This window comes from Onychostoma macrolepis, chromosome 07 (genome assembly GCF_012432095.1).
Source record: "Onychostoma macrolepis isolate SWU-2019 chromosome 07, ASM1243209v1, whole genome shotgun sequence".
Taxonomy (NCBI): domain Eukaryota; kingdom Metazoa; phylum Chordata; class Actinopteri; order Cypriniformes; family Cyprinidae; genus Onychostoma; species Onychostoma macrolepis.
In genome coordinates, this window is record NC_081161.1 from 329,763 (window position 1) to 401,670 (window position 71,908).

The 71,908-nt window shown below is 39.8% G+C and overlaps 9 protein-coding genes and 1 pseudogene across 9 annotated transcripts; all 10 read left to right on the forward strand.

Moving 5' to 3' along the window:
• Positions 1–13,944: 13,944 nt before the first annotated feature.
• On the forward strand, positions 13,945–14,743 carry LOC131543473 (histone H1-like). Its single transcript, XM_058780856.1, has one exon. The coding sequence runs from the start codon at positions 13,945–13,947 to the stop codon at positions 14,578–14,580; it is 636 nt and encodes a 211-aa protein (XP_058636839.1). The 3' UTR covers positions 14,581–14,743.
• An 894-nt stretch (positions 14,744–15,637) lies between these two features.
• Positions 15,638–16,093, forward strand: LOC131543483 (histone H2A-like). Its single transcript, XM_058780866.1, has one exon. The coding sequence runs from the start codon at positions 15,659–15,661 to the stop codon at positions 16,043–16,045; it is 387 nt and encodes a 128-aa protein (XP_058636849.1). The 5' UTR covers positions 15,638–15,658; the 3' UTR covers positions 16,046–16,093.
• A 2,202-nt stretch (positions 16,094–18,295) lies between these two features.
• LOC131543481 (histone H3) lies at positions 18,296–18,764 on the forward strand. The gene has a single exon (XM_058780864.1). The coding sequence runs from the start codon at positions 18,321–18,323 to the stop codon at positions 18,729–18,731; it is 411 nt and encodes a 136-aa protein (XP_058636847.1). The 5' UTR covers positions 18,296–18,320; the 3' UTR covers positions 18,732–18,764.
• A 2,951-nt stretch (positions 18,765–21,715) lies between these two features.
• Positions 21,716–22,105, forward strand: LOC131543505 (histone H4). The gene has a single exon (XM_058780891.1). It carries the CDS (start codon positions 21,750–21,752, stop codon positions 22,059–22,061), a length of 312 nt encoding a protein of 103 aa, XP_058636874.1. The 5' UTR covers positions 21,716–21,749; the 3' UTR covers positions 22,062–22,105.
• A 944-nt stretch (positions 22,106–23,049) lies between these two features.
• LOC131543490 (histone H2B 1/2-like) lies at positions 23,050–23,513 on the forward strand. Its single transcript, XM_058780875.1, has one exon. The coding sequence runs from the start codon at positions 23,091–23,093 to the stop codon at positions 23,463–23,465; it is 375 nt and encodes a 124-aa protein (XP_058636858.1). The 5' UTR covers positions 23,050–23,090; the 3' UTR covers positions 23,466–23,513.
• Positions 23,514–59,388: 35,875 nt separating this feature from the next.
• LOC131543474 (histone H1-like) lies at positions 59,389–60,249 on the forward strand (annotated as a pseudogene).
• An 872-nt stretch (positions 60,250–61,121) lies between these two features.
• On the forward strand, positions 61,122–61,573 carry LOC131543486 (histone H2A-like). The gene has a single exon (XM_058780870.1). It carries the CDS (start codon positions 61,139–61,141, stop codon positions 61,523–61,525), a length of 387 nt encoding a protein of 128 aa, XP_058636853.1. The 5' UTR covers positions 61,122–61,138; the 3' UTR covers positions 61,526–61,573.
• Positions 61,574–65,700: 4,127 nt separating this feature from the next.
• LOC131543476 (histone H3) lies at positions 65,701–66,280 on the forward strand. The gene has a single exon (XM_058780858.1). It carries the CDS (start codon positions 65,726–65,728, stop codon positions 66,134–66,136), a length of 411 nt encoding a protein of 136 aa, XP_058636841.1. The 5' UTR covers positions 65,701–65,725; the 3' UTR covers positions 66,137–66,280.
• A 2,503-nt stretch (positions 66,281–68,783) lies between these two features.
• LOC131543502 (histone H4) lies at positions 68,784–69,173 on the forward strand. Its single transcript, XM_058780888.1, has one exon. The coding sequence runs from the start codon at positions 68,818–68,820 to the stop codon at positions 69,127–69,129; it is 312 nt and encodes a 103-aa protein (XP_058636871.1). The 5' UTR covers positions 68,784–68,817; the 3' UTR covers positions 69,130–69,173.
• Positions 69,174–69,942: 769 nt separating this feature from the next.
• Positions 69,943–70,406, forward strand: LOC131543489 (histone H2B 1/2-like). Its single transcript, XM_058780874.1, has one exon. The coding sequence runs from the start codon at positions 69,984–69,986 to the stop codon at positions 70,356–70,358; it is 375 nt and encodes a 124-aa protein (XP_058636857.1). The 5' UTR covers positions 69,943–69,983; the 3' UTR covers positions 70,359–70,406.
• The last annotated feature ends 1,502 nt before the right edge of the window (positions 70,407–71,908 follow it).

The window sequence follows — 71,908 nt, forward strand, 5'->3', positions numbered from 1 at the left end:
GGGCAGGGTGAGGGACTCGTCCGTCGCTAGCGTACGCAGCGACACGGAGCTCCCAGCACCGGGACCTGAGACAAGAACCAAGGATGTCTCCACATGTCTAAGGCACGTAGGCACTGCCGCGTGACCTTGATCATGCGAAGCGGGTTTCCCCTCGGGGAAAACCCCTTGGTCTTGAGCCACCACTGTAGGCTCATGTACAGCAGTCTTGGTCTCATGTACAGCAGGCCAAGAGGTATCATGTTGGACGCAGCTGCTATCAGACCCAGCAGTCTCTGAAACTGCTTGACAGTGAGTGACTGGCCTTCTTTCACTCTCCTGACTGCCGTGAGGATCAACTCGATCCGAGCAGGGGACACACGTGCCTGCATCGTGGTCGAATCCCACACCACACCAAGATAAGTGGTTCTCTGTAATGGAGAAAGCACACTCTTCTTGGCGTTCAGTCTTAACCCCAACACTTTCATGTGAGCAAGAACAACATCTCGATGTTGAGCCGCCATCCACTCTGATTGAGCGAGAATCAACCAATTGTCGATATGCGGATGCCTTGTAGCCGCAACGGAGCTAACGCGGCATCCACACACTTTGTAAAAGTGCGGGGTGAGTGCTAGGCTGAAGGGAAGAACCCCATATTGGTGAGCTTCGCCTTTGAAAGCAAACCTCAGGAACTCCCTGTGAGTGGGAAGGATGGAGATATGGAAGTATGCGTCTTTTAGATCGATCGTGACAAACCCGTCCTCGGACCTGATCTGACACATGACCTGTTTGAGCATCTTGAACTTCAGTCTGCTGACTGAGCGGTTCAACTGATGCAGATCTAAAATGGGACGCCAACCCTCCATCCTTCTTGGGAACTATGAAGTACCGGCTGTAGAACCCGGAATCTCTTTCGTGAGGAGGGACCATCTCGATGGCCTCCTTCCATGAAACGAATGAGAATGACATAATCATTCTTGGCGCATTCTCAGCCTCGGCGACGCGCGCTGCAACAGTAAGCTCTCACTCAAAGGGGGAAGAACCACACCGCGGGATTCCAGCCCCGAGCGAGAGTGCTAGATCTAGGGATTGCAGGTGGAGAGAGTGCGAACCCGTTCGTCCAATCTATGTGCGATCCCCGCGATCTCATTCGCCGCCGTGCCTCAGCAGCGGCGGACCGGAACCGCGAGATCATACGGCGGGGAGAAGCACGATCAGCCCCTTTTTTTTTTTTTTTTGAGCTGACAGCGTGAACTCCATTCCTATGCTGACAACCTCGTTCATAATAAGCTTGTGCAAACAATGCTCGTGCAAACAATGCTCGTGCAAACACTGCGATTACAAAGCTCATCGACGCCCTTCACGTCCACCTCCTCGGAGAAAGACAGGCGGAGCGTCGAGCCCTCTCTCCGGGGGGAAGAACCCAGAGAGCAGGCGCTGGATCTGATGGGAAGGAAGAAGATAGGGGATCGCCCCGTCTTCATTCCCTCCACCTGATCCATCTGCGATCCCCGCGAGCGCAGCCGCTGCTCCGCCTCGGCAAAAGCGGGCCGGTAACGCAAGGAACGCAGGTGAAAGCTCCCTCCTCAAAGAGAGCCCTCTGAGAGTAAGCATACACAGCGACAAACGCTCACAAGCGGGCAGTCAGCTCCCTCGAGAGCTCTCAAGCAGACCACACACGGACTGTTAGTGAAAAACACACAGCCTGTAATGCGATCTGCTCTCGCCCAAGTGCTAGTTTTCTCTGCACTTTAGACATTGTGGAGCGTATTTAAGACTAAATAAGACTCACCACACCGATCGATCGACAGACAGCGATCGGACACAAACCTCTCGAGCCGGCGGTTCCCGCTCGCGAACCTCTCGAGGCGGCGGTGCCCGCTCGCGAACCTCTCGAGGCGGCGGTGCCCGCTCACAAAGCTACCGAGGCGGCGGTGCCCGCTCACAGTTCCTCCGAGGCGGCGGTGCCCGCTCACAAAGCTCCCGAGGCGGCGGTGCCTGCTCACGAACCTCTCGAGGCGGTGCCCGCTCACAGTTCCTCCGAGGCTGCGGTGTCCGCACACAAGGTTCCAGGCGGCGGTGTCCGCACAAGGTTCCCGAGGCGGCGGTAGCCGTTCCACGATCGTCAGCGGCGGTAGCCGCTCACGATCCTCACAGGATCCCGAAGCGGCGGTAGCCGCTCACGATCCTCACAGGATCCCGGCGGCGGTGTCCGCACACAAGGTTCCCGAGGCGGCGGTGCCCGCTCACAAAGCTCCCGAGGCGGCGGTGCCGCTCACGAACCTCGAGGCGGCGGTTCCGCCGCGAACCTCTCGAGGCGGTGCCCGCTCGCGAACCTCTCGAGGCGGCGGTGCCCGCTCACAAAGCTCCCGAGGCGGCGGTGCCCGCTCACGAACCTCTCGAGGCGGCGGTGCCCGCTCACAGTTCCTCCGAGGCTGCGGTGTCCGCACACAAGGTTCCCGAGGCGGCGGTGTCCGCACACAAGGTTCCCGAGGCGGCGGTAGCCGTTCACGATCGTCAGCGGCGGTAGCCGCTCACGATCTCACAGGATCCCGAAGCGGCGGTAGCCGCTCACGATCCTCACAGGATCCCCGAAGCGGCGGTGTCCGCACACAGGGTTCCCGAGGCGGCGGTGTCCGCTCGCGGTCCTCCCGAGGCGGCGGTGTCCGCACAAGGTTCCCGAGCGGCGGTGTCCGCCGCGGTCCTCCTGAGGCGGCGGTGTCCGCACACAAGGTTCCAGCGGCGGTGTCCGCACTCAAAAGGCTCAGCGGCGGTGTCCGCACACAAGGTTCCGAGGCGGCGGTGTCCGCACACAAGGTTCAGGCGGTGTCCGCACACAGGGTTCCCGAGGCGGTGTCCGCACAGGGTTCAGGCGGATGTGTCCGCTCGCGGTCCTCCCGAGGCGGCGGTGTCCGCACACAAGGTTCCCGAGGCGGCGGTGTTCGCTCACGTTCCTCTCGAGGCGGCGGCGCCCGCTCACAAGGCTCCCGAAGCAGCGGAGCCAGCCATTGCCCGTTTCAGGGTGGCAGCTCCGCACACGCTGCTGTGGTAGCCGCTGGTTCTGCCCTGGGTCCCCATCCCGCCGGCGCTGCCTCAGTCTCCAGGTCCCCCACCAGCACATGGACATGGCCCCCATCCCCCCTTCCCTGCTCCGTTCCTGCCTGGCCATCCCCCTGGTTGGGTGCTTGGAAATGTCTGGGAGCCATTCCTTAGAGGGGGGGTCCTGTCATGAATCCGGGTCCACGACGGTCCCTCTCACCACCAGAGGTCACTGTCTCCCGGATTCAATTCCCCAAACTCCACTCACCTCATTATTGTTTAATTTGCCCCAGCTGTGTTCCTGATTGCTGTCCCTTCTTAAGCTCCCTGTGTTTTCTGTTCTGCTCTCGTTCGTCTCACTTTTGTTCCAGGTATGCCTGTTATTTAAGTCTGCCCTGTGCCTCGTGTATGTCTTGTTTTCAGTACTTGTGTTTGCTCTGGCTTTTTCCCCTTCGGGGTGGTTTCAGTTGTGTTTTTGTTTATTTTATAATTTGTTAATAAAGAAGATTCCTTTTGCCAGCACTTGAGTCTTCGTTCCTCCCAACCCGTGACAATGAGGGCATGAATATTCCTCTCAAAGTTCTTAAAGGACAGAAAAGACTTCACCTTTGCCAGTGCTCTTAGATGAAAGAAACTAGATTTGACCTGAGCTGACCTGAATGTTGAACTTCAAAGCACTGTCCAGATAGACTCCCAAGTTTTTTACACAGGGTTTTACATATGGAGAGAGAGGACAGGTATTAAAATTTCTTTGTTTTTTTTGGATTCAGTGTGCCCAAATACGATAATCTCTGTCTTATTATAATTTAGATTTAGAAAGTTTACAGGGTAACACTTTACAATAAGGTTCATTATTTAACTACATTAGTTAACATTAACTAATAATAAACTGCACTTATACAGCGTTTATTAATCTTTGTTAATATTAATTTCAACATTTACTAATACATTATTAAAATCTTGTTAACATTAGTTAATGCACTGTGAGCTAACATGAACTAACAATGAACATCTGTATTTTTATTAACTAATGTTAGCGAAGATTAGTAAATACAGTAACAAATGTATTGCTCATGGTTAGTTCGTGTTAGTTAATACATTAACTAATGTTTAACTAATGAACCTTATTGTAAAGTGTTACCGTTTACAGCCATCCAAGCCTTTAAATCACTAAGGCAGGATGGTAGAGAGTCTAAGCAGTGTTTATCATGTTTTAAGGGAAGATACATTTGAATGTCTCATTTGAGAGAGAATGTCATATTTCTTAAAAATTGAACCTAATGGCAGCATATAGATGGAGAATAACATTGGAGCCAAGATGGAACCCTGGGGGATTTCACTCGTAAGTGAAGCTGTACTAGATGCAAAGTCCCCAATATTCACTGAGAAAGTTCTATTTTCAAGAAAACTAATTTAAAGCTTTCCCTTTGATGTCAGTGCATTTCTCCAAACGGGACAACAGGACATTACTGTCGACTGTGTCAAATGCAGCGCTTAAATCCAAGAGCACAAGCACGACAGAGCTACCGGTATCCACAGTTCTCCGTACATCATTTATCACTTTAACAAGAGCTGTTTCTGTAGAATGATATTTTCTAAATCCAGATTGAAATACTTCAAAAATCTTGTTTTCTTCCAGGAAATTGTACAGTCGCTGAAAGACCACCTTCTCTAATATTTTAGAGATAAATGAAAGTTTAGTAACCGGTCTAAAATTTGTTAAAATTGTAGGGTCTAAATTTGGCCGTTTGAGGAGAGGTTGGACAGAGGCATGTTTCAAACAATCAGGTACAGTTGCTGCTTCACGACATTTATTTATAAATGCTAAAAGATTGGGCCCTATCGAATTTAAAACGTGTTTAACAAGGCGAGGAGGAATTACATTGAGCGACGAACCAGTGGGTTTCAGCTTATTTACAATTTCCTGCAAGGACGAAAGAGAAATTACTGTAAATTAATTAAAAACAAAATATGTCTTTTATCTTATTAACAAAATTTTCACACATAGTTATTGACTCACATAGCGATGGGGCATACTAATAGCAGGATTCACTACCGCATTTCTAGTTTTAAAAAGAGTTCTTGGGTTATTACAATTTCTTTCGATGAGGTCAGCAAAGTATTTAGACTTTGCTGACCTCATAGCCCGTTGAAATTTAGAGAGAGTGTCCTTTAGTAGTTCGTAGGAGACCTGTAGCTTATCTTTTTTCCATTTCCTTTCTGCTCGTCTACAGGTCTGTCTAATCTCCCCAACAGCCTTATTTACCCACGACTCAGATTTAGGTTTTTGATATTTAATTTTCAAGGGAGCCACTTCATCTAAAATATTAGTGCAAGCAGTGTTAAACCAGCTAAGGTGTCCTGAATTTGCGCGTCGGAGACTCCCGCAAGCGCACTGAACGCTGTGGGAAACTCACCACTGGTTTTAGGTGTCAATATATGAGACCAACGCATCGGTTTAACAGTGCTAGTCGTATCTGATTTAAAAGGAATAAAGAGCAAGATAGACTCATGGTCAGAGATACCAAAATCGCCCAGTTCCGGGTCTTCAATGGATACGTTAACACAAGATCAAGTGTATGAGCCCGCAGAAGTGGGTAGTAACGAGTTACATTTACTGTTACATTTACTTCGTTACATTTACTTGAGTAAATTTTTGGGTAACTAATACTTTCAGAGTATATTTAAAATGGGTACTTTTACTCTTACTCAAGTACATTTTAGTGAAAAACGGTACCTTTACTTCGTTACTGTGGGCGACGCTCCTCGTTACTTTATCTTAATGCAATACAAGTTAAAAATCCTTCAATTTATTCCAAACGCGCCGTCTACTTTTTCTGGGCAATGAGCGATGTTCAATTCTGTTCAAGGCTTGATCAGACCAGTTGGCAAACCAGTGAATCGGTTCGTGAATCAGTTTGAATGATTCGTTCATTCAGTTCAGCCGCACGCGCTGAGTCGTCTGAAGCGGTTGTAACATCAGGAGCGTTGAAGACATGGCTTTGGATCTACAGTCAGTTGAAAGCAAAGGCTATGGTTTGCTAGCTATGAAGATCTTTATTAGATGAACACCACGTGTGCTGTCGGTTCCACAGGTATAGATTCGATTACAGTACACGATACCACTATGACATTACAGTTTGTTGTACATGTACCTTACACATTAAATACAATGTATAATTTATTCATTAAATAAGCTGTCACAGAGTATTAAATGAACATCCGCCAAACCCGCGTTAGTTCCAGGAGGAATGCCTTGCCTAGACACAATTAATATTGATATTTTCACAATATTTACGCTTGCAGAAATAAAGGCTACATTTGTTTACATTTTGCAGAAGAGACGGAAGAAGTGCATTTGTTTCGTTATGTTCAGATGTTCTGTAGCGGTCATGTGAGGAGTTTTCACTCTTCTCCGTGTCAGAGGTTATATACATATATACATTTATAATACATAATTAAATTTATTTCAGTGATGCAAATCAGAATTTTTATCAGCTGTTACTCCAGTTTTCAGAGTCCTATGATCCTTCAGAAATCATTAAAATATATTGATTTATTACCAGTGTTGTTGAAAAAACAGCATATGCTGGTTAGGTATGATTTGAAGCTGGGATGCTGGTTTATGCTGGTTTAAGATGGTCCTTAACTGGTCATGTGCTGGTCTTAAGCTGGTTGGACCATCTTAGGACCAGCACATGACCAGCTTAAATCAGCTCAAACCAGCATCCCATGCTTCAAAACATACCTTACCAGCATATGCGGGTTTTTTCAACAGGGAACAGTTTTGCTGCTTAATATTGTTTGGAACCTGTGACATTTTGTTTAGGATTATTTTATGAATAGAAAGCTAAAAAAGAACAGCATTGATAATAAATCAGGCTGATAAAAATTCTGATTTGCATCACTGAAATAAATTACAGTTAAAAAAAAAAAAAAAACATTAAAAGTATTTTGAACGGCAGTGTGTGTGTGTGTGTGTGTGTGTGTGTGTATGTGACGCTGGACCACAGTCATAAGTGTCAATTTCTTCAAACAAAATCAAAATACTGAGAAAATTGCATTTAAAGTTGTCCAAATGAAGTTCTCAGCAATGCATATTACTAATCAAAAATTAAGTTTTAATATATTTACGGTAAGAAATTTAAAAAATATCTTCATGGAACATGATCTTTACTTAATATCCTAATGATTTTTGGCATAAAAGAAAAATGTATAATTTTGACCCATACAATGTATTTTTGGCTATTGCTACAAATATACCCCAGCGACTTAAGACTGGTTTTGTGGTCCAGGGTCACATATGTATATGTGTATATATATATATACAGTATATTTATATATAAATTGTATCTAAATATCTATATATCTACATAAAAGTAAACTATATTCAGTATATGATCCAAAGTAACTAGTAACTAACTACTTGAGTAGTTTTTTTATCCGATACTTTTTTACTCTTACTCAAGTAACTATTCAGACTATTACTTTTACTTTTACTTGAGTAAATATTTCTTCAAGTACTTTTACTTGAGTACAGTTTTTGGGTACTCTACCCACCTCTGTGAGCCCGTAAATGCGTTGGGCCCTTGACCCACTGAATTAAAACTGAATGGAAGAACTTCAGAAAGTGGGCTCGTGTCCCGGGTTGCGATAGAGGCTATTTACACTAAGTTAAAATAGCAGTATTCTTTAGTGATATGCTATTTACACAGTGGAAATAGCTTTAGATTATATTTATTCTATGTTAAAATAGCAGGATCCTGCTAATTACTTATTGCAAATATTGAATAAAAGGGTATGATTAATTGTGGCGAAAAACATTATTAGAGAAAAACATTACTTATTGCAAATAGTGGCCATTATCTGCACTTCTGCATTGTAGTACATTATAAAATAGTATGCAATAACTTATTGAGTGTAATTTTTTTAAATTTTATTTCAAATTATTAAATGGATGCCACCTTATTGGGACAAAAACCCTCCCTATACACCTACCCTAACCCTACCCGATACTTTATGTTCAACTTTTTGATTATTTCCTTCAATTTTATTAAAAAATAAATGCTTTTCTAATTTGATTTGAAATTTAAAAAGGGAGGAAAAAAAGTTTGCGTAGTTAGTGTAAATGGCCTCTGCCAACAACATGGCTATTTGCACTTAAATAGACACACCGATTTTTTATTTTTTTTTATATTCCCAACAATTAAACAGTTGCCCACAGAAAAAAACAGGGGGTGCTGCAGCCCCCTCAGCACCCCCACTTCCCGCGCCCCTGAATATGAGGCGGCCGATACAGGAAAGGATGAGCTAACAGATCCGATACGACGGGAACATTCCTCCCACACGATGGTGAACGCCAGCAAAAAATCAGATTTCTAGCAGTTTCCCGAATAGAAGATTACAGCTCCCACTGAGCCCTCGAAACCAGTTTGAGTTTGACGGCCACACCACCTCGCTTTCCGTGCCGCCTTCACCGCCTCCGCCCAGGTAACACATGGCATTCGGTGAAGATATGCAGGTATCAATACACAGGGCTGGGAAGGTTACTTTTAAAATGTATTTCACTACAGATTACAAAATACATGATTCAAAAAGTAATCCGTAATGTATTTCGTTACATTACTCAGGTTTAGTAACTTAATCTAAACCCAGCCAGCACACTTATGCGGGGCCCAGATGGGTGGCTCCTGGACTCTCTAACTGGGCCCCAGCCAGTTTTGTCCTCGGTTTCATGAGGGCCCCACATGGGTCAGCCCAGATGAGACAATGAAATGAACTCTGCTCAGTATGCATACTACAGAGTGCTGAAATAAGACTGAAGCAGCACTGCAGTTCATTAGATAATTAAGTGATTAATCTAGTACTGATTGAGCGTTAGTGACGAACACCTGCTAAAGAAGAAAGAGACGAGCAGAAACACAACAACAACTATTGACTTCCAGCCACAGCCTGCAAAACAACTGAAGATAAAAGACATTCAATCTCTGAAGATCTCAGCAGAGGATTAAACAACTCCACAAACAGCATTACTAGCATCATTATTACTAACCAGACTGACCTTATTTCTGTCGGATTGTCTGGAGAAGCTCTTATTGAGAAATACAGAGGTTCAGATGTTGGTTTTATTGATATATATATAAAAGGGATTTTTGATATCTCGAACGGTTTGCCCGTGGCGAGGTGATGAATTATGGCGAAAAATGAGAGACAGGAAATGTCTAATAACATCCACATACATTGTCTGATTTTGATCAAACTTCAGGGATTTGTTTGTTGCATGATGCCGATCGAATAGATGTGACTATTATGAGTAAAAGTTATAGCGCCACCAACTGGCAGCAGGAAATGTGTCAATTTCAAAATGCTTTGAATTCAGCATCTTATTTTTACCCGATTTGCTTCAAACTTCATCAGAATAATGACAAAACACGGCTGATGTAAAACTGTGAAGGGAATATTGATATCTAAAATATTGTTGCCATGGTAATATGTCAAAGTTGAATATTTTTTTCCGGTTATTTTGAGGCAGATAACATGCTTAGAATGCCATGAAACTCAATACACACATCCGTATTAATGATAGTTAGACACCGGAAAAAGCTCATAAATGGGCGTGGAAGAGGCACTCTATAGCGCCACCTTTTGTCAAAAGTTTGGGGGTTAGTTTTAGCTACAGACACCAAACTCGGTACATAAATTGTTCTTATTAAGCCGGACAACTTTCTAATTTACAGTCATTAGCTACGACCTACAGGAAGTCGGCTATTTTTATTTGAATGTTTGTTTTCTAAGAAAACAGGCTGTAAATAAATTCATACTCCTCCTAGCAGAAACAAGTAGTTCACACCAAACTTTGTCAACATGATGCCAATATACTGAAGATTTTAAATTGCGGACGGATTTAGGATATCTCGAACGGTGTGGTAATGGTGATGTATTAAAGTAACAGTAAAACAAATAGCAGTAATTTTCTTATATCTTTAAAGTGCAGTTTCCAAACACTTCAAAACTTGTTACATAAATATAACAAATAATTCTGAGGAAACATGCTTAGTTTCAATAATGTATCATGCTCAGGGGTCACAAAACAATTAAAACTATCACTGAAATTGGTTTAAAGGTGAGGAGTGTAATACCAAGGATGACCACCAGATGGAGACATGACCTTAATTTTCAAGAGTTGGCTGAGCTGCCTGTCTGTCTCTCAGAATGAAAAATAATGCATAGAATCAGCTGAAGTGTTCTGTACTGTCAGTATTCTTATATATATATATATATATATATATATATATATATATATATATATATATATATTATCATATGCTTTTTAAATAGTTATAAAATATAAAAATATTGGTAACAATTTACTTTAAGGTCTCTTTGGTTAACATAATTTATTACATTAATTAACATGAACTAAAAAGGAACAATATATTTTAAAATCCTTTATTAATCTTATTTAATTTTAGTTAATACTAACATTAAAAATATTAATTTTATGTTAATTCACAGAACATAAACTAATGTTAAGATACAACTTTAAATTTTAATAATGTATTAATACATTTTAACTTATTAATTAACATGAATAAATATTATATAATTAATTTTCATGTTAACTAGTATAGTTCAAGAACATAGTTTTTAACATTAGTTAATTCAAAACTAAAAACTAATCTTGAATAACATATGTTTTACTATATTTTGTGTTAGTAAAAAATTATTTATGTTAGTTCATGGTACAGTAACTGATGTACATTAACAAGAAATTAATTAAAAATGTAGTAGTCAATTTTGAACATATCATTAACCAAGATTCATAAATGCTATAAAATTATTGTTCATGCTAACTTAATGTTAACTTATAATAATGTCAAAAAATAAAAACTTATTGAAAAGTGTTACAAAAGTTTTACATTGTTCTTTATGTGTGTGTGTGTGTGTGTGTGTGTGTGAGAAAGAGAGAATAGAGAGACTAACATTAATAAAAGCTATATAATTATTGTTCATATTAATTAATATAGTTAATGTTAATAACTGAAACCTTATTGAAAGTGTTACCAAAATTGTATATATTGTTGCGTGTATGTGTGTGTGTCTGTGTGTGTGTGTGTGTGTGTGTGTGTCTCTCAATGTCTTGATAGTTTTGATTAACCCTTTCATTGCTGTATCCCTCAAAACCAGACTGCCAGAGGGTTACTGTAATGCATGTGTCCGCTGGGCACAGTTTTCCTGATGCCACCGGCGTGGCGGTTGCACTGACGGCTTGGGCCCGCCATCGCTGCTTGCAGCTATATTTTTTTATTTATTTTTTTATTCATCCTTTTTATTAATATAAAAAAGATTTTAAAAATTTAAACTTCAAATTTTATTTGAAAAAATGGTCAAAACTTTATCTGTACATGCAGTACATGATAACATGTTATGAATATTTTTGTTAGTTTAAAATCTGGCCATCATTCTTAATTAAAGTTTTTATTTCATTTGTTTATGCAAACAAAAAGTGCATATTTGTCACGAATCCGGTCTGTGGCCTTCTGGGACTCCATCATCCATCGCACGGACGACACACACACACACAGCTGATTGCACTGATCACACAGCTTACTTAAGCCATGGACTTCCTTAGTCAGATCGCCGAGTATTGTATAGCATTTATCACTCTCCTAGCGATAGCTATTCTAGGAGCTCACTTAGTTGTCATAGTCTTGCCTTGCCTGTTTTCTCGTGTTTTGATTCCTGCCCGTGTTTCCTGGATTAACCCTTTGCCTTGCCGTTTCGGTCTCTGTTTGCACCTCGCTTGGACTATTGCTCTTGTACCTGGATTATCTCTCTGCCTTACCCTGTTCGCCGATCGTTGACCCACGCTACCCTAGGATTACTCTTTGTCTTGCCCATGCCATACCTGTTTGCCGATGTTTGACATTGCCTGTGATTGACTATGTTTCTAAATAAAAGCTTGCACATGGATCCCAGTCACAAACAGTCTCTCGAGGAAAAGAAAGAGCAAAAAAAAAAAAGTAAATGGCGGAAAGGAACGTCCATAGAACTCACTAATCTGAAACAAAGTTTCCACCTTCTCATCCACAGCTCATTAAATTCACACACAATCACGATGACAAAACAGCGCAGTTACCGGACTCGCACCAGTATGTGTAACTTAATAATATAGTTATCGTACACTTATTATTTTACATTTGTCCAAACAAATATGTCTTAGTTGTGCTCTTAATGAAAAATATGTATATTTGTCAATGTCAACAACAACAAAAAAATATATATATATAGGCAATAATAAGCCCATTAAGGCTTGGGCCCTGCAAGCGTGAGACAGTGTGAAAGAGATTTCAAAGCGGAGCTCGGACCGAATTGAGTTCTCTTTCGCTTCTTCATCAGCAAATGCACACAACATTATGTCAGAATGACTGTCTTGACAAGTATCCACATAAACAGGTTTTATTGTTTCTGACCCACTCTTCGGCTCAAACCAGCAGGTTCATAACAGTATACTGCTCAGTCCCCTCGCCACATCGGCTCAAATGCATAAGAAATTGCACTTATTAAATTAAACTTTTTTTTTTAAATCTTTTTAATTTTTACTATCATTTTATTATTATTATTTTTTTTTTTTTTAAGTTCAACAAAATGTATGTTAAAATCGTATTTAACTCCATTTTACTATTAACTTGAATTTCAGGTTGAGAAGCCAATTGATGGTCATTTATATTGTAACTAAAATCTGTATATGAATTTGCATTAAATCATTTCAGTTTGATTTCTCTGGACATGACACGATTGCACCAGTCGCACGGATGCATTTCAGATCATATCAAGCATGAGATCCACTTGCATTGACGCAGAATGTTTTGCACAGAATCATTCTGACTGAAGAGAAGCATGGATAAAGGGAAGGAAACAAGGACAGGAGGGAAAGAGGCTTTTATGCATCTTGTTTGTATTGTGTGGAGATCAAAGTATCTGAGTTAATATGATAAACAAGAATAAAGAAATAAAGACAAAGACAATCTCCTCATCTGTAGCAAATCAAAACATATAACATTGTTTAATCAAACGTTAAAGACAGAATTAAAAGACAAAAACTCAAATGCTTACATCTTCAATGAAGATATTATAATATATATATATATATATATATATATATATATATATATATATATATATATATATATATTTTTTTTTTTTTTATGAAAATGGTGGCTAATTCATATGAAGTCATATAAACTCATTCCTCACTTTCCAAAGTACTACTACTGCTATTACTTCTACTTCTACTTCTTCTTCTTCTTCTTCTACTACTACTACTACTACTACTACTACTACTACTACTACTACTACTACTACTACTACTACTACTACTACTACTACTACTACTACTACTACTATTGATCGTCAGGTGACCCAGACATGAGTCTCAAACAGTCTCGAAGCCTCCAGATGTTTGTGCTTCAAGCCGCCCAAAACAGCAGCTGTACGAAACACTACACACGCCCTTCACTGATGATCATTTCATTATATTCACTTTCAAACTGTCTCTGAAACACACAGAGGACGATTTTAATCTTTTATCGACTTTTACACTTAAACAAGGCATTAGATTTACACGCGGCTGTGTTCCGTGGCTGATGCTCGGCTTGAGTTTGGTCTGACCGGGGCAAAACAAACATCTCCTCGCCGCGTATTTTAGTCTCCACAGAAAGCCAAGAAGCTCTGCCTGGTGTTCACTGTGTTTCTGCTGCGCTGAACTATTTTAGCACTCGAGTTTAGTCCTTAAATGTAGGAGAAGAAAACACACGCGCGAGGGGCTCGCGGAGGCGCGCAGACACCGAGCGGCGGGTTGAGTCTGTAAGGTTCTCATGTGTTGTTTAAGAGCGCGGCGCCGCGCGAGCGACAGACAGACAGACAGAAATGGCAGAAACCGCTCCAGCTGCTGCCGCTCCGCCGGCCAAAGCGCCCAAGAAGAAGTCCTCCGCCAAAGCCAAGAAAGCAGGTCCAGGCGTCGGTGAGCTGATCGTCAAAGCCGTGTCCGCGTCCAAGGAGAGGAGCGGCGTGTCCCTCGCCGCGCTGAAGAAAGCTCTCGCCGCCGGCGGCTACGACGTGGAGAAGAACAACTCCCGCGTCAAGCTCGCCATCAAGAGCCTGGTGACTAAAGGCACCCTGCTGCAGGTCAAAGGGACCGGCGCCTCCGGCTCCTTCAAGATCAGCAAGAAGCAAGCCGAGACCAAGAAGAAAGCGGCTCCTAAAGCCAAGAAGCCCGCGGCCAAGAAACCCGCTGCTGCCAAGAAGCCCAAGAGCGCAGCGGCGAAGAAGCCCGCCGCGAAGAAATCGCCCAAGAAGCCCAAGAAACCCGCCGCAGCCGCCGCTAAGAAGCCGACGAAGAGCCCCAAGAAGGCGAAGAAGCCAGCGACGCCCAAGAAAGCAGCCAAGAGCCCCAAAAAGGCCAAGACTGCCAAACCCAAGACGGCGAAGCCTAAAGCTGCTAAACCTAAAGCTGCAAAGCCTAAAGCTGCTAAACCTAAAAAAGCAGCTCCCAAGAAGAAATAAACATCTTCTGTTTTATTCCCCAAAGGCTCTTTTAAGAGCCACACACAGACTCTAAAGAAAGAGCAAAATAAAGACCTGCACTTTGGCTCTTAGTGGAAGAAACAACAAAACATTAGCTTCTCTTATCTTTATGATTCTATCTGTCTGTATTCTTATTATACAATTTAACAAAAGCAAAATAATAATAAAATAACACTAGCTTGCTCTATTATTACTATTATATGGTTTTCTTTATTATTTTTTTATGTAATAAAAAGAACAAAAAAAGACCTTGCTAAGTATACTAACAGACTTGTTATAACACTTGCATATTATTGCTCTTTTGTTGATTGTCTAACATGGCTACTGTACAAATCACTGTAAACTATTTCTATAAACATATTATTGCACTACTGATATTTTGCTTAGACTATACATTGCTTAATAATATTGTACACGACTGTATTTATTATACTGTTCTTCGTTGTTGCTGTTCATACTGTACATATAACCCTACACAGCTCTCATATTCATATTCTGTACATACTCTGCTTAATATTGTATATAACTCCACTGTACATACTGTAAGTTTTAGTTTCACTTAATCTGCACTAATCTGTGTATACAATACTATATTCTTGCACTTCTGGTTAGATGCTAACTGTGTTTCATTAGCTCTGTACTCGCGCTCTGCATAATGACAATAAAGTTAAATCTAATCTAATTTAGAAACATACTTATTCGTGTTTATTTATATAAACAGCTTCAATGGATCACCGATCTAAATTGAATTAGGTTAAAAACAACATTTAGTAATGCTTTTTGCATTGATATATATTTTTAAACTTATTCAGCACCCCATCACGATTTATTTAATATTATCTGTCGTGTGTGTTTAGTCTAAATGCAGCACACTCCGGCCGCCTGCTGTGGAGGCGTGGCTTTGGCGGTTTGTGTTGGAGGGAAGTTCAGTGATTGGTTTAAATCTTACAAAGTTCTAAACCAATGAGCGACTGGCACGCTCCTTTAAAATCAGAAGAGCGGGACTCACGGCTTCATTATTTCTGTTAATCAAACGCTGAGATTTCAGTAATCGACAATGAGCGGCAGAGGAAAAACCGGCGGCAAAGCGAGAGCGAAGGCCAAGACTCGGTCGTCCAGGGCAGGGCTGCAGTTCCCCGTCGGTCGCGTTCACAGGCTTCTCCGCAAAGGTAACTACGCAGTGCGCGTCGGTGCCGGTGCTCCCGTCTATCTGGCGGCTGTGCTCGAGTATCTCACCGCTGAGATCCTGGAGCTGGCTGGAAACGCCGCGAGGGACAACAAGAAGACCCGCATCATCCCCCGTCACCTGCAGCTGGCGGTGCGCAACGACGAGGAGCTGAACAAACTCCTGGGCGGAGTGACCATCGCTCAGGGCGGCGTGCTGCCCAACATCCAGGCCGTGCTGCTGCCCAAGAAGACCGAGAAACCCGCCAAAGCCAAGTAAACGAGTCCGGTCTGCTTCTCCAACACAAAGGCTCTTTTCAGAGCCACACACTTCATCTGATAGAGAGCGCTTTTATATATTTATATATATGTATATTATTTTTTTCTCCATCAGTAGCGACGTGCCATAAACGTATACAGGTGCTGGTCATATAATTAGAATATCATCAAAACGTTGATTTATTTCACTAATTCTGTTCAAAAAGTGAAACTTGTATATTATATTCATTCATTACACACAGACTGATATATTTCAAATGTTTATTTCTTTTAATTTTGATGATTAGAGCTTACAGCTCATGAAAGTCAAAAATCAGTATCTCAAAATATTAGAATATTACTTAAGACCAATAAAGATTCTCTCTGGTGTTCAGGTCAGGCGAGTTTGCTGGCCAATTAAGAACAGGGATACCATGGTCCTTATACCAGATACTGGTTGCTTTGGCAGTGTGGGCAGGTGCCAAGTCCTGCTGGTAAATGAAATCAGCATCTCCATAAAGCTTGTCAACAGAAGGAAGCATGAAGTGCTCTAAAATCTCCTGGTAGATGGCTGCGTTGACTGTGGACATCAGAAAACACAGTGGACCAACACCAGCAGATGACATGGCAGCCCAAATCATCACTGACTGTGGAAACTTCACACTGGACTTCAAGCAACATGGATTCTGTGCCTCTCCACTCTTCCTTCAGACTCTGGGACCTTGATTTCCAAATGAAATGTAAAATTTACTTTCATCTGAAAAGAGGACTTTGGACCACTGAGCAACAGTCCAGTTCTTTTTCTCCACAGCCCAGTTAAGATGCTTCTGACGTTGTCTCTGGTTCAGAAGTGGCTTGGTAGCCCTTTTCCTGAAGACGTCTGAGCGTGGTGACTCTTGATGCACTGACTCCAGCTTCAGTTCTCTCCTTGTGAAGCTCTCACAAGTGTTTGAATCGGCTTTGCTTAACTGTATTCTCAAGCTTGCGGTCATCCCTGTTGCTTGTGCACCTTTTCCTACCCAAATTCTTCCTTCCAGTCAACTTTGCATTTAATATGCTTTGATACAGCACTCTGTAAACAGCCACACCTTTCAGTAATGACCTTCTGTGACTTACCCTCTTTGTGGAGGGCGTCAATGTGTATTCATAACTATCAAATGTAAATGGCATACCAAAAATGAATTTAAAAAAAAACACTGTTTAACAAAAATAAAACAATTATTACAATAATCATTACCAAAAAATAACAATTTCCTGAAGATGTATGAAAAAAGGCCCATGAGTCCACTGTCTCTGTTTTCAGTTATTATAAATGTTCTAATTTATCTCATGATTTCATGTGAAGCTTTTAGTTGAAGTCACTTGTATGACCTGCTTTATTGTTAGGGAACTGTAAAAAACTAGAATACAAATGAATTAAGCTAATTAATTTAGTGAGTACCATGACTGACAGCATATCGTCCTTATAGATAACTGCAGTGAAGATCAGAGTATCAGGTCTTATGTGTCTCTGGTGATTCAGTGTTATTGTGTTTTTCTGTCACATTAAATACATCATCTCCTTATTTCTTGCATTTTCACTATATTTTTCAGTAACTGACTACATGTGCTGAAGGAAAAAAATATTGAGAAATAATATTTCATAAAGCCTTTAATATTCCCAAAGAAGGTAACACCAGTGACAAAAACGGTACATGTGGTTTTTAAATGATTGCATAAAAAAGATTAAATAAAAAATCATTAAGGTGTCATTTATATCATTCATAAAGTCAAAAGGTAATTTAATAATTTGGTCTTAAGTTTAAATGTTAGAAAAATAAAAACATTTTAAGACATCTTGCCAAGTGGACATTTCTGTTGAATTATATATATATATATATATATATATATATATATATATATATATACACACACAACATATGTACACATACATAGTACAGTACATATAGCATTACGTTTGTATGATAATTATCCTTGTCCAGTTGCAGTGATTTTATACAAATTAAATTATAATGTTATGTGATGATGTGTTAGTGTAGAGTGTGTGTTTGATTGTAAAGTAATAAACAGAACAAAGGATTTTAAGCGGGAAACACAAACAGCCCTTTTTGAAAACAGAAGCTGCTCAGTCATTGGCTAGCAGTCATGAGCAGACGTCACACATCAGCCAATCACAAGCCTCTGCACCTTCATGACATCATAAGCTCGTGACCCTATGAGGGTTTAAAAGCAGACGCGGAACAGAGAGCAGTATATTCTCTACGTGCTCGGAACAGAGGAAGAGGTTAATCTTCGCGATGGCAAGAACCAAGCAGACGGCTCGTAAATCCACCGGCGGCAAAGCCCCGAGGAAGCAGCTCGCTACTAAAGCCGCCCGGAAGAGCGCCCCAGCCACCGGCGGCGTCAAGAAGCCCCACCGTTACAGGCCCGGCACCGTGGCTCTCCGAGAGATCCGCCGTTATCAGAAGTCCACCGAGCTGCTGATCCGCAAACTGCCTTTCCAGCGCTTGGTGCGAGAAATCGCGCAGGATTTCAAGACGGACCTGCGCTTCCAGAGCTCCGCCGTCATGGCCCTGCAGGAGGCCAGCGAGGCTTATTTGGTCGGTCTGTTTGAGGACACCAACCTGTGCGCCATCCACGCCAAGAGAGTCACCATCATGCCCAAAGACATCCAGCTGGCGCGCCGCATCCGCGGAGAGCGCGCTTAAACCCGCCGCTGCAGTTGCACCCCAACGGCTCTTTTAAGAGCCACCGACACCGCACTGAACGAGACCGTTTCCACTGTATCTGAACCCAAATATAACTTATAGCAAGTACAATTGTGCTCACGAGCTTAATGAATGTAGACTGGGTCTTATCTTGTGCCATTTTATTTATTTTAGTTCCTTATCACAAAGGTTATGTGTGTGTATGTGTATTAGATGTGCTCAAATGTATTCATACCCTTGGTTTGGCAAATATAAACCATGGCTGTGAAAGTAAATCTATCATTATTTAAAACTAAACCACTTTGGTCATGAATATTCATACCCTTTTATTCAATACTTGCTGCAATCTCTTTTGCTAATATAGCAGCTGAGTTTTCTCTTTAATGTCTGATGAGTTCAGAGAACACGAGACCCTTCCTTCCTCCAGAAGCTCTCCAGATCCTTCAGATTCACAGCTGTATGCTGCTGCTTCTCTTCAGTTCGCTCCACTCGTCTCAGGTCATCAGGCTCATCGTATTAATATTCATAAGAACAGTTTTAACATATTATAATATTTACTTATTTGTGCTTATAGCTTTTATGAGTATGATGATTTATAACACCGTGAACATGTTGCATCCACTTCTTACAATGGATTACATTTCACATAATTTTATTGTATTATAACTTAAGTCTCATATCTTGCCATCGTTCTCATGCTACTTTACTAAAAGCAATCAAAGACCACTTATAAGTATATTAATAATAATAGTAATATTTTTCTTCTCTTAAAGATTCATGAGTATTAGTAGTATGTTTGATAAATATATGCAAACACTTAACTTTGATGGTTCCTCAACAGATAAACTGACTATAAGTAACTTTGCAAGTACGTCAACATTATACACTAACCTTAACCTGAGCCTAATACTCTGATGAGAGTTAGTCGATGTGTAGCTCAGTCATTCTTGAGAAGTGGGACAAAACAGGGCTCAAAATGAAAAAAATAAATAAAACCTTGTACTCAGACAAATGACAAACTACATTTATGTATATTATATGTACTGAGCTACTGATCTCTGCTTTGATACAACCTCACAACTTTTCTCTTTTTTTTTAACAAAATGTGCTTTTTACCTTGGACTGTGTAATATAGTTTAAACTTAATCTGTAACAGCATTCAAAATACTAGGATTCACCTGTAAATGTGTTTAAAAAGAAATGCATGACAAACTAGTTTAAGGAAACAGAACCTTTCACACTTCCGCAGGTATGAGACATAATCCTTATTATTCTTTTATCATTATTCTTTTGTTTTTATTCAGCCATTATCAGCCTTTATACTGGCATTAAAACGTTTACCAAGCCACATCGCTTCAATCCCAGCATACATTTACCCAACTATTATCAGAAGTATTTCTAAATAAATACAACAAAACATTTTATTGCGACCTTACGTGAAGTATTATGACAAAAATGCATTATGAAGAAGAATTTGACCTGTTCTGCAGCTGCATTAGAGCTAATATTAGCATCATGCTTCATAAGACAATTTATGAGATTAATAATACACTTTTACTCAGAACTCACTTCAAACCACCATCGAGTGTTTGTAATAACCTACTTTTACGATCACATGTGCAATTTGGTTGTTTACTGTTGTTAAAATATGCTATTTATAGCCTTTTATATCGCTGCACAAATTAGTATTTCAGATGTACACATTCAACTCAAGACATACAGACCATATCTATCATAATCGTGTGTTTATTATTTTATATAATCTATAGTGGCTGTTGTCATGTTTATTTCTGCTGCTCTGCTGAAACTCACGTTGTTTGTGATGTTACCGCCTCTCCGTTCAGGGATACATTTCAAGTATGATACACATGAGTAAAAGGATCTATTTTAATTTGTATTTGTCTATATACACTTTGGGTGGCTGCGGTACATTAAAAAAGTAGCCCAAAAACCGCAGCCCACGGCTCTGTAATTTTTCCCGCGACTGTATTTTCCAACTAAACCACTTGTGCCGTTGCCCTGGCAACACTGCTGTCCCCTCATCACACAATCATAGATGACCTTCTGCGCTGCGATGACGGGAAGAAGTTAGGGTCAAACCTTATCAATATTTATATAATATTTAAAATACCTTATATTTTTTTTAATGAAATATCAAATGGATAATCAATACAGATTTATTTTCACAGCCTTCTTTGATCACATTTACGAAGGGTATGGATAATTTTGAGCACAGCTGTATATATATATACACACAAAATGCTGGTGAATATGAAAACAGCAAATGCACATAATTGGGTATATGTCGAAGGTCACCTGACCAAACCCGGAAAACAGGTCTCATCGCTTCCGCTTGTCAGAGAACGTATTAATAGCAGTATTAAAAAAATGGCGATATCAATGGACTTTTAAGGTAATCAGTTAAATCAGCTAGCTGTTTTTATTGTTGACAATTTATTCGACTTTTATATACAAATGTTATTGAAAAGAATAAAAATGTTAAACTTTTATATATATCAATCCACATATGTGATGGACATTGGTTATGATTATCTTTAGTGTCTACTTTGAAGGCATCTTGAGTAAAACAGCTTCATATTTAACGGGGAACTTGCAAAACGTGTGAACCGGAAGCAACGAGACCTGGTTAGCAGAATACGGAAGTCTGTTGCGCATAACCCGTATTGCTTGCGGTCCTAGACAACGATAATGATGATCTGCAAGTCGCTGGTCTGTCAAAGGCGTACATTTAAATATTATTTAGATATTATGCAATAAAGTATATTTGTCAAATTAATCTTATAAAACATGCATTTTAATACGAAACAAAGTACATACATCGTTAGATCATTATTGGTGTTAAACCACATGGTTTTCTCCTCGTGGGGCGGGGTCTGTGAATCATGTGACGCGGAGCTGGTTTCAGTTAGGTCCTGTAAGCAACTGTAAAAGGCCTCCCTGCAGCACTTGCGCCTTATTCTTATTCATCGCTTAACTCGAGCAAGAAGCATCTGAATCATGTCTGGAAGAGGCAAAGGCGGGAAAGGACTCGGGAAAGGAGGCGCCAAGCGTCACCGGAAAGTGCTGCGCGATAACATCCAGGGAATCACCAAACCCGCCATTCGTCGTCTGGCGCGCCGCGGCGGCGTCAAGCGCATCTCCGGTCTGATCTACGAGGAGACCCGCGGGGTGTTGAAGGTGTTCCTGGAGAACGTTATCCGCGACGCCGTCACCTACACCGAGCACGCCAAGAGAAAGACCGTCACCGCCATGGACGTCGTGTACGCGCTCAAACGACAGGGACGCACCTTGTACGGCTTCGGAGGATAAACGCCTTCAATCAGAACAAACCCAACGGCTCTTTTAAGAGCCACCCACACCGACACAGAAAGAGCTCATGTTGCTGGTTTATGCTGGAGATGAAAACTAACAAAATGCTTGCTACTAAACCTGTTTTCTTACAGTAAATCTCGTCTAATGTTGGTGTGTGTGCTGCTCTGAGAATACAGATGTGTTCATGTCTTTGACCCAAGAACTGTTCTTCAGAATTGGAGCTCTTTCCTGCTAAAAAACAAACAATAGAAGCACAATAGAAACCATCACAGAAATTCCAATGGTTTCCATTAAAATACCATTATGAACCATTGGCTTTTTTCAGTAAAACCATTACAAAATTTATTTTTGTAGTGTTTTGGGCATTTTTCCAACATGATTTAACATCCCAGCAACAGAATCCATCACATACCAGCAGACACCATTATAGTTTCCATTAAAACCATTACATTTTCTATTGTGTTTTGGGAGGTTTTTTTTCAGCAGGGTTGTAATGTTTATTTCTCCAGAAACGCGAACAATAAAACCATGTCTTTTCATCTTACACGGCGTTTTCATTTGCTGCTTTAGCGTTTTCTTAGTGATTTAAAAAAAAAAAAGAGAGAACACAATCAGAAGATAAAACATTTAAAATAATCTCACTGCTCTCTTTTCTCCAAATTCTCTCAATGGGTCTATAAGGGTTTTATAATTACACTGTATGATATTTGAGGCCCATATATGATATTTGTTTCTTGCATGGAATATGACAAACAAAAAGAGCGGGAATTAAAACAAAGGAAGCTTAGTCACGTGGGCTGATGTCGCTCAAACAAGGAGCGGTGGGCGGGGCTATCATTTCGCCGCCTGTGATTGGCCGTCGTTCCGCTCGTGGTTCTTCCAGTTGTCCAATCACGGTCGAGTTTATGGGTGTGGTCTGTGGAAACACGCAATCAGAAGCCTCCACATCTCTGTGTAAATTAGCATAGGCGAGTGAATAAACGGCTCTGTGCGGCTCTTTCTAATCATTGTCTCGTCAGCAGCATCATGCCTGAACCAGCGAAGTCCGCGCCTAAGAAGGGCTCCAAGAAGGCCGTCACAAAGACCGCGGGGAAGGGAGGAAAGAAGCGCAGAAAGACCAGGAAGGAGAGCTACGCTATCTACATCTACAAGGTGATGAAGCAGGTTCATCCCGACACCGGGATCTCTTCCAAGGCGATGGGGATCATGAACTCTTTCGTCAACGACATCTTCGAGCGCATCGCCGGTGAAGCGTCTCGTCTCGCTCACTACAACAAGCGCTCCACCATCACTTCCAGAGAGATCCAGACCGCCGTGCGTCTGCTGCTGCCCGGGGAGCTGGCCAAACACGCCGTGTCTGAGGGCACCAAGGCCGTCACCAAGTACACCAGCTCCAAGTAGAGCAGCCTGAGGCTGTTAAACACCCCCAAAGGCTCTTTTAAGAGCCACCCATCTACTCCTTGAAAGAGCTTCTAATAGTTAATCAAGCTAATTGCAATGTAAGCTAATAAAACTAGTGCTTGCATGCAGTATTTTGTTTAAAAGTCGGTGTTCACAATGACTGTTATCTGTTGCTCTGGTGGCGTGAAATAGCGGTTGTTTGCTCTGAAGATCAGTCGTGTTTCTTAATAATTCTTGAGTTGTAGCTTGATTATGATCACTGTATTAGACAAGTCTACAGAAGTTTTAATTGTGAAGCGTAGTTACAATCTGTAAATAAATGGTTAATATTACTTTATCGTTAATTTTTTCTTAACCTAAAGTTTAAAGTCCTTAAATCTAATATAAAAATGAAATGTCAGTACTTACAACTTTTAGTATTGCTTGAGTTGTGTGTGATATGAGCTTTAATGTGGTGATTTTATAAAATTGTAAACTACAATGTTGTTTAAATTGTCCAGAAACTGGTCTTATTTATGGATCTTAAATAATCAGCATATATCTCTGAATCGACCTCAAACTGGTACTCTTTTATGTCCTAAAGTGAGCTGGATGAGGAAGCCTCAACAGCATCTCATATTAATTTTCTAATGTAAGTCTATGCTAAAATATGGAAATCCTATCCATATCCATAGAGCAGAAACATCTGCCGCACTTGATTTAATGAAACCGGTTCTGGATCTCAGACCAAGACTGTATCAGCGCACATACAGTGTCTTCACTTTCATTTTCTGCTAAAGTCTTCCTCTACTGCTTTGAAATGGTTTAATTTGAAATATTGCATAATAAAAGGTTTGATCATTCATGTTTTGTTTAATAAAAAAACACTAAAAATAATTTTGTTGAACTGCAAATACTTCCACAATTGGAAATATGAATCTGCAGATTAGATAAAGGGGTGAAGACTTCTGCATAATAGTTATGTGTGTATAAATGTATTGATTATCAGCAATTCTGATATATTGTATTATTATTTACAAATGTCTCTGCGCTGTTGTTTAGTGTGATGAAATTATTTGAACGTTTCTTAAAATAATTTTAAAAAGTGAATTCTCATTTACTGAAGCCAGTGTTGTCTGTTTTGTTAAATAATCTTATATCAGATAGTTAGTTACTAGTTACTTTGGATCATATACTGAATATAGTTTACTTTTATGTAGATATATAGATATTTAGATAAAATTTATATATAAATATACTGTATATATATATACACATATACATATGTGACCCTGGACCACAAAACCAGTCTTAAGTCGCTGGGGTATATTTGTAGCAATAGCCAAAAATACATTGTATGGGTCAAAATTATACATTTTTCTTTTATGCCAAAAATCATTAGGATATTAAGTAAAGATCATGTTCCATGAAGATATTTTTTAAATTTCTTACCGTAAATATATTAAAACTTAATTTTTGATTAGTAATATGCATTGCTGAGAACTTCATTTGGACAACTTTAAATGCAATTTTCTCAGTATTTTGATTTTGTTTGAAGAAATTGACACTTATGACTGTGGTCCAGCGACACACACACACACACACACACACACACACACACACACTGCCGTTCAAAATACTTTTAATGTTTTTTTTTTGTTGTTTTTTTTTAAATGTAATTTATTTCAGTGATGCAAATCAGAATTTTTATCAGCCTGATTTATTATCAATGCTGTTCTTTTTTAGCTTTCTATTCATAAAATAATCCTAAACAAAATGTCACAGGTTCCAAACAATATTAAGCAGCAAAACTGTTCCCTGTTGAAAAAACCCGCATATGCTGGTAAGGTATGTTTTGAAGCATGGGATGCTGGTTTGAGCTGATTTGAGCTGGTCATGTGCTGGTCCTAAGATGGTCCAACCAGCTTAAGACCAGCACATGACCACACTGTTAAAAATTGCTGTTAATTTACGGTAGAATTTCAACAGTATAATCCTGTTATGTTCAAAAGCAGTACATTACTGTTTTTTTCGTTTTTGTGAAATGACGTAGACACAATATAACGGCATTCTACTGTATTTATAACTCAAAGGAAATAAAACATTACTATCCAGTATTTTTGTAAACTGCAGTGAGCACGCCGGGACTTTCATCCGTCTTGTTAACAGGCAAGTTCCCCTTTGCTTTGCGCGATTTCATAGACAAAATACATTACATTTGCTACTGCAACTAATCTGTATAGTGGATATCGGAAGTGACACTATCTTTTATTTGCTCTTTTCAGTGATAAACGCGCCAAATACGACATCATCGAGTGCAACTGGATTTCTGACTCTGTGACTCGGATTATATTATTCCCAATTACAGGGTGAGTTTCATTCGTTATGAGATAATTCCTATGCAAAGTTAAGTTTTCAAACACTGTTGCATTGAAATCACATCGATGGCTCTGTAACATGCTGAAATGGCCAGTGTTGTTTGCTAATAGGCTAATAGGCTATCAGTTTGCAGAATTTGCTAACGCTTTAAACCTCCACTGTTTGAAAAAAACAAACGAACAAACTCAAAATGTCGGTGTCATTGTGATTGCAAATTTGGGTAAGCATGTTCTAGTATGACATGTTTATTCTAAGGGGGATTTTTACTGTTGTGCTTATATTGTTTTTATGTTGGTTATGTTTTTGCATCAATCCATGTTGGTTTTGTATTTAAAGTGATAGAATACTTATTAGCTGGATTTCTGAATCGGAAATCATATGCTTGGAGCACTTAAAAATGTAAACACGAAAGCTAAGTATGAGAACCAATGTTTTCATGTGTAAAGCTAGCATGTTTGAAATTGAGTTTTTATTTACCATGCACTTGTGTGGACTTTCAGTGGATGGGCTTTCTTTGTTGTCTGAATATAAATGAAAATACATTTTACAATACACAATTTACAGTATACACATTTTGACTTAAAGGTCTGTCCAGACCAGTCCATGTTGAAATGGTTTTCTTATGTTAGAAGTGCTGAACTCTGTGACTGTTTACAATGATTTTAGTTTTCTTTGCATTCAATTGTAATCTGGCAATGTCAAATTAATGTTACGTCAATGCTGAAATTAAATGTGAATTAAATTAAAACATTAAATGTGTTTTTCTTTTAAAGGTTCAGGTGAAACACCAGGAAGAAGAATCCAGCACTGGATGATCAGCCTTGAGGAGCACATCATTTGTGAGGGCATCCAGCCGGCTTTTCTGTCTGGGCTTGCAGCTGATTTTTCTACTTACAACAATTTCAATCTTCAATACCAAGCTGAAGACGCATGCATGTTGGAATTTATTCAAAGGTTAGATACTTGGATGCATACATTCAATTCACTTCACATTTTATTTCTATATCACTTTTACAATACATATATTTTTAAAGCAGCTATACAGAAAATGTATGTTTCATTGAAACATTTGGCCCTCATAAACAGGGAATAGCATCAAATAGAGAAATTTCCTATCAAATATTTGAGCCCCAGTGAGCAGTAGGTGAATGTCAAGGAAATAAAATGTCTATCGGTGGTGAGGTGTTGGTGGAAACCTTGAAAGGAAGCAGATTCATCTAGGTCCCATCCTTCATCATTAAAATGATGATCATGTGCATATGTTACAGTTCTATCAGACATGGCTAAAATAGTAGGGTATAAGATGTGTTATGTCAATGCTTGAACAAAGAGATATCTTTAATCTAGACTGAAACACATCATTCAGTCCAAAAGATCTGAGTGTTGGAGCTTCTTAAGAAAGCTTTCCTTTCCTGACAAAGTAAAGTGAAGTGTTCTTGATACAAGAATAGAATTTTATATACTTTTAATATTTATATGTTATCCGTGAGTACCCTTTTGGCAACACTTTAGAATAGGGAACACTTATTCACCATTAACTACGACTTTTCCCTCAATAAATTCCTAATTTGCTGCTTATTAACAGTTAGTAAGGTAGTTGTTAAGTTTAGGTATTGGGTAGGATTAGGGATGTAGAATAAGGTCATGCAGAATAAGGCATTACTATGTGCTTAATTAGTGCTAATAAATGGCTAATAGTCTAGTAATATGCTAGCTAATAAGCAACTAGTTAAGAGACCCTAAGATAAAGTGTTACCATCTTTTTTTCCCCTCCACACTAATTCTAAACACACATTTGTTTTTCAGGTGGTTCATCGAGATAAATCCAGAAAAGGGACCAGGGCTGGAGGAGTCATATCAAAGCTGATGGGGAAGGTCACCCAGAAAAAGAAAACCGTGAACCCTCGTGTCTGCAGTCTACTTAAAAAAATTTATGGATTTTGAGTTGGACTTTATACAAGTATTACACACCACAGACCACACACACACACACACACACACACACGTTTGTTTTTGTGAAAAGTGGGGACATCCCATAAGTGTAATGGTTTTTATACTGTAAAAACTGTATGTGCTATTGCCCTACACCTAAACCTACCCTTTACAGCGAACTTTGTGCTATTTCAGATTTTCAATACACTCCATTTTGTGTGATTTATAAGCCTTTTGAAAAGTGGGGACATGGGGTAATGTCCTGAAAAGTCACCTGCTCCTTGTAATACCTGTCATTACACACATTTATGTCCTCATTTGTCACAAAAATGTGCGTGCACACACCCACACACACAGTCTCTTGATCTCTATTTTTCAGGTATTCATTAATTTCTATTCACTCAAAAACATTTACTCAGGTGTTCTCTAACTTTTCACTTAATCTTTGTGTCCAGAGTTATTTTTTGGACAGCCTGCATGACCTATTAGAATTAATTGTTAAAGAGTTAAAGCAATTTATTTATCATTTATACAGCTGAAATGTACATTTATTGTCATAAATGTAATAAGCTTTGGGCTTTATTTTACAATTTGTTTTCATTTTGTACCAATGTTCTGTAAGTCAGAATCTGATTTGGGGAATATATGAGTTTATTTCTGTTATGACCACTTCTTCCCTTAAATTTCAATTATTGTCTTTAATGTTTTTCTAAAAGTTTTTTTTTTTTTTTTAATAAAGCAAAACAAGTTTTGAATCAACACTTTAAAGCTGCTTTACTTGTGTTACATTTCAAGTCACTATTTCAAAGGGTACAAATATATATTAAAAAGAAGAAAATGTTGTCCTTTTTACTAGCAGGCCATTATTCAATAGCGTACACAATGGCATAGTATATTTGTATTGTAGTTTACACATTGTTTGTTTAGTTGTGAAGAAGAGCAAAAAAAGTATTTGCGAAAACAGTAGTCAACTGTAAATTTCACCAACAGTAAGACACAGTTAATTTTACAGTTCCTTGCTGGCAACCAAGCTGCCAGTTATTTACTGTTTTTTAATAAACAGTAACCAACTGTAATTTTACCCAACAGTAAGATACTGTTAATTTTACAGTTCCTTGCTGGCAACCAAGCTGCCAGTTATTTACTGTTTTTTAACAGGACAATTTTTAACAGTGCAGTTAAGGACCATCTTAAACCAGCATAAACCAGCATCCCAGCTTCAAATCATACCTAACCAGCATATGCTGTTTTTTCAACAACACTGGTAATAAATCAATATATTTTAATGATTTCTGAAGGATCATAGGACTCTGAAAACTGGAGTAACAGCTGATAAAAATTCTGATTTGCATCACTGAAATAAATTTAATTATGTATTATAAATGTATATATGTATATAACCTCTGACACGGAGAAGAGTGAAAGCTCCTCACATGACCGCTACAGAACATCTGAACATAACGAAACAAATGCACTTCTTCCGTCTCTTCTGCAAAATGTAAACAAATGTAGCCTTTATTTCTGCAAGCGTAAATATTGTGAAAATATCAATATTAATTGTGTCTAGGCAAGGTATTCCTCCTGGAACTAACGCGGGTTTGGCGGATGTTCATTTAATACTCTGTGACAGCTTATTTAATGAATAAATTATACATTGTATTTAATGTGTAAGGTACATGTACAACAAACTGTAATGTCATAGTGGTATCGTGTACTGTAATCGAATCTATACCTGTGGAACCGACAGCACACGTGGTGTTCGTCTAATAAAGATCTTCATAGCTAGCAAACCATAGCCTTTGCTTTCAACTGACTGTAGATCCAAAGCCATGTCTTCAACGCTCCTGATGTTACAACCGCTTCAGACGACTCAGCGCGTGCGGCTGAACTGAATGAACGAATCATTCAAACTGATTCACGAACCGATTCACTGGTTTGCCAACTGGTCTGATCAAGCCTTCGAACAGAATTGAACATCGCTCATTGCCCAGAAAAAAGTAGACGGCGCGTTTGGAATAAATTGAAGGATTTTTAACTTGTATTGCATTAAGATAAAGTAACGAGGAGCGTCGCCCACAGTAACGAAGTAAAGGTACCGTTGTTTCACTAAAAATGTACTTGAGTAAGAGTAAAAGTACCCATTTTTAAATATACTCTGAAAGTATTAGTTACCCAAAAAATTTACTCAAGTAAATGTAACGAAGTAAATGTAACTCGTTACTACCCACTTCTGCGGGCTCATACACTTGATCTTGTGTTAACGTATCCATTGAAGACCCGGAACTGGGCGATTTTGGTATCTCTGACCATGAGTCTATCTTGCTCTTTATTCCTTTTAAATCAGATACGACTAGCACTGTTAAACCGATGCGTTGGTCTCATATATTGACACCTAAAACCAGTGGTGAGTTTCCCACAGAGTTCAGTGCGCTTGCGGGAGTCTCCGACGCGCAAATTCAGGACACCTTAGCTGGTTTAACACTGCTTGCACTAATATTTTAGATGAAGTGGCTCCCTTGAAAATTAAATATCAAAAACCTAAATCTGAGCCGTGGGTAAATAAGGCTGTTGGGGAGATTAGACAGACCTGTAGACGAGCAGAAAGGAAATGGAAAAAAGATAAGCTACAGGTCTCCTACGAACTACTAAAGGACACTCTCTAAATTTCAACGGGCTATGAGATCAGCAAAGTCTAAATACTTTGCTGACCTCATCGAAAGAAATTGTAATAACCCAAGAACTCTTTTAAAACTAGAAATGCGGTAGTGAATCCTGCTATTAGTATGCCCCATCGCTATGTGAGTCAATAACTATGTGTGAAAATTTTGTTAATAAGATAAAAGACATATTTTGTTTTTAATTAATTTACAGTAATTTCTCTTTCGTCCTTGCAGGAAATTGTAAATAAGCTGAAACCCACTGGTTCGTCGCTCAATGTAATTCCTCCTCGCCTTGTTAAACACGTTTTAAATTCGATAGGGCCCAATCTTTTAGCATTTATAAATAAATGTCGTGAAGCAGCAACTGTACCTGATTGTTTGAAACATGACTCTGTCCAACCTCTCCTCAAACGGCCAAATTTAGACCCTACAATTTTAACAAATTTTAGACCGGTTTCTAAACTTTCATTTATCTCTAAAATATTAGAGAAGGTGGTCTTTCAGCGACTGTACAATTTCCTGGAAGAAAACAAGATTTTTGAAGTATTTCAATCTGGATTTAGAAAATATCATTCTACAGAAACAGCTCTTGTTAAAGTGATAAATGATGTACGGAGAACTGTGGATACCGGTAGCTCTGTCGTGCTTGTGCTCTTGGATTTAAGCGCTGCATTTGACACAGTCGACAGTAATGTCCTGTTGTCCCGTTTGGAGAAATGCACTGACATCAAAGGGAAAGCTTTAAATTGGTTTTCTTGAAAATAGAACTTTCTCAGTGAATATTGGGGACTTTGCATCTAGTACAGCTTCACTTACGAGTGAAATCCCCCAGGGTTCCATCTTGGCTCCAATGTTATTCTCCATCTATATGCTGCCATTAGGTTCAATTTTTAAGAAATATGACATTCTCTCTCAAATGAGACATTCAAATGTATCTTCCCTTAAAACATGATAAACACTGCTTAAACTCTCTACCATCCTGCCTTAGTGATTTAAAGGCTTGGATGGCTGTAAACGGTAACACTTTACAATAAGGTTCATTAGTTAAACATTAGTTAATGTATTAACTAACACGAACTAACCATGAGCAATACATTTGTTACTGTATTTACTAATCTTCGCTAACATTAGTTAATAAAAATGCAGATGTTCATTGTTAGTTCATGTTAGCTCACAGTGCATTAACTAATGTTAACAAGATTTTAATAATGTATTAGTAAATGTTGAAATTAATATTAACAAAGATTAATAAACGCTGTATAAGTGCAGTTTATTATTAGTTAATGTTAACTAATGTAGTTAACTAATGAACCTTATTGTAAAGTGTTACCCTGTAAACTTTCTAAATCTAAATTATAATAAGACAGAGATTATCGTATTTGGGCACACTGAATCCAAAAAAAACAAACAAATTTTAATATCTGTCCTCTCTCTCCATATGTAAAACCCTGTGTAAAAAACTTGGGAGTCTATCTGGACAGTGCTTTGAAGTTCGACATTCAGGTCAGCTCAGGTCAAATCTAGTTTCTTTCATCTAAGAGCACTGGCAAAGGTGAAGTCTTTTCTGTCCTTTAAGAACTTTGAGAGGGCTATTCATGCCCTCATTACTTCAAGGCTCGACTATTGCAACACACTTTATATAGGGATAAGCCAAGGCTCACTTTATAGACTTCAAATGGTTCAAAATGCAGCGGCCAGACTCCTGACTGGGGTTAAAAAATATGAACACATCACACCGACGTTAATGTCTTTACATTGGTTGGCGGCCCGCTACAGAATCGACTTTAAGGTCCTTTTAATGGTTGATAAAGCTCTAAACGGCTTGGCACCTTCTTACCTAACTGATCTTTTGTCGGAGTATGACCCAGGGAAGTCCTTGAGATCATCAAATCAGGCAATATTAGTGGTGCCAAGAACAAAACTAAAACTCAGACCGGGCATTTGCAGTAGCCACACCAAAATTGTGGAATAGCCTGCCGGCTAGTTTCAGGACTTCTAGAACTGTAGGTAATTTTAAATCAAAACTGAAGTCTTATTTGTTTGAAATAACTTTTAACAAATGACATATAGTCATGTTATATTTGACATGTATACCATTGTGTGTTCTGTTTTATTTTATTAGTTAATTTGTTTTAATGTATTGATTAATAATCCATAAACGGCCCACCGGGAGTTCCTCTTCAGGAACTCGAGCTGCGTCCAAGAACGCTAGGGGAACGCCTCTAGCGTGACCGCGCTCTGATACAAATGTAATCTGTCCAAAGGATGGGTGAGACGTCACGGGCGGGTGACGTAACGGCCAGGAAGCATAAAAGCACGTGCGGTGGAACCGGCGTCAGCTTTTGTCATTCAGCAACCGCTACTCTGTGTCTGTCTGTCGATCGATCGGTGTGGTGAGTCTTATTTAGTCTTAAATACGTTCCACAATGTCTAAAGTGCAGAGAAAACTAGCACTTGGGCGAGAGCAGATTGCATTACAGGCTGTGTGTTTTTCACTAACAGTCCGTGTGTGGTCTGCTTGAGAGCTCTCGAGGGAGCTGACTGCCCGCTTTGTGAGCGTTTGTCACTGCGTATGCTTACTCTCAGAGGGCTCTCTTTGAGGAGGGAGCTTTCACCTGCGTTCCTTGCGTTACCGGCCCGCTTTCGCCGAGGCGGAGCAGCGGCTGCGCTCGCGGGGATCGCAGATGGATCAGGTGGAGGGAATGAAGACGGGCGATCCCCTATCTTCTTCCTTCCCATCAGATCCAGCGCCTGCTCTCTGGGTTCTTCCCCCCGGAGAGAGGGCTCAACGCTCCACCTGTCTTTCTCCGAGGAGGTGGACGTGAAGGGCGTCGAAGAGCTTTGTAATCGCAGTGTTTGCACGAGCATTGTTTGCACGAGCATTGTTTGCACAAGCTTATTATGAACGAGGTTGTCAGCATAGGAATGGAGTTCACGCTGTCAGCTCGAGAAAAAAAAAAAGAAAAAAAAAAGGGGCTTATCGTGCTTCTCCCCGCCGTATGATCTCGCGGTTCCGGTCCGCTGCTGCTGAGGCACGGCGGCGAATGAGATCGCGGGGATCGCACATAGATCGGACGAACGGGTTCGCCCTCTCTCCACCTGCAATCCCCAGATCTAGCACTCTCGCTCGGGGCTGGAAGCCCGCGGTGCGGTTCTTCCCCCTTTGAGTGAGAGCTTACTGTTGCAGCGCGCATTGCCGAGGCGAAAGAGATTCCGGGTTCTACAGCCGGTACTTCATAGTTCCCAAGAAGGATGGAGGGTTGGCGTCCCATTTTAGATCTGCATCAGTTGAACCGCTCAGTTAGCAGACTGAAGTTCAAGATGCTCAAACAGGTCATGTCTCAGATCAGGTCCGAGGACGGGTTTGTCACGATCGATCTAAAAGACGCATACTTCCATATCTCCATCCTTCCCACTCACAGGGAGTTCCTGAGGTTTGCTTTTGAGGGCGAAGCTCACCAATATGGGGTTCTTCCCTTCAGCCTAGCACTCACCCCGCACTTTTACAAAGTGTGTGGATGCCGCGTTAGCTTAGTGAAAGAAGGCCAGTCACTCACTGTCAAGCAGTTTCAGAGACTGCTGGGTCTGATGGCAGCTGCGTCCAACGTGATACCTCTTGGCCTGCTGTACATGAGACCCCTACAGTGGTGGCTCAAGACCAAGGGGTTTGCCCCGAGGGGAAACCCGCTTCGCATGATCAAGGTCATGCCTACGTGTCTTAGACATGTGGAGACATCCTTGGTTCTTGTCTCAGGTCCCGGTGCTGGGAGCTCCGTGTCGCTGCGTACGCTAGCGACGGACGTGTCCCTCACCCTGCCCGCGGTCTGTGGAGTACTTGCTGTCTCATGTGGCACATCTACTGCCTGGAGAAGCTGGCGGTGTTTCACAGAAACACTTTCTCCCAGACCTAAGAGATCGCACCGAAAGCACAGCGGTGGTCTCTTACATCAACTACCGAGGAGGTCTGCGTCAGCGAGCAGACATCCCGTCGAGGCATGGGCCAAGGCCCGGGAAATGGATCTTCACCCCGAAGGGGAGAAGCACATTTGGAGAGTGTTTGGCCAGGCTCAGGTGGACCTATTCGCTACTCAGGTAAGTACACAGTGCATGTCCCCTCTGGTACTCTCTAAATTCATCCAGCTACACTGGAGCTGGTTGCCATGGTACAGATGTGGCCGAGGCTTCGTCTGTACGTTTTTTCCCCCGATGGTTCTGCTCCCGGGAGTTCTGGCGAGAGTGCGCTGGGACGAGGTCAGTCTACTTCTGGTAGCACCGTTCTGGCTGGGCCGAGCATGGTTCTCGGACCTGATTTCTCTCCTCGACGGCTCCCCATGGGAGATTCCCATCAGGAGGGATCTCCTCTCACAAGCGGGGGTCTGTCACCCCCGCCCGGAGCTTTGGAAGTTGTAGGTGTGGCCCCTGAGGGGGCACAGCCCATAGCTTCCGGTCTCCCAACCGAGGTTGTTGAGACCTTCCTCCAATCCAGAGCTCCCTCAACGAGGAAACTGTACGCCTTGAAGTGGAACTTTTCATTTCTTGGTGCGGAGACCGCCAGCTCGACCCAGTCAACTGCCCGATTGGTACAGTTCTGGAGTTTGTGTGGGCCTTTTCCTCCGCAGGGTTAACCCACTCCACCCTGAGGGTTTACGTGGCGGCTATACTGGCCTACCGCGCCCTTCTCGGTGGCCTTTCAGTGGGTAGACACCCCCTAGTACATGTTTCCTCCAGAGGCTGAGGCCTCCGGCCAGAGAGCGTTTGCTATGTGGTGGATCAGGATGCTATTCCATAGCCTCGAGTCCTCTGCTCTCCCCTCTTGGGGATCAAGACTCACTTTTCAGAACTTGGCCTTTGGGATGCAGGCCCCGCTCACCTTAGCCACCTGTGGCCTTTTCTCTCGCCCTAGCTGTGCTCCATCCACACTAGGCAGGGATTTGTCAGTCTGGCGGCGTGGGGATCTCATTCCCCTAGCGTTCTTGGACGCAGCTCGAGTTCCTGAAGAGGAACGTCTTAGGTTACGTATGTAACCCCAGTTTCTCGAGGGAACGAGACGCTGCGTCTCGAAGCCATACTTCCGGCATCCCTACGAGTGGTTGCTTCATTCCTGAAGCTGACGCCGGTTCCACCGCACGTGCTTTTATGCTTCCTGGCCATTACGTCACCCGCCCGTGACGTTTCGCCCATCCTTTGGACAGATTACATTTGTATCAGAGCGCGGTCACGCTGGAGGCGTTCCCCTAGCGTTCTTGGACGCAGCGTCTCGTTCCCTCGAGGAACTGGGGTTACATACGTAACCTAAGATGTTTTCATCCGACCCATGAGGCAGTTGGTCCAAAATAGCTAATTTGATGCAATGTCAGTCAAATCCAATAGATGGCGTTGTAGCCTGTAGTGCGGTATATAACCCCTGATTTACACTGCATGTGTCTGTTACACTGTGTCTACACTGGACGCGACAAAACGACCGTTAAAAATAATTTGGGCTTTGTATCAGTACATCATAAATAGAACGCGACATCACTGAGTACAATGGGTTCTATTGTATTTTGTCGCGCCGCTCGCATCCGGTGTGGACACGGTGTTACGGCTCCAACACGGCCACCGGAGCTGATCGCGGCCGCTCTAGTAAGTGCTTGTGTTTATACCAGCCTCCGGTTCAGAAGCATCCCAGATGCGACTCTCTGTGCCGATTCATTAAAGGTAGGAGCTGTATTACCGAGCAGTATAACCTACTTATTTTTAATAAGTAAACTGTACTCAAAACTGCCAAAAAGTTCATTCAACTTCAAACTTTTAAGTGTGTTCAACATTTTGGCCATTTTAACTACCAAAAACTCAAATCAAAGTAAAACCATAGCCTCATCTTCACATGTGCGTGGCGGTAATGAGCTTTATCGCGTTCCAATATGCCTGTTAAACGAAGAAGAGTCTCTACTCAGTGCACTTTATTTGCCTATTTTAAAACATACTAGGATAAATCTCTCCAAAACAGAAAGAGTCAACAGGTAGACTATCTTACCATGTCAGTTTATTTAATGTTTTACACAAATGACTGTAAAAATAACAACGGATGGTATAGATGTACATCGGTATACACAGCTGAGATGACAGCAATTCTAATGGCACTAGAGTGGGTTTATGAAGTTAGACCTGATAAAGTAATAATATGCTCTGGTTCAGTGGCAGTTCTTGGGAGTTTACAATCATTGGAAACAAATAAAACTGATACCTTAACAGAAATCATGATCAGGTTATACAGTTTACGACGGATGGGAATAATAATTTGATTTGTGTGGGCACCAGTACATATGGGAATTCAAGGTAATGAGGAAGCAGATAAAATAAACAAAGAATCATTAAAAATGAAAGAACCAAATATAAACATCCCACTCAGTAGATCAGAAGGAAAACATTTTATTTTAGAAGCATGTAATAGGAAATGGCAGACAGTTTGGGATTCATGTCATACGGGTCGGCACTATTACAAGGTTCAAAAAACCATAAAGAAAAGCAAAATAATTCACAACTTAAGTAGAAGAGAACAAGTTATGTTCACACGTTTACGAACAGGACATTCAAACCTAAATCATACTTTATGCATTATAGGGAAGCATAACACAGGATTATGTGATGTATGTTTAATAGAGGAATCTGTAGAACATGTTTTGAAGAAATGTAAGACTTATGAAAAAGAAAGGAGGATTCTTAAGGAAGTATTACAAGCAGTAGGGTGCCAGGAATTAACTTTAACAGTTTATTAAATGATGGTCCAAATTTAGGAAAACAAATAAATGCAGTCATTAGATTTATTAAGAATAGTGTGTTATATAATTGGATATGGGAGTATTTAGTTAATTCTGTTCACACTCCATCACAGTAAGTGGCTGTAAGACTTTAGCCAGCAATACTTCCTCCAACCACTAGGGGTCCTAAGAACCCTGAGGCGGATCCAGTCTAAATTTTGGTGGCCCAACATGGGAACTGATGTCCGGAGAATGGTTCCTGCTTGTTCCACTTGCGCCCAAAATAAGGAACCTAGAGCCCTCCCTCAAGGTAAACTACATCCCCTCCCTATCCCGAGACGACCCTGGTCCCACATATCCATGGATTTTGTTAGTGGCCTACCCAACTCTCAAGGTAACACCGTGATACTTGTTGTAGTCGACAGATTTTCTAAGGCATGTCATCTCATTCCCGCCCCTAAAATTCCTACAGCAGGCCAGACGGCAGAACTTCTCATGCAACATGTCTTTAGGATTCATGGGTTTCCTCAGGATATGGTGTCTGATAGGGGTTCCCAGTTTACCTCAAGATTCTGGAAGGCTTTTGGACGTCTAATCGGTTCCACCATCAGTTTGTCCTCAGGGTTCCATCCCCAGTCCAATGGCCAGACAGAGAGTGAACCAGGAGATTGAAAAGACCCTCAGGTGTCTGGTCTCGAACAACCCAGTATGTGGAGTTCCCAGCTGGTCTGGGCAGAATTTGCCCATAACACCCTCCATCACTCATCATTGGGTATGTCCCCATTTGAATGCCAGTTTGGGTTCCCCCCCTCTCTGTTTTCTGAACAGGACCTTCAAGCACAGGTTCCAGCACCGGCCCAGTTAGTCCGGAGGTGCCGGGGGGTCTGGCGGAGAGCTCGGGCAGCCCTGTTAAAGTCATCCCGGGAACAGCAGAAACAGGCCAATCGACGTCGGCGGATCGGTCCGTCACTCCGTCCGGGGCAGAGAGTGTGGCTTTCGACTAGAAATCTCCCATTGCGCCTCGAGTCACGGAAACTAGGTCCTAGATACATTGGACCTTTCAAGATTCTCAAGAAAATAAACCCAGTTAGCAAGAACTCTGTGCCTAGCAATTATTGTTGATGATACTCACCTGTGTAGGGCTCTATTTAAGTTGCCTTTAGCCATTGTTTTTTGTTCAATCTTGAGCCTACCTACCTGTGTATCCTGTTGCAGACCGTGAGTCTTTGTAAGCCATTGTGCTTGTTTTGTTTTCCCTTTTTGTAACTATTGGAAGCTTTGCTTCTGGTTTTGTTTGTACTTTGTTTCTTGCCTTTTTTTGACCTTCTACAAGTAAAGCCACTTGAAGTTATACCTCTCGTCTCCCAATTGTGATTCCTCTGCACTTGGGTCTCAAAATCCTCAACTTAGGTTAGCTCACTTAGGAAGAACACCAGCTCTGTGTCCAGAAGATATGGGTTCTAGTCCTGCTAAGGACAACCTTCAAGATTTCAGTTTATAGTCTGGCAGTTCCTGCTTCTGTATCATTACAGTGGCGGTATGCACCTTTGAAGTTAGTTTGCAACCCGCCATAAAACCAAAAGAAGAAGAAGAATTTGGAAGTTCGTGTTAACGCGAAAACCCTCCAAGCAGGAGTGGCAATACAGTGTATTAAACAGAAGACTGATCGTAACACTATATACTGTGCATCTACAATCACCATTGATGGGATGGATATTTCTACTGGGGATTTTTTTCCTTCTGGATTTGAAGAAGGTTTACCTCAGTTTTGTAAAATTGAGTCAATCCTCCTTGTGAATGATCATGGCCTTCCTGTGCAGGGAGCACACGTCCCATTATATTGAACATCTAAGAGCCTTTAATTTGTGTTTAGGTGATTTGTCTGTTAAAAAAATAACAGATTTAAGTGACACATACCTCCATTTCTGCATACAGCATTAAAGGCCAGTTGCTGTTTACTCCAAAGCCATTTCTACCATTACAATAAGGTAAATATTTTTACATTATCTGGAAATCGATGTCCTGCACATCTTGTTCAAAACTATTTGTTTAACTTGTCTTTTACCTATTATGTATGCACATAATACATACAAAACTGTCTATTGTAATATACTCGTAAGGTCCACGAATTTGGTCCAAGGACGGTATCCAGTCGTGGATGACGGTTTCCTGCGTTTGGTCTTTTCAGCGCGCAAAGTATTAAATTTAGGTTAACTTCAAATCTGACTCCATTTTAGTATCTAATCTGACTCCATTTTATTATGACCTCGAATTTAGGTTGAAAGACAAATTGGTTGTTTTTCTGTCCCTAATTATTGCTATTATTCTTCTGACATTTGATTATTCTAGTTAATTCTTTACTTTATATTTACTCATTCATTAGGAATCTATATCACCCAGGGTACATCACGCCGGCCAACGTACTTATACCCCATAATATGCCTTCACTTGATCTACTTGAGAAAATAATTTCAGAGTAAGTCAGAATAAATTCAAATGTAACAATTTATTATCAGTCAGGTAAATATGTATTATGCTAATTATACATCCAATTCAAAGATATCAAATCAATACAAAATATCAAAATCTCAAAGATGAATCTAAGATTAAGTATACCTGACTTGAGAAAAATACATAATATGAACCCAGATAGCAAAAATCATTTGGGCCAGATCTGGTCCAGACCCATCGGACATTCTGGCCCAGATCCGTGTAACGGACTCGGGCTGGTGTCTTTTGGCACAACGGGCCAATACCGGCATGGATCCATTTTTTCCGGATCTGGACCAGATGCGGATTCCTTTATGGTGATTTGGCCCAAATGTGGGCAGGATCTGGTCCAGCTCATTTTGTGTATTTTATATATATATATATATATATATAGGCCTTCATACACACACACACACAAATAAGTTGTATACATATCTAGAATTCAAATACAATTAGTTTATTTGTACAGTGCTTTTCACAATACATATTCCAATGCAGCTTTACAGAAAATGCATTTAAAAAGAGTATTGCATTTAAAAGTTACAAATAAAGAGTAATGTCCATATGCCACAGTATTTGTACAGTTCCCGGATAATACAAATCATACAAGTAGATAATGACTATTTAAGTAGAAATGATAAATACCTTTAAAGCAATGATTACAAGCATCTTGCAGAATACATAATTAAATACCTTTTTTTCTTTCTTAAGGTATAATACGAAGGTCTTGGACAACAAAAAGTTTAAAGAACTGATTTAGATGTATAGACAATTACTGTCCTGAACACTATTAAAACAATATTCATATTAAAACAATTGAATTACTACACAAAACATCTTTTACTACACTACATATTTCCTTTTGATAATTTTTGCATCAAAAGCAAAATTAAAGTTAATTTAAAACTACCCCAAGTAGTATAAGTCTCTACTTCTAGTGCTTACTGTACATACTATTCACCAAGCTTAAAACAGTGCTACACAATGAGAATGAGAAGAATCTGAATAATTACCTCAGGGAAATTTGATATCACAGGGAAAGGTCTTACAAATGTGTCACCATTGTGTGCTTGAGTTGGTTCTAGTTGTTTGAGTCTTCTGCAATGCCGTTTTTGAGCCCTCCATCACAGCTTAAAGACAGTTCCCTCCTTTTCGTTGTCTCTAAAAAAAAAAAAGATTAAATATCTTTTTAATATTAATATATTAAATATATTACACACACACACACACACACACACACACACACACACACACACACACACAGTACATATATACACAAACACACACATAAGGTCAAAAGTTTACATACACCTTGCAGAATCTGCAAAATGTTAATTATTTTACCAAAATAAGAGGGATAAGACATTTACATATTGTCCACAAGAGAAAAAATTGTTGAATTTATAAAAATGACCCCGTTGTTTACATCCACTTGATTCTTAGTACTGTGTTGTTCCCTGAATGATCCACAGCTGTGCGTTTTTTAGCGATAGTGGTTCATGAGTCCCTTGTTTGCTCTGAACAGTTAAACTGTCTGCTGTTCTTCAGAAAAATCCTTCAGCTCCCACAAATGCTGTGCTTTTCCAACATTTTTGTGTATTTGAACACTTTCCAGCAGTGACTGTATGATTTTGAGATCCATCTTTTCACACTGAGGACAACTGAGGGACTCATATGCAACTATTACAGAAGGTTTAAACGCTCACTGATGCTCCAGAAGAAACAAATTATGCATTAAGGGGTGAAAACTTTTTGAATTTGAAGATCAGGGTAAATTGAACTTCTTTTGTCTTGTGGGAAACATGTAACCCAGACAGCAACATAATGTTGGCCCAGATCCGGCCCACATCTGGCCCGCGTGAAATCCATGCGGGCCGGATCTGGGCCGACACTGCTTGTTGTCTGGGAAGTATCTTCTGAAGGGCAGTACTAAATTAAAAAAAATATTTAGGCAAAATAAGAAAAATGTACACCTTCATTCTGTTTAAAAGTTTTCACCCCCTTAATGTATCGTGTTTCCTTCTGGAGCATCAGTAAGCGTTTTTCACTTCCAGTTCTTGTTGATTATATAATTATAAAATGATCGTACACAAAATTAATAGTAGTTATTATAATTGATGTGGTTTGGAATTGGTAAAAGTGCTTAAAAAAATATGATCAGAATATTGAATCGCCTAATAATTATGCACGCACTGAATATGCATTTCCACATCATAAATACCCAGACAGCAAGCAGTGTCGCCCATATCCGGCCCACAACTGGCCCGCATGGATTTCACATGGGCCAGATGTGGGCTGGATCTGGGCCAGAACTATGTTGCTGTCTGGGATGTTATCCATGGTTAGCATTTTTTAATTTTCCTGTAATCGAGTAATTTTGTCCTGCTTTGTGTGTAACAAAGATAATGTTCATTCTGCTTACTGCCCATAGGTGTAAAGTATAATAACTGATATAACAGAGAAGAAAAGCAAGGGGAACCTGTGCCACCTGTTTTATATATTAAAAAATACACAACTAATTGCATATTACACAGATATGTTATGAATGTGTTTGTTTCATTTAGTATTACAAAGCAAGGAAGGCAATGTTTAAGCCTTACACATAAGAGTCACAGTTTATTAACATGCTCCACTGTGGAAATTAGTGCATGGGACATCAGTGTCATACACACTTCCTTTAATCACCGACTTGAGATGAAAAAGGGTTTGTACCCAAATGACACACAGACTATAGCATTGCTAGAGGACTATGACTGTCATAACAGGTATATTGTTCAGGATGAGTGTGAAGTTATTTGAAGGAGCATTTCTCCAGAAAGCTGCAAGCCTCAATCGGCCCTAACAAACAGTATGCTCTGAACAGCACAAGTTGTAACATTATCAGGCACTCATTATTATCAATACTCAATTATAAATTGTGGCATTCAAATAGCTTGAATAACTCAAACTCCACTGAAAACTTAAAAAAAAAAAAAATGGACTCACCTTACTATTTGACAGTCCCGGCTCTCAGGTGGAAGCTGAAATTGAAACAGATCGTTATATAGTGTTGCTGGACAATTTCTCAGTTCATTTACACAATTAACATGGAGCATACCGTTAACAGAAATAAAAGCATATTTTGGCAAATATTTTATAAATAAAATCCATACCAAACAATATAATGTAACACACGTCTGTCTCCTCAGTGCCCCTCTGTTTCTATCATTCAGTGTGCCTGAAGCGTTCTGCCTGCTTGTTCAAGGGGACCGGGCTCGTCAAAAGTTTGGACACATTACTGTTTTTAATGTTCTTGAAATAAGTCTCTTATGCTCATCAAGCCAGCATTTATTTGATCAAAAATACAGAAAAAAAAAAAACTAATATTGTGAATTATTAAAAATAATGAAATGAAATAAAATAATGGTTTTCTATTTTAACATACTTCAAAATGTAATGTATTTCTGTGATGCGCAGCTGTATTTTCAGCATCATTACTCCAGTCTTCAGTGTCACATGATCTTCAGAAATCATTCTAATATGCTGATTTGCTGCTCAATAAACATTTCTGATTATTATCAGTTGAAAAACAGTTATGCTCCTTAATATATGCAGAAACCATGATATACAACCATTCAAATGTTTGGTGTGTGTTATTTAATAGAAATGAGTGTTTTTATTTAGCAAATAGGCATTAAATTGATAAAAGTAAAAACATTTATAAATGAAGCAAAAAATATATTTCAAATAAATTATGTTCTTTTGAACTGTCTATTCATCAAAGAATCATAAAAATGTTTCCAGAAAATGTTTTTTTTTTTACATCTAATAATAAGAAGAAGAAGAAGAAGAACCATTACTGATAACTGAGCACCAATATAAATCCAGCACTAAATCAGCATATTAGAATGATTTCTGAACGATCGTGCACTGAAGACTGCAGTAATGATGCTGAAAATTCACAGGAATAAATTACATTTTAAAATCTATTCAAATTATATTTCACAATATTACTTTTTTAAATTTTATTTTTGATCAAATAAATGCATGCAGCCTTGAGGGTTAGCACTTAACATTGCTAGCCCACCATGACTAATTATCAGGCAGCAATCTTAAACATTAAATTTTAATAGAAGCAGTCAAAATTACTAAAGTTTAAATTAAGTAATTAAGTTAAAATTCGTTAATTACGTATAATTACAGACCTCTGGACCGTTTTCTTCATGTTAGCAAGTCCTCTGATAACAGGCCTAAGTGTTCGCCGGTCCAACACCGATCTAAGGAGCAATAAAAACACCAAACCTTTAAGTTACCGAGTACACAACATAAGAAGAAATTAATTTGTTAGTAGAACAGTGTGATCACACGGTGTGACATACCTTGGTGAAGTTTTTGAGGATAACAGCGTACAGTCCGTGCCTCTGACTCCTCTGAGTTCGATTGCTTCAGTCTGTTGTGCTGCTGAGAGGTTTGTGTTTGTAGCTCCGTGTACCTTCGCTTTTTATTGAATCTCTACTTTACTTTCAATCCCTTTTGTCTAAAGTGATAATATATAACTTAATTCCCACCATATTTCTGGTGTTATCTTTCAAACTAATCTAACTAATTTGATCGTTCTCCTTTAAAAACCGCGAGTGCAGCTTGTTAGCCCGTTAGCTTGTCACTCGTGGTTCCATTTGCATTTCTATTCGCGCCTATTATTATTTTATTTTTTCCTCGCTCCGTTTTTCATGAGCTCATCAAACAACAGTGGTAAGTGGTAAGTTAAGTTGGTATCATTCATCAATCACGGTGAGTAATGGCTTCTTCTCCTGCTATTGTTGTTTGCACTGTTTGCCACATGTATAGTTTATCTGTCTCTGTCAGCAGCGAGGGATTCACATGTGATAAATGCAGGGAAATAGTTAGGCTGACAGAGAAGGTTTTAGAACTAGAGACATGCATCCAAACTTTAGTTGAGGACAGTAAGAATGTGAGGGCTGTAGATACTGCTTTGGATGCGACTAGCTCAGGAGTCCTGTACATTGTTCGGTTTCGGTTGAGCCCGTGCAGCAGGGCAACTGGGTGACAGTGAGGCGGCATAGTCGCGGGTCAAAACACCACTCTTCCGTTCGATCAGAACATCAAACAGGTTCTCCCCACCGGTGACGCACCCACCGAGAAACCTGATGAAAGTGCTCTAGTTATTGGCGATTCTATTGTATGCGGAACGTGAAAATAGAGACACCAGCCACCATAGTCCATTGTTTACCGGGAGCCAGAGCGCCTGACATCTTGGCAAATTTAAAAGTGCTGACTAATGCTAAACGTAAATTCAGTAAGATTGTTATCCACGTCGGCGCTAATGATGTTCGACTTCGCCAGTCGGAGATCACCAAAAATAATGTTAAAGAGGTGTGTGAACTTGCAAGTACGATGTCAGACACTGTAATATGCTCTGGTCCGCTCCTGCTTACCGTGGTGATGAGATTCATAGCAGACTGTCGTCACTTAATGGCTGGATGTCTAAGTGGTGCCCGCAAAATAACATAGGCTTTATAGACAATTGGAAGAATTTTTGGGGCAGACCTGACCTGTTGAAAAGAGATGGTGTTCATCCCTCTTGGGGTGGTGCCGCTCTTCTCTCTAGAAATATGGCACATAGTCTTAGAGTTTGTACTTGACTAACTGGAGCCCAGGTCAGGAAGCAGACAGACTGGCTAAACCGATCGTCTGCTAGCCGCCTCACGCCACCAAAGTCAGTTAACTCTCAGCACATAGAAACTTTTTCACCTAGATATCACACTATAGAGACTGTGTCTGTTCCCCGAACTAGAAAATACAGAAAACATCCAAACCAAAGTAATAGTAACAATTTAATTGATGTTCAACAAATAAAAAACGATATAATACAGATAAACACATGATAAAGCTTGGCTTATTAAATATTAGATCCCTTTCTTCAAAAGCACTTTTTGTAAATGATATGTTCACTGACCATAAACTAGATGTGCTTTGTCTGACAGAAACCTGGCTAAAACAAGATGATTACATTACTTTAAACGAGTCTACACCCCAAGATTACTGTTACAAACATGAACCGCGTCCAAAAGGTAAAGGGGGAGGTGTTGCTACAATTTATAGAAATATTTTCAGTATCTCTCAGAGGTTGGGTTTCAAGTATAATTCGTTCGAAGTAATGGTGCTTCATATAACGTTATCCAAAGAAACAAGTGTTAATGATAAATCCTGTGATGTTTGTACTGGCTACTGTATACAGGCCACCAGGGCACCATACAGACTTTATTAAAGAATTTTCTGATCTTCTATCAGAGTTAGTGCTGACTGCAGATAAAGTCCTAATCGTTGGTGATTTTAATATCCATGTTGATAATGACAGAGATTCGTTAGGATCAGCATTTATAGACATTCTAAACTCAATTGGTGTTAAACAACACGTGTCAGGACCTACTCATTGTCGAAATCATACTCTAGATTTAATACTGTCACATGGAATTGATGTCAGTGGCGTTGAAATTTTGCAGCAGAGCGATGATATCTCAGATCATTATCTAGTCTCCTGTATATTCCATATAGCTAAAGCTGTAAAGCCAACTTCTTGTTACAAATATGGTAGAACCATTACCTCTACCACAAAAGACTGCTTTATAAATAATCTTCCTGACTTATCTCAGTTCCTCAGCATATCCAATAGCTCAGAACAACTTGATGATGTAACAGGAACTATGGACTCTCTCTTTTCTAGCACTTTAGATGCGGTTGCTCCTTTACGCTTAAGGAAGATTAAGGATAAGAGTCCAACACCGTGGTATAATGAGCACACTCGCGCCCTAAAGAGAGCAGCCCGGAAAATGGAGCGCAGCTGGAGGAAAACTAAATTAGAGGTATTTCGTTTAGCTTGGCGGGAAAGTACCCTATCCTACAGAAAAGCATTAAAAACTGCTAGATCTGATTACTTTTCGTCTCTTCTAGAAGAAAACAAACATAACCCCCGATATTTATTCAATACAGTAACTAAATTAACGAAAAATCAAGCATCAACAGGTGTTGGCATTTCCCAAGAGCATAGCAGTAATGACTTTATGAATTACTTCACTTCCAAGATCGATACTATCAGAGATAAAATTGTATCCCTGCAGCCGTCAACTACAGTATCGCATCAGATAGCGCACAATAGACCCCCTGAGGAACAATTCCACTCATTCTCTACTGTAGGAGAGGAAGAATTGTATAAACTTGTTAAATCATCTAAACCAACATCATGTATGTTAGACCCGATTCCATCTAAACTACTAAAAGAGCTACTTCCAGAAGTCATAGATCCTCTTTTGGCTATTATTAATTCATCATTGTCATTAGGATATGTCCCCAAAACCTTCAAATTGGCTGTTATTAAGCCTCTCATTAAAAACCACAACTTGACCCCAAAGATCTAGTTAATTACAGACCGATCTCAAATCTCCTTTTCTGTCAAAGATACTAGAAAGGTAGTATCCTCACAATTATATTCCTTCCTAGAGAAAATGATATCTGTGAGGAATTCCAGTCAGGATTTAGATCGTATCATAGTACTGAGACTGCTCTCATTAGAGTTACAAATGACCTGCTTCTATCATCTGATTGTGGTTGTATCTCTTTATTAGTTCTACTGGATCTTAGCGCTGCGTTCGACACTATCGACCACGACATTCTTTTGAATAGACTACAAAACTTTGTTGGCATTAGTGGAAGTGCCTTAGCATGGTTCAAATCGTACTTATCTGACCGCCATCAGTTCGTAGCAGTGAATGAAGAGGTATCATATCGATCACAAGTGCAGTATGGAGTACCTCAAGGCTCAGTACTAGGGCCGTTACTTTTCACGCTCTATATGTTACCCTTGGGAGATATTATCAGGAGACATGGTGTTAGCTTTCACTGTTATGCTGATGATACTCAGCTCTATATTTCTTCGCGGCCCGGTGAAACACACCAAATTGAGAAACTAACGGAATGCATAGTCGATATAAAAACTGGATGACGAGTAATTTTTACTGCTAAATTCTGAAAAACAGAGGTGTTAATTATCGGACCTAAAACCCCACATGTAACCTAGAACATTATCTAACACTTGACGGCTGCTCTGTCAATTCTTCTTCATCAGTCAGGAACCTAGGTGTGCTGTTCGATAGCAATCTGTCATTTGAAAGCCATGTTTCTAGCATCTGTAAAACTGCATTTTTCATCTCAAAAGCATATCTAAATTGCGACCAATGCTCTCAACGTCAAATGCAGAAATGTTAATTCATGCGTTTATGACCTCAAGGTTAGACTATTGTAATGCTTTATTGGGTGGTTGTTCTGCACGCTTGATCAACAAACTACAGTTGGTCCAAAATGCAGCAGCTAGAGTCCTTACTAGAACCAGGAAATATGACCATATTAGCCCGGTTCTGTCAACACTGCACTGGCTCCCTATCAAGCATCGGATAGATTTTAAAATCTTGTTAATTACTTATAAAGCCCTGAATGGTTTAGCTCCTCAGTACTTGAGCGAGCTCTTATCGCATTATAGTCCTCCACGTCCGCTGCGTTCTCAAAACTCTGGCCGTTTGATAATACCTAGAATATCAAAATCGACTGCGGGCGGCAGATCCTTTTCCTATTTAGCACCCAAACTCTGGAACAGTCTACCTAACACTGTTCGGGAGGCAGACACACTCTGTCAGTTTAAATCTAGATTAAAGACCCATCTCTTTAGCCTGGCTTACACATAACACATTAATACGCATCTATTATTCAAATCCGTTAAAGGATTGTTAGGCTGCATTAATTAGATCAACCGGAACCGGGAACACTCCCCATAACACACGATGTACCGTTACATCGTAAGTTGAATGGCATCTGCGCTAATGTTTGTCTGTTTTTTCCTAGTCTGTTTCTCGGTCCGTGTCCGATCAGATGGTGGGTCGGCGCCGGAGGTGACGTCTGCGGCCCTGATCGTCGGCGGAGACCAGGACGCCGGATGACCCCCAGAGATATATCCCCAGATATATCAACCAAAATAACAAAATAACTAAAATATAATAAAATACCTAACTACATAATACTACTATTGTTAGAAATTGCAACAAAATTAAAATAGAAATAGAAACTTTTGAACTGCGGGTTTCGTCTGGTCAGAGGAGAACTGGCCCCGACTGAGCCTGGTTTCTCCCAAGGTTTTTTCTCCATTATGTCTCAGAGGAGTTTTGGTTCCTTGCCGCTGTCGCCTCTGGCTTGCTCAGTTGGGGACACTTAATTTCTAGCGATTATCGCCGATTTGATTGCACAGATACTATTTAAACTAAACTGAGCTAGACAATGACATCTCTGAATTCAATAATGAAATGCCTTTAACTGAAAATTGAGTGTTTAATCTTATCATTATACATTACTGACACTCTATCCTCCAATTTGATACTGTTAAGTGCTTTGACACAATCTGTATTGTAAAAGCGCTATATAAATAAAGGTGACTTGACTTGACTTGACTTGATCGTCTTGACGTCTTCTTCTTCGACTATAGTTTATTGGCGGTTGGAAAACAACTTTTTGGTGCATTACCGCCACCATCTGGTGTGAGTGTGGACCAGAATGTTGTGTGTAAACATTGTTTGTTAAAAAAAAAAAAAAAACACTATATCTTTCCACTTAAATTGGTCTCTCTAAGATATTGAAACAGTATATTACAACACATTTTTTTTTGTACTCTTTCCTCAAAATGCTAATCAAGCCAGCATTTATTTGATCAAAAATACAGAAAAAAACTGTAATATTTTGAAGTATTACAATTTAAAATAATGGTTTTCTATTTGAATTTACTTCAAAATACAATTTATTGCTTTAATCAAAGCAAATATATTTGACGTCTTCTGTACTGAACTGCAGATAAACACGCGCTGGTTTCGGACGCGGCCCGGATCTGCTCTGGACAGTAGTTCCCGCCACTGAAACCGGGCCGGGCTGGATCCGTGTTACAGCACTGAAACGGATGTGACTGTAATACGGATTTGCCGGTTTGAAAACGGATCCGGCACAGAGTCAGCTGCTGTCTGGGAAGTGTGCGAACACTTCATCCTACGGGCTCATTCCGGCTACAGAAGGCCCTGATCCTTTTGCAACATTTCCTTAAGTACCGCAGACCAAGACCAACATCCCCCGAGATGGAGACAGGGGCTAACAATTGGAATTTGCATTGACAGAGTTATCACCTTTTGGGACAGATGGTAATTTGCATGAAAGACACTGGGAACTGACCCAAGTTCAAGTTCAGGTTCAAAGTTTATTATAAGCCCAGAGGGCAATTTTTGTTGCAGCATCAAGTTTGTTGACATATCATACAGAACACACAATCAAAACAAACAGCAACCACAACATTCTGTCATCCTACAAATTTAAAAGCCATACAGCAGTGGGAATAAAATAATATCTATATCAGTTACTTTTAAGTTTAGGCAAACTATAACGTCTACCAGAAGGAAGCATTTTAAATTCATGGAACAGTGGATGAGTACAATCTGCAACAATAGCTCGAGCTTTCTGTAAGACAAACCGATCAAAGCTATATGATAACCCAGTCTGCTTAATGCCTATTATCTTACTACCTTGGTTGACAATGCCATTCAATGAATTTTGGTGTGTAACATTTACATTACCATACCAACAACATATAGAGAAGCAGAGCACCGATTTAATATAAGATTTATAATACATGGTCATAAGAGTCCTACTGATATTAAAAGCAGAGAGCCTCCGAAGACAGTGTAACGTTGCTGGCCTTTTTTACATACTGCTTCAACATGAGTATCAAAACGTAATTTATTATCAATGATAAGCCCAAGGTACTTGTAACTACTGGCCCATTCCACCATTTGACCATTTACACTAGTTGGTTGAGGAGACGAAGGACTGGATCTAAAATCAATTAGCATATCTTTGGTCTTTTTTATGTTGACTTGCAATAAGGCACTGTCGCACCATGTCATAAAATCATTCACCACTGGACCATGACAATTCTCATCCCCAGTCGACAAACTAGCAATAACAGTATCGTCTGCAAATTTGAAAAAGAACCTGTCTGTGTGTCTACTCACACAATCATTAGTATATAAAATGTAGAGCAAGAGTGAAAGAACACATCCTTGGGGAGAACCTGTGGACGTAATAAGAGTATCTGATAAGGTATTGTTTACTCTTACTCTCTGCATTCTATCACTTAAAAAATCTAATAGCCAGATATTTAATATCTTAAATTCTAATTTAAACTCTGAAATTAATTTCTAATTACTAAAACATGGGGCTGAATAGTATTAAAAGCTGACGAAAAAATCTACAAAGAGCAACCTAACATGGGTTTTCCTTCCCTCCAAATGTTTCATAACCATATTTAACAGAGATGAGGCACCATCAACTCCCCTTCTGGCCTGGTAAGCAAACTGCAATGGATCTAAAAGACTTTGAGTTTTTAATAAAAGTTCATCCCTGACAAATTTCTCAAAACATTTCATCACCAATGATGTCAGAGCAACAGGTCTAAAATCATTTAGAGTCTTAGGATAACTTGTCTTCCTTACAGGCACAACAATGGCTTCTTTCCACAACGTTTTTGAAGATAAAGCAACTTTTGGAATATATGATAAAAAACAGGACCTAGCTGATCCGCACAGGTCTTTAATAAACGTCCCCCAATCTTATCTGGTCCAGAGGATTTTCCCACCTTGCTCTTTTTAAAAGCGTTTATAACATCCTTCTGATTAAAAAAAAATACACTCCATATTACAGTCTTATCGGATTGATAACCAACCAATTTTATAGGGACATTACTTTTACTCTTAGATGCAGTTATAGTATGCATACTCTTCCAGGCAGAACCACGTCTATTTCCTCTAAGATCCCCTCTACTTTCTCCTTATACTTATTTTTACCCCTCCTAATTTCACACTTTATTTGTTTTTGCAAATCATGCTTCCTTTCCAAGTCATCTGCATGAAATGCCTTGTTTCTTTCAATCATGAGGGACTTAATAGATTTAGTTATCCATGTGTAATGAGGTCGCGGAGGCTGAATCAGAATCCATTAGCAGAAGTTTATTAAAGGGATTTTCAGTAGACAGAAACGTGAATTCAGGCAAGAGGTCAAAACCAGAACGGCAGTCCAATCCGTTGACATACACAGGGGAGATCCAATAGACAAAGATGAGTAGGCAAGCAGAAGGTCCAAACACAAACATCAGGTCAGTACGGCAGTCAATACAGTGGGGAAAATCCAGATAGATTGTAGTCAGGTCAACAGGCAGAATCATACACAGAATAGGCAAACAGAGTACTAGAGAAACGCTTGGTAAGGCAGGAATACTGGCAATACTCCGCACATGCCCAAAGGGCTAGCATGCTTATAAATGCTACAAACGGGAAATGACTAGAGAAGCAGAGGGAGTGGAGCACAGTTAGTATTCAGGTGAGGGCTCCCTCTGCTGGTTAGGTCTTACACCATGGCTTTGTATTAGCAAAAGTTCGCACAGTTTTTTGAGGGATAAGCATATCCTCACAAAAATGTATGTAACTACTTACAACATCTGTTAAATCATCAATATCAGAACATGAATTTTCAAAAACCTCCAAATTTGTGCAATCAAAACATCCTTGCAATGCTAAAGATGAATCCTCAAACCATTTCCTGATACATTTGGTTTCAGCCTTATACTTTTTTAAAACTGTTTTATACACAGGAATTAAAAACACAGTGTTATGGTCAGACAGCCCCAATGGTGGATTACTAATGGATTTATAAGCACCTCTGACGGAACCATAACACAAGTCCAAGGTCTTATTAAATCGCGTTGCACAGGTAACATACTGTTGAAAATTTCGCAATTGATATTTCAAGGAGCAATGGTTAAAATCCCCCATGATAAAATTAGGAGCATCAGGGGAAACATTTTGCAACTTAGAAATAGTTCGTTCGACAGTCTCCTTCACTTTAGCCTCATTTGCTTTAGGGTGAATGTACACCACCGTAACAGAAATTTGAGGAAATTCTCGAGGCAAATAAAACGGCCGTAATGAGACAGAAAGCAGTTCAATGTCTTGGGTGCACAATGTTTCTCTTATAATTACTGGATTGCACCACCTTTTATTAATATATAGACAGACACCGCCTCCTTGCCTTTTACCTGTAATCGATGAATCTCGGTCGGTTCGCAGAGGAGTCCCAAAGCCGTTAATAGTAAAAACGGAGTCACTGTCTTGAGCTTTCAGCCAGGTCTCTGTAAAGGCCAAAATGCAGGTCTCTCTGTATGCATGATGAACATGTACAGTGGCTTGCAGTTCATCAATTTTATTCCTTAGAGATTGGACGTTTGCCATTACGATAGTCGGCAAGGGAATCCTTCTGAGACGCTGCTTCCTCAGTCTTTGACACACGCCACCGTTCTGTCCTCTCTTCCGCGGTTTCCATATTTTTGAATCATCGTTGTTCCTAGAGGCAATTTCCATAAAGCCGCCATCGTTCAGAAAATGTTGTGATCTCATAAAATCCACTGGGTATCGAACAAAATAAGGCCGATGCCACTGAAGCAGAAATTCACAGCTGTACTGGAGCTTCGCGGTAGATCTCACATGTTTTATGTGATTAAGGCATGAGATAAGTGGAGGAATCCATATTATAGTTATAAGCAGCAACTCCATCTTTGCTTTCCACAGGAATATAGATCATCAATTTGCGTTTCAACTACAATTTTTTCAAAACAAACAAATAAACGCACAATAAACATAACACAAACCCGCATTCACATGTGCTTACAGACTCTGCTGCCAGTCGCCGCATGCGCAGCGCGTCTCCTATATATGCATTTGTTTCCCGCCCTCTACGGTGTGCAAAATATCTCTAAACTCTTAGGATCTGTATTATCTTTTAGTTTAATTCTTATAAGAATGAGACCATTGTACCAGTCGCCCTGAGACAATTCAAATGATACCAAACATGACTGTAAATATCATTTGCATTAATGTAGAACGTTACAGTCTACTATTGAGCGTTCTGAGCAGACGGAGTAGAAGGAAGGAAGGGTGAAGGGGTTTAAGAAGAAACAAATGGAAGCGGGGCGTCTCGAAGATGCCGTGCGTGTTTGTACTGTCTGTTTCTCAAGAGATCAAAGTATCTGAGGTTCATTCATCCTTATATACTATTGTCAAATCTCCTTTATCTCCTTAATCTCCTTTATTATCAATAAGAGTTATTTTGTGCTAATGTTACAAGCTGTTCTGTGAAAGAGTTGGTGGGATAGGCTTGATGGCGCTAGGACCTGATTTATGAAAATCCTGTTGTCTTGGGCCTCTTCTGGAATTCGGCTCCTCATGTTTCAACGATGTTCTGATCGAATCTAATGGCTCGTTTCCACTGAGCGGTACGGTGCGGAACAGTTCAGTACAGTACGATTCGGTACGGGTAACCCTGATCGACGATGAAACGCGACAATAAGCACAACTCTGCCTTTTTTTGTTAAATGTCAGTTTTAATGAACAATAATAGCCATTATACAAGTATAACTACAAAGTATAAGAGGCTTATTTAAGAGGAAATAAAGACAAAAAGCAAACAATTCAGTCAAACGTACACTACAGGTCAGCGCTGTTCTGTTCAAAATAACTATATAAAGTTAAACAAAATTAAACATGCTCAGCCAAAATGATATGAACAGGAACAAATCATAGATTCATGAGAAATCAGCATAGCAAATTTTCAAATAGGCGCTATCTTTAAAAATAAACCACAGATTTGAGTTTTAAACAATTACATTCTCGCCTGAAAAACACTTAAAACTACATTTCATGACACAATAACAGTATTTTTTTTTAAATTACGTGGGTTTTTGGGCAATGACGTTTCACAAGTCCACAAGAACAGACAAGAACGCATATTGAGAAACGGCTATTGTCTGTGTGAAAATATAAAATTATAAAATACACTGTTATATTTTTTTGTGTTTGCGCACTCTGAAGTAATAAGCCGAACACAGCAGAGCGGAACGAGTGAAGGAGAAGCTTTATCTGCTTGTATTACGCACAAGTGACGATTCTAGTCAACCAATCAGCGCTCTGCAGTGAGTTTAGCTCCACCCTTCTGGTACCCTTTGCTGTGCTAGGTACCCCAACGGAAGGGTACCAAAAAAGTGGTACGGTACGGTTCACTATTTTGGTACCGTTCACAACTTCTGACAGTGGAAACGGAAATAATTGCGTTCCGTACCGTACTGTGTAAAAACTAAAGGTTCCTGGAGGCACCTTTTGGGGTTCTTCACTTTGCCACTGTGGTGGAACCCTCTGTGGAACCTCTAGGCACCGTTTTAAAAGGGGTGGTTCTCCGAGGAACTTTAACGGTTCCTGGAGGAACCCTTTTATTAAGAATGGTCAGGAACCACCTTGGGTGCTTCGAGGCACCATTTCCTAATTTCAGTTCTTTAATATTTGCACCCCCCACCCCTCCCACTAGTTTATTGCTATTGACATTTTTAATAATTTTAATAAACAAAACTGAAAAACTAAAACAAATGCATATCAAACATTGTTTATTGATAAACAACAAAAATATCCGTAGTTTCAAATAATCTCCTTAAATAGTCAATACTGCACATTACAATCCATTCATGGAAACACAATAGTGTTAATATTGTTATAAACAAAACAAAAAACATTTACACCTTGACAAAACTATAAAGAAATAAATGTGACTCAAATATCTTACAACTTTAAAACACATTTCATGTACCTCAAAAAATAGTACAATTTAAGTTAATAAGTTAAATTACAAATTGAATTAAAATTTTACATACAGTGCAATCAATAGTAACATTTTCTTTCCTGTTCTAAATGGAGGTCACTGATTGGGAACATTCACACAGGACATTTTAAGAAATTGATAAGCTTCAAGATAGCTGTATGTAGCTTAATAAACCTTCACATTTCCAGATTTCTCAGCAGCGGAAGTCGTCATAGTCGGGTAAACTTGAGAGCAGTGAATGGGAGAGTTACACAAATATATTTTTTGCATTCCCATTTGCTCAAATAGCAAAAGAAAAACTCTGCGATAGCATTTTCACGACTTTCAATCAAAGGAAAACAATTGACAGAGACTGATAACAGCAGTCAGAAGAGAGAAGGATGTCACATTCACCGTCCCTCCCACAGACCTTGCATTAAACACCCTCGCATTAGCGTTAACTACTTTTTAATTTTTTTGTAATTTGATACAAATGTGATATAATACAAAGTATAGTGTTATAAATGTACATATATTTTTTTTAAATCAAAATACATAAAAAAAATTAAAAAAAAATTGAGGATTTACGATGCTGAAATGAAAAGGGTCCATGATCTCCTCCAACAGACACTGTAGAAAAAATAGTGCACTTTAGTACTTTTACTGTTAATAAACTATAAGTAATTGAATGCTTTAGAAGAGTTTCTGATGTGTATCTGCAATTGTTCACTTATTTACACACCTTCAAAGGATGGGGTAGGTCCAGAGAGGTCTTTTTTTTTTTTTTTTGTCAGCCAGCAACAGACATCAGCAACTGTCCACAGAGACATATTCATAAAACATACGCAGAACATTACTTTATTAACTGTTGAATAAAAAAAGAATACATGGATATTTTTTAACTGTTTCATTTAGGTCAGTGTAACAGTGTATATAGGATTGGATTCATATATAATTTTGAATTAGGCCGAGCTGAAACACTATTTCAGTTATTTCAATGTCAAAAAATAAAAAATACTTACATAGTGCTGCTCAGCGAACCCTTTGAGATTCAAGAGAACTCATGTATACTGACGAGATAAAATGATAAAACCAGTTTTATGTATGTGTAAATGACTTGAAAAAATAGGATAAAGTTAATATGTTATTAGACAGCCTAACGTTACATGTAACATGGATGTGTGACTATTTAACAAACCTAAACGACAACAAATAGTTCAGAAAAGGAAAAGAAGAGCAATGACTAAAAGAACATAATGAAAAGCTGACTAAAAATTATTATCTGTGACTTAATAGTCTCCATTTCGTCCCACATTATTTGTTAGCATCGCGGCTATCCACCTTTTTCTTGCCATAAAAATGGGTGCGGCCATCTGTAAATTGAACAGTTCGTTTTGCTGCTTAATATGGAAAATGTGTGTGTCTTACAATATTATTATAATGTATTATCTTAATTATCGTTTACTGCACATTATTCTTCTTCTCCTTATTTATCTACAACGGCTAATGAACCGGAAGTCTCGCCCATAGACTTACTTCCGCGTTGAAGAAAAAGATGGATAAAATTAGCGGTTTAGACAAACATTTAAAAAGAAAAACAAACAGTGTCAGCGTAGGAATTAGTTTACAAATAGTAAATCTGTAACTTATATTTATTTTGGAGCTTTAAAACGTTACTCACCTCGCGCAGCGGTTGTTTCTTTGAGGAAAGGAGCGTTACTTTCTTTGTATTTAAAACCGCTCTTGAACGCGCGCGCGAGCAAACAGCAGGAGCGCGAGGACGCCATCCCTCATGCATTTTCCTCTTCTTGAGGACAGCATGAATATTTATTATTATTATATTAATTGTTGAACAATTACTTCTGAATAATTGAAACTTATTTAATTAGGGAAATAAAAATGTCTAAATATACTCTTGTAGCCTACTGATTGTTATAATTAACATATTTCATACATCATCCATTGCACTGATTGCACACACAGCTGAAGGCACTGATCACACAGCTCTCACTAATCACACACTCTATATAAACCCTGGACTTTGTTTCCCTCACTGCTGAGTATTGTGTGTGTTTACCGCTCCCCTAGCCGTAGCAACGCTACAGAGCCCCTGTTAGTTTCCCCTGCCTGTCTTGGATTGTGTTTTCCCGTGTTTGTTCTAGCTCGTGTTCCCTGGATTAACCCTTGCCTTGCCCACTGGATACTGTTCGCCGATCGTCGACCTTCGCTTGCCCTAGGATTACTCTTTGTCTTGTCCCTGCCGTACCTGTTTGCCATTGCTCGACCCTGCCTGTGTTTATGACCATGCCTTTAAATAAAAGCTTGCACTTGGATCCGCACGTCTCACGTCTCGTCAGCCCCGTTACATATATATATATTCCCTATTGCTGAGAACAGTGTTTTCAGAAATAACTTTAGTTGGATATACTGTGGCTGATTTGTAGATGTAATATGTCCCTTTGTTATTTTTTCATTTATTAATTTATTTATTTTTGTTATGACGGCCGATTCTGACTGTGAACAGAACAAGTGTGACCAATTTTAAAACCATTTAGTCTTATACCCAAGTTTTTTGTTTTCACATGGCAAGGGCCACAAAAGGCATTACGTTCCATCCGATAAAGTAAATAATAATATAATAAGTCATATTTAATTTTGTCACATGAATCTCTGGGTTCTTCCAGATGCTGGCTTTTACAAGTAAGATCTTCCAGGAACCACTTCAATGTTAACAGATCTTACAATAACCCTTTTTTAAAATTTGAGTTCCTCCAGGAACCTCCAGAGCACTTTGAGGTCTCACCTATATTTACCAAATATCTATATTTGAGAATAATGATTGGAGAAGAGCTGGGTTAATTTCTTTTAAATACTGTATTAATAATGAAATAAACTAAATGCACTTCAAAATTCTACATACTATTTACCCCTCTTAATTTTTAATATCAAGATTCACTGATATTGATGATGTATGCTGTTTTGTAATAGTGTGAAAGAGATTCTGACTTATTTCTTCACTGTAATGTCATAAACAGGTTTTGGAAGGATTTGACAGAGTTTATATTTAGTTTAATGACTATGAATTATTGCTTTAAAATATATTATTAAAATTTGTATTTTGAAAACAAAAGCAATAAAGATCTCAAATTTATTTTATTAGCAACATTTCACATACAAGAGCAAAAATGTCTTAAAGGGGTCATATAATGGTACATGCACTTTTACAAGTTGATTGTACTGAAATGTGTGTTAGCAGTGCCTGTACACAACCATCATAAAATGATAAAAATCCATCCAGTGTTTTTTTTTTAATCTCCTTATTTGTTTTACCCTGTCTCAAATCAAAATTAAAAATTTATTTAATTAAGGTTAGTTTCCCATAATTGCATAAAAATAAATCAACTGCTTGCCCATATAGCCCAGATAAATCCCATGGACCCCTCATGGACATGTTGGCTGGGTTGAAATATCATTATTTGTTAAAGTTGATTGTGAGCTGCTCAGAAGCCTCCAGATGTTTGTGCTTCAAGCCGCCCAAAACAGCAGCTGTACGAAACACTACACACGCCCTTCACTGATGATCATTTCATTATATTCACTTTCAAACTGTCTCTGAAACACACAGAGGACGATTTTAATCTTTTATCGACTTTTACACTTAAACAAGGCATTAGATTTACACGCGGCTGTGTTCCGTGGCTGATGCTCGGCTTGAGTTTGGTCTGACCGGGGCAAAACAAACATCTCCTCGCCGCGTATTTTAGTCTCCACAGAAAGCCAAGAAGCTCTGCCTGGTGTTCACTGTGTTTCTGCTGCGCTGAACTATTTTAGCACTCGAGTTTAGTCCTTAAATGTAGGAGAAGAAAACACACGCGCGAGGGGCTCGCGGAGGCGCGCAGACACCGAGCGGCGGGTTGAGTCTGTAAGGTTCTCATGTGTTGTTTAAGAGCGCGGTGCCGCGCGAGCGACAGACAGACACTCATTGAAGTCAGTGTTTGAAAGCCTGTAAATCCGCTCCGAGAAATGGCAGAAACCGCTCCAGCTGCTGCCGCTCCGCCGGCCAAAGCGCCCAAGAAGAAGGCCGCCGCCAAAGCCAAGAAAGCAGGTCCAGGCGTCGGTGAGCTGATCGTCAAAGCCGTGTCCGCGTCCAGGAGAGGAGCGGCGTGTCCTCGCCGCGCTGAAGAAAGCTCTCGCCGCCGGCGGCTACGACGTGGAGAAGAACAACTCCCGCGTCAAGCTCGCCATCAAGAGCCTGGTGACTAAAGGCACCCTGCTGCAGGTCAAAGGGACCGGCGCCTCCGGCTCCTTCAAGATCAGCAAGAAGCAAGCCGAGACCAAGAAGAAAGCGGCTCCTAAAGCCAAGAAGCCCGCGGCCAAGAAACCCGCTGCTGCCAAGAAGCCCAAGAGCGCAGCGGCGAAGAAGCCCGCCGCGAAGAAATCGCCCAAGAAGCCCAAGAAACCCGCCGCAGCCGCCGCTAAGAAGCCGACGAAGAGCCCCAAGAAGGCGAAGAAGCCAGCGACGCCCAAGAAAGCAGCCAAGAGCCCCAAAAAGGCCAAGACTGCCAAACCCAAGACGGCGAAGCCTAAAGCTGCTAAACCTAAAGCTGCAAAGCCTAAAGCTGCTAAACCTAAAAAAGCAGCTCCCAAGAAGAAATAAACATCTGTTTTATTCCCCAAAGGCTCTTTTAAGAGCCACACACAGACTCTAAAGAAAGAGCAAAATAAAGACCTGCACTTTGGCTCTTAGTGGAAGAAACAACAAAACATTAGCTTCTCTTATCTTTATGTATTATATCTGTCTGTATTCTTATTATACAATTTAACAAAAGCAAAATAATAATAAAATAACACTAGCTTGCTCTATTATTACTATTATATGGTTTTCTTTATTTTTTTTAATGTAATAAAAAGAACAAAAAAAAGACCTTGCTAAGTATACTAACAGACTTGTTATAACACTTGCATATTATTGCTCTTTTGTTGATTGTCTAACATGGTTACTGTACAAATCACTGTAAACTATTTCTATAAACATATTATTGCACTACTGATATTTTGCTTAGACTATACATTGCTTAATAATATTGTACACGACTGTATTTATTATACTGTTCTTCGTTGTTGCTGTTCATACTGTACATATAACCCTACACAGCTCTCATATTCATATTCTGTACATACTCTGCTTAATATTGTATATAACTCCACTGTACATACTGTAAGTTTTAGTTTCACTTAATCTGCACTAATCTGTGTATAAAATACTATATTCTTGCACTTCTGGTTAGATGCTAACTGTGTTTCATTAGCTCTGTACTCGCGCTCTGCATAATGACAATAAAGTTAAATCTAATCTAATTTAGAAACATACTTATTCATGCTTATTTATATAAACAGCTTCAATGGATCACCGATCTAAATTGAATTAGGTTAAAAACAACATTTAGTAATGCTTTTTGCATTGATATATATATATATTTAAACTTATTCAGCACCCCATCACGATTTATTTAATATTATCTGTCGTGTGTGTTTAGTCTAAATGCAGCACACTCCGGCCGCCTGCTGTGGAGGCGTGGCTTTGGCGGTTTGTGTTGGAGGGAAGTTCAGTGATTGGTTTAAATCTTACAAAGTTCTAAACCAATGAGCGACTGGCACGCTCCTTTAAAATCAGAAGAGCGGGATTCACGGCTTCATTATTTCTGTTAATCAAACGCTGAGATTTCAGTAATCGACAATGAGTGGCAGAGGAAAAACCGGCGGCAAAGCGAGAGCGAAGGCCAAGACTCGGTCGTCCAGGGCAGGGCTGCAGTTCCCCGTCGGTCGCGTTCACAGGCTTCTCCGCAAAGGTAACTACGCAGTGCGCGTCGGTGCCGGTGCTCCCGTCTATCTGGCGGCTGTGCTCGAGTATCTCACCGCTGAGATCCTGGAGCTGGCTGGAAACGCCGCGAGGGACAACAAGAAGACCCGCATCATCCCCCGTCACCTGCAGCTGGCGGTGCGCAACGACGAGGAGCTGAACAAACTCCTGGGCGGAGTGACCATCGCTCAGGGCGGCGTGCTGCCCAACATCCAGGCCGTGCTGCTGCCCAAGAAGACCGAGAAACCCGCCAAAGCCAAGTAAACGAGTCCGGTCTCCTTCTCCAACACAAAGGCTCTTTTCAGAGCCACACACTTCATCTGACAGAGAGCGCTTTTATATATATATATTTATATATATATATTTATTTTTTTTCTCCATCAGTAACGACGTGCCATAAACGTATACAGGTGCTGGTCGTATAATTAGAATATCATCAAAAAGTTGACTTATTTCACTAATTCCATTCAAAAAGTGAAACTTGTATATTATATTCATTCATTACACACAGACTGATATATTTCAAATGTTTATTTCTTTTAATTTTGATGATTAGAGCTTCGTCAGGCAAGTTTGCTGGCCAATTAAGAACAGGGATACCATGGTCTTTATACCAGATACTGGTACCTTTGGCAGTGTGGGCAGGTGCCAAGTCCTGCTGGTAAATGAAATCAGCATCTCCATAAAGCTTGTCAACAGAAGGAAGCATGAAGTGCTCTAAAATCTCCTGGTAGATGGCTGCGTTGACTGTGGACTTCAGAAAACACAGTGGACCAACACCAGCAGATGACATGGCAGCCCAAATCATCACTGACTGTGGAAACTTCACACTGGACTTCAAGCAACATGGATTCTGTGCCTCTCCACTCTTCCTTCAGACTCTGGGACCTTGATTTCCAAATGAAATGTAAAATTTACTTTCATCTGAAAAGAGGACTTTGGACCACTGAGCAACAGTCCAGTTCTTTTCTCCACAGCCCAGTTAAGATGCTTCTGACGTTGTCTCTGGTTCAGAAGTGGCTTGGTAGCCCTTTTCCTGAAGACGTCTGAGCGTGGTGACTCTTGATGCACTGACTCCAGCTTCAGTTTTCTCCTTGTGAAGCTCTCACAAGTGTTTGAATCAGCTTTGCTTGACTGTATTCTCAAGCTTGCGGTCATCCCTGTTGTTTGTGCACCTTTTCCTACCCAAATTCTTCCTTCCAGTCAACTTTGCATTTAATATGCTTTGATACAGCACTCTGTAAACAGCCACACCTTTCAGTAATGACCTTCTGTGACTTACCCTCTTTGTGGAGGGTGTCAATGTTCGTCTTCTGGATCATTGCCAAGTCAGCAGTCTTCCCCATTATTGTGGTTTCAAAGAACAAGAGATACCCAGAATTTATACTGTAGGGATGGTCATTTATTCAAACTCAAATGTAAATATTCTAATATTTTGAGATACTGATTTTTGACTTTCATGAGCTGTAAGCTCTAATCATCAAAATTAAAAGAAATAAACATTTGAAATATAATCAGTCTGTGTAATGAATGAATATAATATACAAGTTACTTTTTTTGAATGGAATTAGTGAAATAAATCAACTTTTTGATGATATTCTAATTATATGACCAGCACCTGTATAATCAAATAGACGTTATTAACCAAAATCAAACGTGTCTGTTCTTTATGGCTTATTGCAAATGTAATAACAGTAGCGATCTGTTGAGGAAGGTTATGAATGAGTGATAGAGAATCAAAATGTAGGTTTATATGCTAAGATGTGTTGTAACTAATTAAAAACAAAAGTATGTTCACACTGCATCTATAATTGCCTCATGTGGCATGACGATATATATATATATATATATATATAGCACAGCATAAATGAGTACACCCCCCTCTAAACTTAAATTCAGCAATTATTCTTTACTTGGATGATATGTTCGGGTTCTTTGGAGATATCATGTTCTAATAAGCCTGTTTGATCAATTACCAAAGAAGAATGTCAAAATTTTTCAGCAAAATAAGATTTTATATAAATGTTGTTGAAAAAATGAGTACACCCTCCTGAAAGATATTAAATGAAACTTAAATAAGGTGGATAGGTTTAAGGCTATTTTTGATCAACAGGTAAGTACATTGAACCAAAACTTTTAAAAACGAGTAATTTCCTGACAATTAAAAGTGTTATAAAGCGCACTGAATCATACTCAGACTTAATGCTGGCAGCAGTGGAAGCACTCGCGAGAGAACTGCCAGGTGACTTATTTCTTAACATAAAAGAGGACAATGTTACAAGAGGTCAATCATTTTGGATCCAAAAGCATCTGAAATGTTGTGGTGTTGCTGGAGGAGGAGAACAGTGAGCAGTGCTGGTTCCCACAGTGAGGTTCAGAGGTAGTAAAGCTCTTATACAGGGGTGAGTGAGTGCTGAAGGTGTGAGGGAGCTGTGCTTTATCAACGCTGTCATGAATTCACACACCGCTGTGTGAAGTAACACAAAAACCTGAAACAGAAGATGCTGCCCTCCCCTCATTCCCTGCATTACTGGGCATTTCTTCAGCATGACAGTGAAGATATTCATTCTCCCACGGTGAAAATCCTTCAGTGGACATGTATTTCACTCAATCTTAGCGCTCTTGAGCAGCTGTGGGGGATTCTGCAGAGACGAGCTGAGCAAACTCCTCATTAAAGAGCAGGTCGTCCTCCAGGAGTTAAACAGCACAGATGTGAACATGTCATGAACTTACACTCAGTGCCAAGAGTCAGAGCAGTATACTCAAAGTTCTGGAGGACATACTAAGTATTACAATATTATACATTTGCTGAATTAAATCTAGGGTGTACTCATTTCTGCAATCCTTCATTTAAACACAGTTGGCTAATTGCTTATCTTACAGAAAATATTGGTATATATTTTGTTGTTTTTGTTAAGTATATGTTTAATATATTTCAATTTTACCATCTTTCCATAAATAATATTAGTGATCATTAAGAAAATACATCTTTATATTTATTCAGAGGGGGTGTACTCATTTATGCTGTGCACTGTATACAATTCATGTCCATTTTTCTGTCCCTAGCCTTTACAGAAATATTACAGCCGAAAAACACTAGGGTTACAATTCATTTATATTTTGAAATGAAACAATATGTTATTTCAACAATTACACCTTGAGTCATTAATGTGGCAATATTTGTTTTTTAATTAATTATATAAAATTCTAAGCACCACAAAGCTGCTCGTCCCCACAGCCATGTGCAGAGGGAAAGTGCTTTGTTTTGAGGTCAAAAACAGGTTTTTCTACCATTTAAAATACAATAATGTATTCATAACTATCAAATGTAAATGGCATAACAAAAATGAATTTAAAAAAAAAACACTGTTTAACAAAAATAAAACAATTATTACAATAATCATTACAAAAAAATAACAATTTCCTGAAGATGTATGAAAAAAGGCCCATGAGTCCACTGTCTCTGTTTTCAGTTATTATAAATGTTCTAATTTATCTCATGATTTCATGTGAAGCTTTTAGTTGAAGTCACTTGTATGACCTGCCTTATTGTTAGGGAACTGTAAAAAACTAGAATACAAATGAATTAAGCTAATTAATTTAGTGAGTACCATGACTGACAGCATATCGTCCTTATAGATAACTGCAGTGAAGATCAGAGTATCAGGTCTTATGTGTCTCTGGTGATTCAGTGTTATTGTGTTTTTCTGTCACATTAAATACATCATCTCCTTATTTCTTGCATTTTCACTATATTTTTCAGTAACTGACTACATGTGCTGAAGGAAAAAAATATTGAGAAATAATATTTCATAAAGCCTTTAATATTCCCAAAGAAGGTAACACCAGTGACAAAAACGGTACATGTGGTTTTTAAATGATTGCATAAAGATTAAATAAAAAATCATTAAGGTGTCATTTATATCATTCATAAAGTCAAAAGGTAATTTAATAATTTGGTCTTAAGTTTAAATGTTAGAAAAATAAAAACATTTTAAGACATCTTGCCAAGTGGACATTTCTGTTGAATTATATATATATATATATATATATATATATATATACACACACACAACATATGTACACATACATAGTACAGTACATATAGCATTACGTTTGTATGATAATTATCCTTGTCCAGTTGCAGTGATTTTATACAAATTAAATTATAATGTTATGTGATGATGTGTTAGTGTAGAGTGTGTGTTTGATTGTAAAGTAATAAACAGAACAAAGGATTTTAAGCGGGAAACACAAACAGCCCTTTTTGAAAACAGAAGCTGCTCAGTCATTGGCTAGCAGTCATGAGCAGACGTCACAAATCACAATCACAGCCAATCACAAGCCTCTGCACCTTCATGACATCATAAGCTCGTGACCCTATGAGGGTTTAAAAGCAGACGCGGAACAGAGAGCAGTATATTCTCTACGTGCTCGGAACAGAGGAAGAGGTTAATCTTCGCGATGGCAAGAACCAAGCAGACGGCTCGTAAATCCACCGGCGGCAAAGCCCCGAGGAAGCAGCTCGCTACTAAAGCCGCCCGGAAGAGCGCCCCAGCCACCGGCGGCGTCAAGAAGCCCCACCGTTACAGGCCCGGGACCGTGGCTCTCCGAGAGATCCGCCGTTATCAGAAGTCCACCGAGCTGCTGATCCGCAAACTGCCTTTCCAGCGCTTGGTGCGAGAAATCGCGCAGGATTTCAAGACGGACCTGCGCTTCCAGAGCTCCGCCGTCATGGCCCTGCAGGAGGCCAGCGAGGCTTATTTGGTCGGTCTGTTTGAGGACACCAACCTGTGCGCCATCCACGCCAAGAGAGTCACCATCATGCCCAAAGACATCCAGCTGGCGCGCCGCATCCGCGGAGAGCGCGCTTAAACCCGCCGCTGCAGCCGCACCCCAAAGGCTCTTTTAAGAGCCACCGACACCGCACTGAACGAGACCGTTTCCACTGTATCTGAACCCAAATATAACTTATAGCAAGTACAATTGTGCTCACGAGCTTAATGAATGTAGACTGGGTCTTATCTTGTGCCATTTTATTTATTTTAGTTCCTTATCACAAAGGTTATGTGTGTGTATGTGTATTAGATGTGCTCAAATGTATTCATACCCTTGGTTTGGCAAATATAAACCATGGCTGTGAAAGTAAATCTATCATTATTTAAAACTAAACCACTTTGGTCATGAATATTCATACCCTTTTATTCAATACTTGCTGCAATCTCTTTTGCTAATATAGCAGCTGAGTTTTCTCTTTAATGTCTGATGAGTTCAGAGAACACGAGACCCTTCCTTCCTCCAGAAGCTCTCCAGATCCTTCAGATTCACAGCTGTATGCTGCTGCTTCTCTTCAGTTCGCTCCACTCGTCTCAGGTCATCAGGCTCATCGTATTAATATTCATAAGAACAGTTTTAACATATATTTACTTATTTGTGCTTATAGCTTTTATGAGTATGATGATTTATAACACCGTGAACATGTTGCATCCACTTCTTACAATGGATTACATTTCACATAATTTTATTGTATTATGTCTCATATCTTGCCATCGTTCTTATGCTACTTTACTAAAAGCAAAGACCACTTATAAGTATAGTAATAATAATAGTAATAATATTTTTATTCTCTCAAACAGCCATCAGATCAGATGAATGTGTGAAAGTATTTTTACTATAATTGTTATGATTATTTATAAAACGATATAAGTTTTTTTTTTTATAATGCATTACGCATTCATTATAATGCCTTAAGAATACCATTATAATGTATTATAAAAATGTGCTTCATAGAAAGTGTGAGCATGGAGAGTCATGGAAAGCTTTTATTGGTATTTAATAGAATGAAGCCATGAGTCTGAACAAGATATCCAGGATCTCTGCAGAAAAATAGGCCCACAACATTACAGATCCAGCTGTGTATTTCAGTGTACAGATGGGGTAACTGTTAAAAAGGGGTAACTGTTTTTTTTTTTAGTTTCATTTGATCATATAAAACAGTCCCGTTTGAAGTTCCAGTCGTGTCTAGCGGATGAATTGATAGTTTTCACGTGACGTCCATAGACTGTAAAAAACATGGACGTAGTGTCCGTGACGTCACTCGTAGGTTTCTGAAGAGCATTTTTGAAGCCTAAAGTGGGCGGAGCCGACCGCCGCCATCTTGAAAAGTCAAATGCCGTGACAGCGTATCACACGTAAAATCAATAACTGTTTGCAATTAAATCCTTTTTCTATCTTTTCTTGTAACTCGTGAATTTTAAAATCTTCCGTGTTGGCTTCAGAGAGAGCGGGAGGTTGCTGCTTGGTGACGTCACACTCTTAACGCCCACCTGGAGGACAAAACAAGGCTTTGCTCCACTGACCGCCAGTTATTTTCAGATGAACCCAGAATATAAACACAAATTAAATGGTGTCCCATAGAAAACCATTACAAAACACAGAACCATTTAATGCATTACGTTCATATTCCTATGCTCATGCTTGCCTATATAAATTAAGCATATTCAATAAGGCGTGTACTAAATTTGTTCTTTTAATATCACTGTTTTTAATACATTAAGACACTTTAAGTGTTTTTCACAATGTTTTGTCGCGCTGTTTAGTGATTGAAATATTGAGGCGGGTGCATATAATATGGACTGCAATTGGCCAAAACTTGCATTCTGTTCACATATTTTCTTTTATTCTTTTGAGAGGTGATCTGAATATCTGGCTTTCTGATCCCAAAACTGTTTTCTGCAGTTCTCCAGCTGTGATCCCTGAGAGTCTTTAGCCACTCAAACTCTCCTCCTCACCGTGCTTTGAGACAAAATAGACCCATGTTCTCTTCCAGGCAGATTTGTAACATTTTCTGTTGATTGGAATTTTTTAATTATTGCCCTGATGGTGGAAATGGGAATTTGCAATGCTTCAGCTCTTTTCTTACAGCCACTTTCTAATTTGTGAAGTTCAACAATGAATTTGGCCTTTGTGTTCCCTCATATTTATATTCTTGTGAATCAGGAAGCCAAGGCTGGATAACTTCATGTTCCTACTAGCCCCCTTAAAATAAAATATAAAATATATATATATTTTTTTTAATGAAATATGAAATGGATAAACAATGCAGATTTATTTTCACAGCCTTCTTTGATCACATTTACGAAGGGTATGGATAATTTTGAGCACAGCTGTATATATATACACACAGAATGCTGGTGAATATGATAACAGCAAATGCACGTAATTGCTTGCGGTTCTAAACAACGATAATGATGATCTGCAAGTCGCTGGTCTGTCAAAGGCGTACATTTAAATATTATTTAGATATTATGCAATAAAGTATATTTGTCAAATGAATCTTATAAAACATGCATTTTAATACGAAACAATGCACAAACATTGTTAGATCAGGGTTGGGGTTAAACCACATTTCGTGCTGGAACTAGCGGGGGAGGGGCGAGTCATGTGACGCGGAGCTGGTTTCAGTTAGGTCCTGTAAGCAACTGTAAAAGGCCTCCCTGGAGCACTTGCGCCTTATTCTTCTTCATCGCTTAACTCGAGCAAGAAGCATCTGAATCATGTCTGGAAGAGGCAAAGGCGGGAAAGGACTCGGGAAAGGAGGCGCTAAGCGTCACCGGAAAGTGCTGCGCGATAACATCCAGGGAATCACCAAACCCGCCATTCGTCGTCTGGCGCGCCGCGGCGGCGTCAAGCGCATCTCCGGTCTGATCTACGAGGAGACCCGCGGGGTGTTGAAGGTGTTCCTGGAGAACGTTATCCGCGACGCCGTCACCTACACCGAGCACGCCAAGAGAAAGACCGTCACCGCCATGGACGTCGTGTACGCGCTCAAACGACAGGGACGCACCTTGTACGGCTTCGGAGGATAAACGCCTTCAATCAGAACAAACCCAACGGCTCTTTTAAGAGCCACCCACACCGACACAGAAAGAGCTCATGTTGCTGGTTTATGCTGGAGGTGAAAATAAAAACGATACACAACACTAGTTTATAAATCTGTTTTAGAAACTGAAACTAGTTTAATGTTGGTGTGTGTATTGTACCGAGAATATACGCGTTTTCATAACGTTGAGCCAGAAACTGATTTTAGTTTTTAAAAAAGCTTTTATAACCAAGTTCCTCGAATCTGAAAACACACCTGTTAATAAAGCTCTTACTCATTCTGATCCTGATGTTGGAGCTCGTATAAAGTCAGGTGTTTGAGGCACACAATCAAAGCATGTCTTTGTGCGTTATACAGCGTCCTGATTCGCTTTTTTAGCTGGTTCTTTGAATTTAAGTTATTTATAAAAAAAAAAAATGAGATGGCGGTGATACTTGATACAAGTAAAATTAGCGGACAGCAGAGAAAAATAAAGTGTTTAATAATTATTGCTCTTTTCTCCAAATTATTTAAATCGGTCTATAAGGGTTTATATGATATTTGAGGCCCATTTCTTATTAAAAACAAAAAAAAAAGAGCGGGAATTAAAACAAAGGAAGCTCAGTGGTGGGGGCTGATGTCGCTCAAACATGGAGCGATGGGCGGGGCTATCATTTCACCGGGTGATTGGCCCTCGTTCCGCTCGTGGTTCTTCCAGTTGTCCAATCACGGTCGAGTTTATGGGTGTGGTCTGTGGAAACACGCAATCAGAAGAATCCACATCTCTGTGTAAATTAGCATAGGTGAGTGAATAAACGGCTCTGTGCGGCTCTTTCTAATCATTGTCTCGTCAGCAGCATCATGCCTGAACCAGCGAAGTCCGCGCCTAAGAAGGGCTCCAAGAAGGCCGTCACAAAGACCGCGGGGAAGGGAGGAAAGAAGCGCAGAAAGACCAGGAAGGAGAGCTACGCTATCTACATCTACAAGGTGATGAAGCAGGTTCATCCCGACACCGGGATCTCTTCCAAGGCGATGGGGATCATGAACTCTTTCGTCAACGACATCTTCGAGCGCATCGCCGGTGAAGCGTCTCGTCTCGCTCACTACAACAAGCGCTCCACCATCACTTCCAGAGAGATCCAGACCGCCGTGCGTCTGCTGCTGCCCGGGGAGCTGGCCAAACACGCCGTGTCTGAGGGCACCAAGGCCGTCACCAAGTACACCAGCTCCAAGTAGAGCAGCCTGAGGCTGTTAAACACCCCCAAAGGCTCTTTTAAGAGCCACCCATCTACTCGCTTAAAGAGCTTCTAATATCTTAATTACTGTAATGTAACACTTGGTCAAATAGCTAAATTTTAAGTTTTAGGTTATAACAATTCATGTTATAAAAATGCAGTTTGATTCTTGACGTCTGTAGTTATTATTTGCGGGAATGCATTATTTAAACGCCGATTTCTGTTTTAAAATGCAGTTTCCGTAACATTTGAGGATGTTCAGGTAAACCAAACAGAATTTTATAAATAAAAAACATTGCACTGAATTTCTTGTTTTGTGTGCGTTGTTCTACTCAAAAGGGTGTATAATTCACAGTGATGTGTACTATAAAGTGCATTAGTAATTAGTGTAACTGCCTCATAATACAACACATCTAATTACTCCAGAACACCTTTACATGCACTTCTGTATCTCACATCACCGTAATCAAACACGGACAAAACAGTACTTTCAACAAGATGTTTCTTGGCTGATGTGGTAAACAGAACTATTTCAATAATAAAAAAATAAAATAAGTCTAGATTTAAGATTGTTAAATGATTAGTTATGTGGGTAGTAAGAGTCAAGGAGATATTGTCACATCCCTAGGATACAGGCCTATGTATTATTTAAAAATTCATTGTTGAGGTTTGTTTTTCTGCCCCTTTGGGTGTGCTCTCTCTCTCTCTCTCTCTCTCTCTCTCTCTCTCTCTCTCTCTCTCTCTCTCTCTCTCTCTGTGTCTCTCTCTCTCTGTGTCTCTCTCTCTCTGTCTCTCTCTCTCTCTCTCTCTCTCACTCTCTCTCTCTCTCTCTCTCTCTGTGTCTCTCTCTCGCTCTCTCTCTCTCTCTCTCTCTCTCTCTGTGTCTCTCTCTCTCTCTCTCTCAATTCAATTCAAGGGGTGCTTTATTGGCATGACAAAACTATACATTTGTATTGTTAAAGCAATTGCAGCTGGGCTGCTTACAAATAGTGCATATATGTATTAACAAAGAGAAAAAAAGAATAATAGTAATAATATATAAAAGTATTAAGCATGTAATGCAAAATTAATTTCTAATGTATGTAAGTATATACACTAGAAAAAATAAATAAATAAGATCAGGGATTAGACAAATTTACAGAAGCAAAATGTAGATCTAAGTAATATAGCAGAGTAATATGGTTTAATATAATGTAGATGAGCTGGAAACTTCAGATCAGGGCAGATTGAGTGTTTTCTCTTCTGTGGTGACAGACACATATTGAGCAGCAAACACACAGCAGTTCTTGTGTTCTCACAGATACGGCATCTTCTCCTGGTCTGAGAGAGTTTTAAATGTTGGATGGATCTGCTGTATTTTATCAGAGAACTCTGTCCGTATGTCGGTGTATTTGGAGCATTCTGTGAGGAAGTGCAGCTCTGTTTCCATCTGATTCAGATCACAGTGTGAACACAATCTCTGCTCCGGGGGCAGCCATGTTTTTCTGTGTCTCGTCTCTATCATCAGCTTGTGTCCGCTGAGTCTGTATCTGGTCAACGTGCTTCTGAGTT

Bases quoted from the DNA above. Each gene is read 5' to 3' on its own strand.
- LOC131543502 (XM_058780888.1), top strand. From the start codon at position 68,818: ATGTCTGGAAGAGGCAAAGGCGGGAAAGGACTCGGGAAAGGAGGCGCT.
- LOC131543481 (XM_058780864.1), top strand. From the start codon at position 18,321: ATGGCAAGAACCAAGCAGACGGCTCGTAAATCCACCGGCGGCAAAGCC.
- LOC131543476 (XM_058780858.1), top strand. From the start codon at position 65,726: ATGGCAAGAACCAAGCAGACGGCTCGTAAATCCACCGGCGGCAAAGCC.
- LOC131543483 (XM_058780866.1), top strand. From the start codon at position 15,659: ATGAGCGGCAGAGGAAAAACCGGCGGCAAAGCGAGAGCGAAGGCCAAG.
- LOC131543505 (XM_058780891.1), top strand. From the start codon at position 21,750: ATGTCTGGAAGAGGCAAAGGCGGGAAAGGACTCGGGAAAGGAGGCGCC.
- LOC131543473 (XM_058780856.1), top strand. From the start codon at position 13,945: ATGGCAGAAACCGCTCCAGCTGCTGCCGCTCCGCCGGCCAAAGCGCCC.
- LOC131543486 (XM_058780870.1), top strand. From the start codon at position 61,139: ATGAGTGGCAGAGGAAAAACCGGCGGCAAAGCGAGAGCGAAGGCCAAG.
- LOC131543489 (XM_058780874.1), top strand. From the start codon at position 69,984: ATGCCTGAACCAGCGAAGTCCGCGCCTAAGAAGGGCTCCAAGAAGGCC.
- LOC131543490 (XM_058780875.1), top strand. From the start codon at position 23,091: ATGCCTGAACCAGCGAAGTCCGCGCCTAAGAAGGGCTCCAAGAAGGCC.